This window comes from Cajanus cajan, chromosome 3, assembly GCF_000230855.2.
Source record: "Cajanus cajan strain Asha chromosome 3, NIPB_CcT2T_4, whole genome shotgun sequence".
In the NCBI taxonomy this organism is placed as follows: Eukaryota; Viridiplantae; Streptophyta; class Magnoliopsida; order Fabales; family Fabaceae; genus Cajanus; species Cajanus cajan.
In genome coordinates this window covers 7,348,952-7,421,040 of record NC_138519.1, presented here as the reverse complement: position 1 = coordinate 7,421,040, position 72,089 = coordinate 7,348,952, and the positions used below count along the sequence as shown (strand labels likewise).

The following is a 72,089-nucleotide window of genomic DNA, read 5'->3' as shown; positions in this document are numbered from 1 at the left end:
AATTCAACGGTTTGATCGTTGAAATTTAAAATAGAACATGAGTTATTAAACGAAATAAGTCTAAATAAACTTATTCTTGGAGTAAACGGGTCCTCCTAACAAGACAAAGTGTCCTACTTGGAGTTGAAATTGAATCCCTCCACACAATTCCTTTCAAATTTCAACACCCTTTGTTAAACTATTTTAATTGCTGGCTGTCATTCTTGTTAAGCACTAAATTAAAGGGTTGCCTTGGGTTCACTCCACAAACACCATGATTCCATACCCCTCTTGCTAAAGTCATGCACACTAAAAAAGCCCCCCCACTACTTAAGCCATGTTTGTATCACACTATCACGTGTGATTGTTTCCCATAAGAAAGATGCTTAGGACTACTATTTATGAATTCACCTCTGGCCCCATGCAATGTGCTTGTCCATTAACAACCAGTCACAGCATCACGCAGCAGCATCCCCTGGTCTCACAAGATTTGGAAACTCTGTACCCGCAAGTAATTTTTGTTGCTACTTAATTGCTCATGCTTTTGTTGTTTTGTGATTATATGGAAAGTTAAACTGAAATTCGAAACTCAGTTCTTCATGGGGTTTTTGTTTTTTTAAGGGCTATTAATTGTTCACATTCGGTTCGGTTCACAGAAATATAAAGCTCCTTCTGATGTGATACCATTTTGATGTAACAGTTGAATTATTTGATCATTCATGATAAATTTAAGATCAATTAAGCATTCACGGGTATGTATGTATGTACTTGAGAGCCAACATTTATTTATACTTTGAAAACCATCTTATTTTTTCTTTTTTTGTTCGTCCTTAGAGTACATCTTATTTTTTCTTTGGTGCATATTAAAAAGTATATTATATGGTTAAGTAAAGTTATTAACAATGAAGTATTAAACAATTTTAAAATTATTTTTTATAGTTTTTTTTATAAGACTTGATTATTTAACTTATTATAATTAAAAAAAAAGTTAGTTAATTTATTTGATAGCATTAATTTTTTCTTAATTTTTTTAAAACTATCCTAGCATTACTTAGATCCTTAACTCACTAACTACTAATTAAATTTAGAGAAATAACTTTAATTAAGGATATTTTTTGTAAAAAAAAAGTAATTAATACTATATACATCTAAATTTAGTTCTTATAGAAGGGGCTAAAAAACACTTTTGATTTGGACTTATAAAAAAGTTGAAAGAAGGATAAATTTGATGTGTTTGATAAAATCATCAAAATATATTTTGTTATCTTATAATAATAAGTGTCTCCTAGATTTTTAACACGAATTATTCTAAAGTGAGCAATATACTTTAAAAAATAAAATTTATTTAAAATTATTGATTATAAAATAGTTTTGTTATAAAATTAAACTTTGTAAAATAAAATATACAATTATTGATAATATTAACTGTTAATTTTTTAATCAATTATTATTATTATTAAAATTTATTTTCTAAACTGCGATTCTCTCTTTCCACACAAACTAAAAATAATTAATAAATAGATTGTAGTAACCCAATTTCGTCCGGGAAATGTCAATTTTTGTTTAAAAAAAAATAGAAAAAAGGTATATTCAAAAAAGAATAAAAAAGACAAAAATACGTAAGTCAAATGTAACACCTCATTGTTTATACTTTTATGGAGGGTAATTTACTATTATTTATAAAATTTCTAGCCCAGAACGGGCCGTTCCCAATCTGGAACGGGCCGTTCTAACTTTCCAAAAAGCCTTAAAATTTATATCCCAGAACGGGCCGTTCCAAAAGCTGGAACGGGCCGTTCCAACCTTTCAAAAAAGCCCTAAAATTTCTAGCCCGGAACGGGCCGTTCTGAATTCAGAACGGGCCGTTCCAACCTTCCAAAAACACCTATAAATTCTAGCCCGGAACGGGCCGTTCCAAAACTGGAACGGGCCGTTCTAGCCTTCCAAAAAGCCTAATATTTCTTGCCCAAAACGGGCTGTTCCCAAAAATTGGAACGGCCCGTTCCCAAACTGGAACGGGCCGTTCCAACCTTCAAAAAGACCTATATTTTTTAGTCCAGAACGGGCCGTTCTCAAACTACCAAAATACCTAAAAATTTTAGTCCAGAACGGGCCGTTCCGAAATTGGAACAGCCCGTTCCGAAGTTGGCCGTTGTGAGTAAAATTGCAGCCCCGGAACGGGCCGTTCCGGATTCAGAACGGGCCGTACCGGTCCCTCCAGAAAGTCTATAAATAGCGCCCTTCCCCTTCCCAAAGGCACCAACACGCACATCTCTCCCCCCTTGGCCTTCCCAAAGGATACCCTTCCCACACACATCTCCACCTTGGACCAGAGGGAACCCAGAGAAGGAGATCCACTTCTGTAGCGAAGAATTGTGAATATATTAAACTCATTTCTTTTTCTTTTTTTTATTTTATTATTTTTATATTAGTAATATCTTTAGTCCTTATTTAAATTCAAAATTTGATTAAATATCATAATATAGTTTTAAAATATTTAATATAAATATATGAAATTATTGTATTAAAAATTTTATTGGAGGAATGGTTAATTAGATGTGACATCTTTTTAACCTTTGAATTTAAAGTACAAGTTGTGACAGCTTATCTTTAAATTTTTCCTCCAAAACCAAAAATGTCCGACTAAGAATTTTTAACATCATAACATCGCTAGCAATAATTATAATTAAAATTTTATTGAATTGACTTTGGTGTACACCTTAGTTAATTTTATATTTTTAAGATGAATGAGCTGAGACAGTTCAAGAATCTTATATTTAACAAAAATAAAATCTAATTAAAAAATATCAACATACAAATATTTTCTACAAAGAACTACGTGACTCTGATTCTTCATTACACATGAAGATACGTAGGAGCAAGAACTAAATCTTGTCGAGCCAAAAAATAAAAAAAATATTATCCTCCTTTTTATATAACAATAATAATTTTAACCTTTTTTTCAATGCATAATTTAAATTAGTTAAATAAAATATATTTGATAATTTTTGTGAGATAAATATTTTATAAATTATAAATAATTAGTTTAATTAATTAAAGGTAATCGTCTTAGGACGAACGTTGTGAGGTGCTGATACCTTCCTCACACGTAATCGACTCCCGAACTTAAAAATCTGGTTTTCGTAGACTATTTTCTATTTTATGGTTTTTCCAATGTTTTTCCATAAAAAACATAGGTGGCGACTCCTCTTTTCCAATTTATTTTTCCCCGTCCCGTCGCGACCGAGGTTGCTACAGATGGCGACTCCACTGGGGACTATTTTTGAGAGTCAAGCCTATAATAATTAGTTAAACTAATTAATAATTTTTTTAAATGTTTATCTCACTTTTTATTTTATTTTATTTTTTGTTTATGTTCCTTATTTGTTGTTTGTCTTATATGCATGAATTATATAAATATGTGTTGTGGAATTTGAACTTTAGGATAGAAGAATTTTATTTTCTATATCATATGTGCTGTGTTTTGTAGATTGGATAGTGTAGGATTGCTCCCTTCACACACTTCACTTACACAATTTCACACACGTTTATGAGTGGGGTCCTATGCCCGGACTTGAGTGCAACTTAGGGTAGTAAGAGGTTGAGTAGTAGTAACCTTCTTGATGAACATCTTGTTTGGTTATTATGAAGGCCTCACTTAGAGTTTGATCCTTTCAAGGGTATTATCACCTCTAATAGTTTACCTATTATTGTGACTAATATCCTAAGAAGGGTTATTGGCTCTAGGAACCTATTTTAGAACTATAGTCCCACCCTTTTGAGAGGAACACGTGTTAGTAGTCCATAGAGTTTTCAACTTAAGGATGCCCTTATTAAGTATCACAGGAGCAATATTCTACCTTTACGTTCAAATGACGCAAAAAAAAAAAAATTTATTCCATTTCATAATACACATCATACATTTTTTTAACTTTTATCATATCTCAAGCCTTTCAATATAACACTCATAAAAAAACTATTCATGCATGCATTCATCTACATTTCATAATTCATTCATAATATGCATTTTACATCTTTGCATAAAAAATAATATCCTATAAAATCATTCATATAACTTTAAAAAATTGCAATTGTCATCATCATTGACACTTGTTTCTTAAAGAAAATAAATAAAGTTCTCTCTTGCATAATTCAAAGTAAGATCATTATTCCATTTGAGCATTTAGTCTAAAATGCATCCCATAACATTCAATATTTTCATAATCTCTCATGACATTCACGCATAAGCGTTATTTAGATTAAGTAATCATGTTAGGTATATTCATCAACATATCCATCGTCTTTTCTTATCATTCTCCATAATTGCATTAATTCTCACTTCATCATCGCGAATCAAATGCATTTGTTTCTCTAAAAACCAAAAAAAACAAAAAAACAAAAAGAAAAAAAAATTATTTTTTTCATTTCAAATTCTTCACTCCAATATTATTCTTTTATACATGCATTTCATAGTAAAATAAAGGTCTAATTATTTACAAAAAAATATACTCTTCTAATTTGATTATTTTATTTTAAAGAAGATGCCAAGCAACAAATTTATGCAATGTCTCAAAAGAAAAAAAAAAACAAGAAACAAAGAAAAATGGAGAATAACATGAAATTATTGGTCTCACTTACATTTAATTCTCAACCGAGAAGATGAGTTCTTTGACAATTTAACTTGTCAATTGACATGATTTTAAAACCATTGTTAACATTTTGAAGTATTTATTTCATTAACTTGCATAACAAGTTGTGTTGTTATCTTCATTGTCATAAATTGTCTTTGTCCCATTACATCTCATAGTTTCCTCATTATTCTTTCAAAAATAAAGAATTTGTCCTCATAAAAAGTCAAGTCTATTAGATGATTCTCAATTAGCAAGTTTGGCAAAATTTGAAGATTTCTTATCGGGACAAATTTATCATTTTTATGAGTATCTGGCCCACCAACTACCACATTTAATGGAGACAAGTCTTATGAGCAAAAAAAAGAGTGAAAAATGTAAAGTCCGTTAGACTGAAAACTCAAAAGGGCAGTCTAAGCAAAAGTTAGGACAAACAAAAAAAGAAAAAAAGAAAAAAGAAAAAGACTAACATGGAGTTCATTAAGTTTTGTCTTAGAATTAACCTTTAAAAAATAAGTAGTCAAGATTTGAAATGATGTATGACCATCACTTGTCACCCAAATTTGAGCCTAAAAGTGAAAATTTTCTTCAATCACCTCAAACAAGACTCACCCTCAAAATAGGGGCAACACAATTTAATTCAGCTTGTTTATGATACCATCAAAATAATGAAGATGAAAAAAGAAGAGAAATGAACCAAAGGCATCAAAAAGGCCATTGTTTTATCCTTGAGGTAGCTTCTTATGCTAGTGTGACAAGCAATGTGGTGGTCAAGTTCATCAAAAGAGATTTAATTTGTTATTCTGGTCTATCAATTCATTTTGTTATTGATAATAAGATCAATCTGAGTAACAAGATGATGAAAGAGTTGTGTGAAGAGTTCAAAATTCAACATCACAATCCCTCACCATATTGTCCTAAGATGAATGGGGCAGTAGAAGCGGCAAATAAGAATATAAAGAAGATTATTCAGAAGATGGTGGTCGCCTACAGGGATTAGCATGAAATGATCTTTATTGCTTTACATGGATATCACATTTTTGTTTGCACTTCTACTGGGGCAACTCTGTGTTCTCTGGTTTATGGTGTGGAAGCAGTCATTCCCATTGAGTTTGAGATACCTTCTCTAAGAGTATTGGCCGAAACCAAACTTGGGGGAAGCATAATGGGTTCAGGCTCGCTATGCTCAGTTGAACCTAATTGAAGAGAAGGGATTGAATGCCTTGTGTCATGGTCAATTATATCAAAAAAAGGATCAAGGGAGCTTTTGCCAGAAAGGTCCACCCACAAGAGTTTCAAGAAAGAGATTTGGTATTGAAGAAGATCTTACCACCTCAAAAAGATCATAAAGGGAAGTGGACGGGAAGATCTATTGAACCCAATAAACCTTGATGCAGTCAAGAAATTCTATGCAAAATAATAACAAAAGTAAAAAGCTCGCTATGCTGAAAACCTGAAAAGGCAACTTAGGCAAAATTTAGAGCGACCTGCTAGGTTAAAAACTCGAAAAGAGCAGTCTAGGCAAAAGTTAAGGTCTAAAAAAAATGAAAATAAATAAAAGAAACAAGAGCTCGCTAGGCTGAAAACCTCAAAAAGGCGGCCTAGGCAAAAGTTAGAGCAACCTGGTAGGCTGCAAACTCCAAAAGAAAAACCTAGGCAAAAGCTGTGATGAAAAAAAAAACAGAGGGGCGAAGAAAAGAAACCGAAAAAGCATTGAAGCCAACACTATAGCAAAGATCCTTGTTTCGAATAACCTCCAAACACACATTTGGGCCTTTGTATCTTTTCTTTCATATCCATCTCACCGACCAGTGTTACAATCTGATAAAGTCCATACAGATCAAAAATTGGTTGCTTCTTTTTTTAAGTTTAGTCTTAAGACAAAACAATTGAACTCATCTATCATCGTTAACACGATTGCTAAAAAAAAAAAACAAAAAATACAAATGCTCATAAGACTTGCACATCCATTACATCATGGAGAGAAACAAACATGTAGTGCAAAATCTTCTATTCATCAATGTTCATTGATTACTATGCTCAATAATTATGAGAATCATTCAAAAGATTAGATTGGGAACAAATCACAATTCATGCCTTCCTTTGATTCCCCCTACCCAATTAAATGAGACATTTGTTTCATGTCTGATTCCTCCATCAATTCATATATCAATGTCGTTTCCCTGAGTCAAAAAACAAAGCAATCACATTCATCATTGTCTCTTATTCTACCCCTGCTTTTCAAGACTAAATTGGGACAACCACTTCACACTGAGGCAAATGATCTCATTGTCATTTCATCACCTTAACTTTCAATTGGAATAATTGTCTAATCCAACTTTGTTCCCTATTTCTTCATAAACTAGGGCAACTCAAAGTACTCCTTTTATACCGGGACAAGTTCTCAACTATCATCACATTTTCATTTCAACCATATAAATCATGTGTCTCAAGCATCCATATTCCGCCATTCTAAATACAGTTTATCCTTCCCATATGTGTCACTGTTTGATTCTATCCACTCGAGTCTAAAGTGATGTAAATCATTTGCCTCACTTGTTCAAGTCCAAGTTAGTCTACATTCTTCCACCTTTCACTCCATTAATTTGACATCAAACTGGGGCAATTGCTCAATCTCTTATTCCCACCAGGTTCTCAATTTTTGTCATATCTTGGGGTAGTTTGCTCTATTTTCTCTATATCAAAATAAAGTCACGTTCAAATATCCTTTTTGAATAGTCTTCCAAAAAAAATCATGTGTCATTGTTATGCATGTTGATTAAATGATGTTTCAAAGGAAATAACAAGATGGTGATAATCACTTAATTGATAAGTTAGGCCAAATGAGTCTCACTTGATTCTAGGTGGGATAAGTTTGAAAAGATAAATTGTGAGATCATTTTTCGACGATTGACAAAAAAGGAAAGAACAGGATTTCATGGATTTGAAAAGAGGATAAAAAAGGGTGAATAATTGAGACACAAAAAGGGCTTTGCATGAATTTGCTTTCTCTAAAGAAAATAATCATTTTATGGTTTTCTTTGAAAAGAAAAAAAAAACAAAATGAAATTTGTCTATGACACCTCATAAACATCCTAATACCGAATCAAGCATTACATCATTTGTATTAATATGTTTGAAGTGTTCGTTCATGTCCAATCATCACTTGGCATCCACTTTGTTTGCATCAAAGTTTGGTATTTTCCTAATACATGCATTCAAATTCATCACTTGCATATAAAGTCTCGCACTTGTCCGACATCTATATCATCTACGTTTGAGTTTGGCACATGTTTGACATTCATTACATCATAGTTTGATACATCCATTCAAATCCAATACTTGTCCAACACCCACATTGTTCACATTAATGTCTAATACTTTGTTTAACACATTCATTCAAGCCCAATGCATACTTGTCATTTGCATCACCAAAAGTTTGGATCATCCCTAACTCATGCATTCAAGTACAATACATGCTTAGCATCCACAATAGTTGTACCAAAGTTTGGTACTTATCATGCACATGTAATCAAGTAATGTACTTGCATAACACATTCAATGAAGTTTACTATCTACTTGGTATTAACATTGTTTCCATCAAAATTCACACTTTTATGTTTCGGGTCCCCGCGCCCATTTTTTTAATATTTTGGGTCCCTACGCCCATGTTATCAATCTTTCGAGCCCCCGTGCTCACTCTTTTAATGTTTCATGCCTCTATTAATTTTCAAGCCTCTATGCTCACTCTTTTACTTTTCAAGCCTCTACGTTCACTCTTTTAATTTTCAAGCCTCTATGTTCACTCTTTTACTTTTCAAGCCTCTATGTTCACTCTTTTAATTTTCAAGCCTCTATGTCCACTCTTTTAATTTTTCAAGCCTCTATGACCACTCTTTTACTTTTCAAGCCTCTATGTTCACTCTTTTAATTTTCAAGCCTCTATGTCCACTCTTTTAATTTTTAAGCCTCTATGTCCACTCTTTTAATTTTCGAGTCCATGTGCTCACTCTTTTAATTTTCAAGCCTCTATAAATCTTTCAAGCCTCCATGTGCTCACTCTTTTAATGTTTCATGCCTCTATTAATTTTCAAGCCTCTATGTCCACTCTTTTAATTTTTCAAGCCTCTATGACCACTCTTTTACTTTTCAAGCCTCTATGTTCACTCTTTTAATTTTCAAGCCTCTATGTCCACTCTTTTAATTTTCAAGCCTCTATGTCCACTCTTTTAATTTTCGAGTCCATGTGCTCACTCTTTTAATTTTCAAGCCTCTATCAATCTTTCAAGCCTCCATGTGCTCACTCTTTTAATTTTCAAGCCTCTATCAATCTTTCGAGCCGCCGCGCTCACTCTTTTAATTTTCAAGCCTCTATCAATCTTTCGAGCCCCCGTGCTCACTCTTTTAATGTTTCATGCCTCTATTAACTTTCAAGCCTCTATGCTCACTCTTTTACTTTTCAAGCCTCTATGTCCACTCTTTTAATTTTCAAGCCTCTATGTTCACTCTTTTAATTTTGAGCCCCTGTGCTCACTCTTTTAATTTTCAAGCCTCTATCAATCTTTCGAGCCCCGTGCTCACTCTTTTAATCTTCAAGCCTCTATCAATCTTTCGAGCCCCCGCGCTCACTCTTTTAATTTTCAAGCCTCTATCAATCTTTCGAGTCCCCGTGCTCACTCTTTTAATGTTTCATGCCTCTATTAATTTTCAAGCTTCTATGCTCACTCTTTTAATTTTCAAGCCTCTATGCTCACATATCAATCTTTCGAGCCCCCGTGCTCACTCTTTTAATTTTCAAACCTCTATGCTCATTCTATCAATCTTTTGAGTCTCGTGCTCATTCTTTTAATTTTCAAGCCTCTATGCTCACTCTATCAATCTTTCAAGCCCTCGCGCTCACTTTTTTAATGTTTTGAGCTCTCGCGCTCACCTTTTTAATGTTTTGAGCCCCCGCACCCATGTTGTTTAATGTTTCGCGCCTTCATGCTCACTTTATCAATCTTTCGAGCCCTCGCGCTCACTTTTTTCAATGTTTTGAGCTCTCGCGCTCACCTTTTTAATGTTTTGAGCCCCCGCACCCATGTCTTTTAATGTTTCGAGCTCTCGCGCTCATGTTTTTTAATGTTTCATGTCCCTCGTGCTCATGTTCCTTAATGTTTCAAGCTCAAGGACGAAATTTGTGTTTTCTTTACTTATATTTTACTATGATAATATGGAAACAAGAGTTGTTTATATTATCTAGTAAAATTAAGTAAAGAGGGGCAACTGTAGTAACCCAATTTCGTCCGGGAAATGTCAATTTTTGTTTAAAAAAAAATAGAAAAAAGGTATATTCAAAAAAGAATAAAAAAGACAAAAATACGTAAGTTAAATGTAACACCTCATTGTTTATACTTTTATGGAGGGTAATTTACTATTATTTATAAAATTTCTAGCCCAGAACGGGCCGTTCCCAATCTGGAACGGGCCGTTCTAACTTTCCAAAAAGCCTTAAAATTTATATCCCAGAACGGGCCGTTCCAAAAGCTGGAACGGGCCGTTCCAACCTTTCAAAAAAGCCCTAAAATTTCTAGCCCGGAACGGGCCGTTCTGAATTCAGAACGGGCCGTTCCAACCTTCCAAAAACACCTATAAATTCTAGCCCGGAACGGGCCGTTCCAAAACTGGAACGGGCCGTTCTAGCCTTCCAAAAAGCCTAATATTTCTTGCCCAAAACGGGCTGTTCCCAAAAATTGGAACGGCCCGTTCCCAAACTGGAACGGGCCGTTCCAACCTTCAAAAAGACCTATATTTTTTAGTCCAGAACGGGCCGTTCTCAAACTACCAAAATACCTAAAAAATTTAGTCCAGAACGGGCCGTTCCGAAATTGGAACAGCCCGTTCCGAAGTTGGCCGTTGTGAGTAAAATTGCAGCCCCGGAACGGGCCGTTCCGGATTCAGAACGGGCCGTACCGGTCCCTCCAGAAAGTCTATAAATAGCGCCCTTCCCCTTCCCAAAGGCACCAACACACACATCTCTCCCCCCTTGGCCTTCCCAAAGGATACCCTTCCCACACACATCTCCACCTTGGACCAGAGGGAACCCAGAGAAGGAGACCCACTTCTGTAGCGAAGAATTGTGAGTATATTAAACTCATTTCTTTTTCTTTTTTTTATTTTATTATTTTTATATTAGTAATATCTTTAGTCCTTATTTAAATTCAAAATTTGATTAAATATCATAATATAGTTTTAAAATATTTAATATAAATATATGAAATTATTGTATTAAAAATTTTATTGGAGGAATGGTTAATTAGATGTGACATCTTTTTAACCTTTGAATTTAAAGTACAAGTTGTGACAGCTTATCTTTAAATTTTTCCTCCAAAAACAAAAATGTCCGACTAAGAATTTTTAACATCATAACATCGCTAGCAATAATTATAATTAAAATTTTATTGAATTGACTTTGGTGTACACCTTAGTTAATTTTATATTTTTAAGATGAATGAGCTGAGACAGTTCAAGAATCTTATATTTAACAAAAATAAAATCTAATTAAAAAATATCAACATACAAATATTTTCTACAAAGAACTACGTGACTCTGATTCTTCATTACACATGAAGATACGTAGGAGCAAGAACTAAATCTTGTCGAGCCAAAAAATAAAAAAAATATTATCCTCCTTTTTATATAACAATAATAATTTTAACCTTTTTTTCAATGCATAATTTAAATTAGTTAAATAAAATATATTTGATAATTTTTGTGAGATAAATATTTTATAAATTATAAATAATTAGTTTAATTAATTAAAGGTAATCGTCTTAGGACGAACGTTGTGAGGTGCTGATACCTTCCTCACACGTAATCGACTCCCGAACTTAAAAATCTGGTTTTCGTAGACTATTTTCTATTTTATGGTTTTTCCAATGTTTTTCCATAAAAAACATAGGTGGCGACTCCTCTTTTCCAATTTATTTTTCGCCGTCCCGTCGCGACCGAGGTTGCTACATAGATAAAGGTAACAATTTTACAAAATCAACTTTATATTTAAATTTTTTTTATTAAAAGTGATGTAACACAATAATATATTTCTAAAGAATATTATTAAAAATATAAATGAAGAATAAGCGATTAATATTACGTTAAAAGACTAAAATTATTTTAAAATTTAATTTTTCTTCTTATACCATAGTTGGAAGACCCAAGGAGTCTATGTTAAAATCAATAGGTTCAACATAAATGCCCTTTGTAATTTGAGTTATGTTATCTTGATTAAAGTAAGAATTGAAAAACTCAATTTCATGTCATTTAATGCTTCACGAATCACTTGGTGGATTTACTCTAGAACAAGTTACGATGAAATGTATGGACCGCATTTAAGAGATATTACTCACTCAATAAAGCCCATGTCTCTTTTTCTAGCCACGTTAATAGTGTCTTGTCATATCATAATTCTCTAGAAAAATAAAAATAAAAATAAAAATAAATCACTAGGCAGACCTTAATCTTTAATTTCAACCAAGACAAATTAAAAAAGACATCCAACGAGCCAATGATAGTCACATGTCCAGTAATTATCTTATGCATGAATTAGTTATAATTTATAAAATATTTTGTTTTATTTTTTTTTAAATAATTATGAAAAATTTTATCTAAACAAATTTTAAAATAAAAATTTATTTTGAGATAAAACATTGAATATGATTTTGTGGAGACTAGCTAGAAGCCAGTGTGCCGACTTCCCTAGTGACTTATTTAAATGTTCTATTAATTTATAAATTACATTTTTTAAAGCAAAAGAACTATGCTATTTCAAGTTCTTACTTGTTACTAGCGTATAAAAGATTTGTTGTGTTTTTGTGAATTATTTTTAATCATAATAAATAATAAAAAAATTATATAATAATTAATGATTATTTAAAATACATACTGTTATAGTGTGAAATTTATTAAAAAAATTATAAATTATAAAAGAGTATATATAAAGATAAAATTGGACAAATTATATAAAAGAATTTAATCTCTTTTATGATAGTTATAAATATATATATATATATATATATATATATATATATATATATATATATATCATCTAGACACACTAAAGTAGAGTTGATTTAATAGAAATTTTGTTATGTTGCATTGAAAATTGTTCTCCACTACTTCTCATGTGGCACTAACCGAGGCCAGAGAGAAGTGGTATTAATGGACTCCTTTAGCTACTTCAATGAAGTTGAACTAATGTATGATAATTACTAAATACTTATAAAACAAAATCCATTTTAAAGAGCGTGTAAAAATTAAAAAATAAATTGGTAAAAAAGATGATTTTAAATCAAGTAATATTACATGTGGATGTATATACCTTGCATTTATAAAATAAAAAATAACAGGATTCTAAAGTACTGTTTTTTTGACATGTAACACTAACAAAATATTGCTTTTACTTCAACGTCCATTTAGTGAGTTGAGATCGAAACAAACATGTTAAAAGTGATTGAAGAAGGGTGATGGTGTCAAATCCGTTTCTTAAATTTCTCAACTTTTGGTTGATAACTTGATCGAGTTCAAAGCATACTGTGGTTTAGCCTTTCATATGATTGAATTCAACCATGTTATTCAAGAGAAACGGATGGGTTTATACTTCATGGCCTTCGGATTTTGGGTTTATCCAATAAACGTGCGTCTAAGCTTAAGCCCAACTACTTTAGGCCCGAAATTCTACCATAGAAAGCTACCATGTATTGTATACATAATCAAATAAGCTAGACATGCCTCACAAATATAATATAGTACTATCTAATTTCCTAGATGACTTTGTCAAGAGATTTTCATTGAAATCTTTTACTACATTCAAGATAATTTTCGAGATTATTTTGTCGAGATTGGCCAAGCGTCACAATTGTCATTTAAGCCCTTTCGCCTTCTAGATTTAAGGTTGGTTGGGGGGTAAATATATCATCTTGAATAAATTTTGAGATAGTTTTATCGAGGACTTTTATGCAAGATTGTTGGCTAAACATGCTAAAAACTGAGCCAAGAGGGGATATTAGAGGATCGAGAACAGGCCAACTCCCTAAAACAAATTTTTTTCCCAAAAGGTATCAAAATAAATCAGCTATACAGGATTATATCTAGAATAAAATCTTATCCTTAACAACCAAAGATTACGGTACTAAATCACTTTAGGAAATCCCAATGCTTTTGAGACTCATAAGACTCATGGACAAGTAGCTCTAAAATCTCTAATCCTAGATCTAATAAGACAAATTACAATCTTGAATGATCTAACTTTATAAACTTGCCTATAATAAAATTCTAATCATACTCTAGACGGAAACAAATATAAATAATATGAAGAAAAAAAAAGAATAATATAAAATATCCACGTAAATATTAATTTTTTATTTTAAAATTAAAATTAGACACGTTATATATAAGATCAAAGTCACTCACATTTTAACTAATAAAAATAATCAAACTTAACTAATTGTATCATGATCCTAAAATCATATTTTAAACACCACCCTAATCAGATTTTGAGAAGGAATTAAACATCAATCCCCAGATTATAGGACATTAAGCAAGGTTAAAATGTTGAAAGGGAGCTAGAAACGGTGGTATATCTAGAAACAGCTTGATATAGCTTATAAAAAAATCTTCGAAATTTGAATGGTCTAACTTCAATTTTTGCTGCCAATTAACAATATTCTGTATGGTCGTTAATAAATGTCATAACAAGATTGGTAGAAAATATTGAAAGAACTTATGTATGAGTATGACTAGTTTATAAGCTAGCTTCAATAAAATAGATATATTTGATATAAAAAAATTATATTTTTTTATATAAGTTAATTGAAGTAATTTATAGTTTTTTTTTCTTATTTATTAATTTCTTCAACTTTTTATTATTTTTTAATTTAGAAACTCTTTTACCTATTCCGTCATTTTCTCATACTCATTATAAAAATTATTTTATATCATTTATATTTATTAGTTAATTATATAAAATATTTTTTTAATTTAATCAAAGTTTTCAATTTTTTAACTTTTAAATTATATTTTTTCAACTAACATATAAGTTAGTTAGCAAATACACCTTTGTTTTTATTTTATACTTAGCCCATCTTATTTTGAAGATAGAACTTAAAAGTAAGTTTTAAGTTCAAAATAATAGTCTTAAAAAAGTATATTTTGTTTAGTAAATTTTATTTTTATTATTTTTTGAGTTATTTCTAAGATAAAACTTATTTAATAAAAATATTAATTTTATTTAAAAATAAGCATCTCAAAAATTTTGATTGGGTCAATTTTGTTAACCTAAAATCTGACCTATACTCAATTTATTAATATAATTATATCAATTTTATTATATGTAAATAAATCATAAAATAAAATAAATATGTAACGCAGTTAATAGACTGGAATGAGGCGTTCCAAAATTAGAACGGACCGTTCCAAACTATTAAAACAAGGGTGATTTAGTAGCCTAGAACGGGTCGTTCCCAAACTGAAACGAGTCGTTCCAAACTACTAAATAGGCCTAAAAATTTTAGTTGAGAATTGATCGTTCCAAATGTGGTCGTTGTGAGTTAAACTCAACTGGGGGATGGGCCATTCTGGTTTAAGAACGGGTCGTTCTGCATGTGAGTTTTACACATGATGAAGAACGGGCCGTTCCGTTTTCAAAACGGGTTGTTTTGGCCACTCCAGACTCCTATAAATAGGTCATAAGCGTGCAGTTGAGGAGAAGAGAAGAAAAAGGGAACTTAGAGAGAAGTTTAGAGAGAATTTTAGAGAGAAGTTTATAGATAGGGACTCTGGACTAGGAAGCTTGCTTTTGGAAGATTGAAGTTCTCGAGTTAAGCTTCGGAAGGAAACTCTGCTTCTTCTCAGTTCTTGGCTATTTTTGAGCCAATCTTCAGGTTAGGGAAGCTTTATGCATTATGTTTTTTTGTTGAAATGGTTGAGTTGTTGGGTGCTTAAGTTGATTTATGTTGTTTACATTGTGTAAGTTGGCATGATAGATAAACTTTACATATGTTGGTTGATTTGTAACTTGTGTTGAATATGTTGTATGTTGTTGAAGTTGTTTATAAGGTTGTAAAGTTGTTAAGTTGCCTGATGAAGATGAGTTGAGTAGTTGTTGGCTTAAGTTGCTTATATGTTGTGTGTTTGACGAAATTAAGTTGTTTACATGTTGTCTATCGTTGAATTATTAATAATTCGAGATGTATAAGTTGAAGTAAATTATTGTTGCAAAGTTTTTAAGTTGCATTAAGTTGATTTAAAGTATCAAGATGACTAATGTTGTCAAGTTGAATGAAGGGTGTCTATAATTGTGATGTCGTAAAGTTGATATTGTGATGACTATAGTTGCTCAAGTTGTCTATTCAAGTTGATATAAAGATGCCTATTATTGTGAAGTAGTATAAAGTTGTTTGTTGTTGTAAAGTTGTAAAGTTGTCTGTTGTTGTAAAGTTGAAAAGTTAGGGACATATGGTGAAGATATATGTCCTATGTTGAGATACATAGTACTAAGGTGATAAGTTGAAAGTTGTTTTAAAGTTGAATCCCTTAGTACTGTGTGGGCAACATGGAAGTAGTCGATCCATGTCATGGTTGAATGACCAAATTAAGTAAGGTATTTAGTTAGAGATGTAGTCTTTGACTAGGTACTGGAGGATGCGTGGTACTTGGAGGGCAGTGGGTGGACTAACCCCATATATGGATTGGTTATGCAGACCAAGGCCGTAGTAGGTTCATACCCAAACCCTTTTGCCCTGACAATAGTACTGGACCTCCTAGTCTAAGTGGCACACTTGAGCAATCGCCTATTGTTGTCTATACCTGGTTCTCTTCGGAGTTCCTAATGATGCCCTATACCTGACTTGGTTAAGATAGGTCAAACGTTGGATTCAGTAATGTTTATGCCACCTAGACTGCTCAACCTCAATTGTTGGAGATCTCCTAGTTGTATATGTGTGACGACGCATTAGTTGATGTTGCATGGGTTGTTGCATTCAAGTTATATATAATGTTGTATAAATGAGTTGATAGTTGTGCTATTGTGATAAATACTATGTGGTTGTGTTGTGATGATGAGTTGTTGATCACTAGGACTAAAGGAGAAGTTTGCAAAGTTGCTCATCTCATTATGCGGATTGAGATAGTTGTGGTGCTCTGAGAGCCTAATTTGTTTAAAAAACCTCATTGGAAAGTTGTCCCTTGGAGTGGATGATGTGTTGTTCTCCTCTAGGACTTAGTTGGTCCCGTGTGTGGGCAAGGTCAAGGCACACATGTATGAAGCGACCACGGTATAGGAGTCAGGCCGAGCTATACCGATTATAAGCGGCTAATTTAAGTAAAGTACGATGTGTTGAAAGTGTTGTTGATGTTGTATATCTATTGTTGTATGTGTTGTGTTGCTTTAAGTTACAAGTTGAAAGTAGAATTCTATTACTGTTTATTATATGTTGATGTTATATTTTTATGATTATTGTTGTGAGCTTACCCTAGCCTGTTTTCCCTTGTGGTTGGGACTGTGATGACCATACCTTGGTATGCGAGCAGATCAGGATTAGGTACTCTACTAGACTGGGTGAGCTTCTTTTTGGTTGAGACTCAGGAGGAGGGTTGACGTTATATTTAGTTGATTGGTAGCATTTGACTACCTAGTTGTTGTATAAGATATTATTCCCTACTTTCAGTTATATATATTGTGAGACTTTTTAGTTGTGTATTCTCATTATATATATAATTATTTAGTAGTAATATTTTATGTTATACTTGGATCTGGACGCTATAGACAATGTGAGACCTGACGAGTCGTTACAAAATATATGACTACAATTAATATATATATACATATATATATATATATATATATATATATATATATATATATTTAAGGTAATATCATGTCATGTTAAATAAAATATTATGTATTTAGTTAATAAAATTATATTATTAATACATAATTATATATATTTGTTTTAAAAAAATATAATATTATGAAAATAAATTATTTTGAGTGAGATTTTTATTTGGATTTTTAATGAAAATTTTAACTATCAAAACTTTATGCTTTTTATTATTTAAATTCATTCTCACTTACTTTTAATTAAAAAATTAAGATTTCACCCAAAAAAAAAATGTCACATAAAAAAACCTTAAGCCATAATATTGTATCAAGTTACCACTATGCCAAGAGGCCACTACATGTTATAATGTGCAATTAATTAATTAATTAATATAATTATTTGCAATTAATAAAAACTAACAACAAATAATTTGGTCATAAATGAGATTTTAAACTGGCACCTTCAGGTTAAGGTAGTGTTGATTTATCATCATGCCAAGTACCTATTCTATGTTAAATGCTACAAATTATAAGTATAAAATTTTATTTATATTTTGTATCTTATGTTATGTTAATTATATTATTTTAAAAAAATTAATATAATTTGATATTACCATTTAATAAATGAACTTTAAATTTGACTAGTAAATCAATAAATCACTACTTTGATTAGTTGAATGATAGGTTCGATTTTATAATATTAATTTAATAATTTGATAATTTAAATTAAACAAACTAAATTAGATTATTTTTTTTTCTTGATTGAATCAAATCTAATTCATATCAAAAAAATCTAACGTTAATTAGTTTGAATTAGGATTTGCATTTTATAAATCTAATGATCTAAATCAATTAATTGTTTTTAATTATTTTATTATTAAGTAGTAACATACTAATATTTTAGTTTATGTAATACATATGTTAAATATTTATTATATATATTTAAAATTTATAATAAAGTATATATATAAATAAATATTATGTTGAATATATAAATTATATTTAAAATTTGTATAAATATATATTTTAAACACATAAATTAAAATTTTGAATTATGAAAAATAATTTATGATAAATAAAAATTAATTTAGGTAAGAGGTGAAAAAAAGGCTAAATTTTACTCTCTTTTTTTATTTTCATCAATCTATAATTTTAGTTTCTTTATTTTAAAATAGAGACATTTAGTCTTTTTAACACAAATCACTTGATACTTAATTACTCCTGAACTGAGTTACCATACATAGCACCAGTGACATAAGTTACACAACTCACTCAGTCACATACTTAGCATCACACAACGCACCCTCTCCCATCACCCACCTAGCCATCCATGCCCACTTAGTATCCACATGTTAGTTAGTTATTATTTTATATTTTATATTTTATGAATTGAATATTTGTCACATTTATATTATTCAGTCAAATTTTGTGAAATATTTCAAATTTGGTTTAAAACTTAATTTTTTTGAAATTAATAAGTATTTTTAGTATATTTAATAATTTAATTTTTGAATAGATGGTTGAATATAAAATATGATAAAAATTGAATAAAATTAATTTTTTTAATTATAAAAATTTATTAGAGTGTTTATTTTACGGATTATTGGCAATTTTCTATTTGCTAATCATTCTGGTACGTATGTACCTTTAAGATATTTGGTTATGCTTATAGACTTGGATTATTGTGGTTGTATGAGTTAGGGATCAACTTTGTTGACAAATATGTACAAAGAGTTATGCGTGTCCACTAACTATGACCACAAGAAAATAGGTGGTGCATGTACATTGTTGCAAGTATGGACATGGTATCAGTTCCCAATATTTGCACGACACCCACCTCTATCTATTATTGGTGTTTCTCTAGGTGCAACATTAATAAGTATATAATTTGTAGTATATTTAACATATTAAGCTTTAAAATTTAATTAGTATGTTATACTAACAATGTTGTTATCAATGTAACATGTGGAATAATAACTTGCATAAACATAAAGAAGGAAAAAAATAAAATTGTGAAATATCAAAATATTTTGGACCAATGAGGTCAATAAGATGTAAGAATTTATTTATTAATTGATAAACTTTTTTAATTATTTTTTTTTGATATTGATATAGTAATCATTTTTGTTTAATGTAGATTATATGACAATCATATATTCAATTGTTGTCAACATTACCTCCTTACCATCTACAAGACTTTGCAGTTTGAGGGATTGTTTGTCCTTTAATTGACTTTCACATTGTTGAGTATCATTATCCATATCGTGTAATGCGACAATCTAACATAATTCAACATATTTCTTCTACTCTAATTCATCATGATAAACTGCACTATCTTATTTTATGAGACAAGGATGATGTTGACTGAAATATTACACACTTTCAATTTGTTCAGGAGTGACAATCATGATTGAATCATGTATGGACACAAGATGTGTATGATAAGTCATAGTTAAGTTTTAACTCTGAGTACATGATTTGATATAAAAAACATACTTGACGATGGATGACACATCGTACCGTGAAGAATGCATATGTGGTTAGTATATTTTCCTTTATTAGTTTATTAATTTTATTAATTAATAAAAATGACATTTTTTATTTGTTATTTTAGACTAATGTGTTCAAGCACATTTATCACGGTATCAACTCAAAACATATAGATGTTTTTGATTTTTCTATCATGAAAGAGAACATCACAAATTGTTTAGAAGTTTATCACGAGGTGCATGAAGTTATTTACCCTTCTACATTAGCTCCACCTCCATCACAACAAATGCATATGTTGTTATCCCACTTAAGTTAATTTTTTATTTTAAACTTTAAATTTTAATAATAATATACTAAATTTTATTTATAAGGTAAGTTAAAAAAGATCCACACATATATTTAAAAATATAATTATTGAATTATATAAAATTAAATTTATTAATCTATTAAATATAAAATAAAACTTTTAAATAACCTAATAAATTAGATCAAACTTAAAAATAAAAAATAAAAAAAGTCAGGTCAAATTAGACCTAATAAAAAACTCTAATATATAATAAATCTAATTTATGCTTTAATTTTATAAAATAAGCTGAGATGAAATATTTTTATCCTAGTATAAGGATAAAGTTTACGGAGTGAAACGACTAGCAAACCCTGCGTTGAATCAGGTGGAGAAGGTGTGTCCGTTGATTTTCCCTCTACTTCCTTCGTCCTCATCGTTCACAGGAAACACTCACCAGACTGCGCAATTGCAGCGATGGATTATTCGGGCTACAACTACCAGCACCAACCGCAACATCAACAACATTCCTATGGCTACGACCCTTCTCAGATCCAAATCCAACCCTACGATCAATCCTATGCCTATCAACAATACTACGCCTACAATCCCCAATACGCCTATTTCCCCAACACACACCAACCCCAATTTCAATACCAACCCGAACCCCCTCCTCTTCACCCTCCCGGCGTCAACCCCACCGCCCCCGAACCCGCTCCGGTACGTTTCCCCTTCCAATTCTTCATTTTTTTCTCTCTAGGTTTTACGTGCTTAGTTAATGGCTCGTGACCTAATTCAATTGTGGCTTCGCCCGTGTAATTCAATGTAATGGGGTTCATCAATCTGTAATGAATTTTTATTTTTTATTTTTTGGTTGATTTCGAGTTTCAACCATATGTTATCCTGAAAGATGTTTGCTGAATGTGAGGGTGGTGTGTGAGTCAAGTCTTAGGACTATGAGTCTTCACTAAATTGGATGACCTATAGAATCCTTATGGGAAAGTAGTTTTTGATTTTGTTACGACGGAAGCACGTGAGAAGAGATTAAACAAAAAGACTAGTTCATTTTGTGAGGGAGTATCGAGGATTACGTGCGGGAATGTGATTCCTATTATTCTACCCAATGTGGGTAACAGGTTTTACTGTACTTGAATTTGCTGTCTCTATTGCAATCATGGCTTTTAAAAAACGGTCCACAACTGCACTGTGGAGCAACATGGTTTTTGACTCACCGCAAGTGCATTACAACTGCAATTGCTATCGCATCAACCACATTTTTCCGCAATGTCAAGGATTGCAATGAAACAAATTTAAAACCTTGATTGCAATTGTGTCTTATATGATATTAATGGTGTTGGTGGCTTCTTGTTAGTTCTCTGAATTATGTAAAGTTAGTTCTTTTCTTAAAATGGTTGCTCGCGAAGTTGTCTTCTTCTTCCTTTTTAATTGGACATGTTCAATGATGCCAAAAATTTATTACTTAAGGGTTTGTTTGTTGTTATTGTTGTTGACTTGTTGCTGTGGGTGTGACTATCTTTAATGTTGTTATTCTACTAATTTTGCTTGAAGATCATTGCCAGGGAAAAAAGCCCTTTTGCTTGTATCCCTGGCACTAAACAAGATTAGTTGAACTGACAATGGTTTGAGTTTACACATCTTTGTTCCAAATAAAAGCTTTGGCATAGGATATTTTACATACAGCAAAGGGCAAAGGGTTTGTATATAATATTGCTCCAGTGTGGTCATTGAAAGAGTTGTATTATATTCTATGCCAATTATTTTGGGCTTTTAATTAGCTCTGGAAAGTTGCTTCGGTGTAGATGGAACAAGATGATTTAAGATAGATTGAGTCAATGTTAAGCCATCTGATATGGTTTATTCCTCCTTGACTCAGTTCAGCATATTTGCTGCTACACCACACCAACATGACAGTTTCTCAATTTACTACCAAAAGGGAAAACAAAAAACATTTGAAGTAAATAGAAAAGGCTGATTGAAGATTTTGCAACTCACTTTTTAAACATTTTGTTATGCTTTTAGAGAGAATAGCTTGCGGTGCTCCCTCAGCCTCTTTTGGGACCTTCTCTGGACAAAAGATTGATACTGGATTAGGTATTATATCCTCCGCTTTTCATCTAAAACCTTCAGAAGATGTTGAGAATTCTGCAAACTTGGCCACAACACCCTAGAGTGACCAGATAAAGACAGGAGTTGCATAATATAAGTCTAACTATTGTGGCTTATATCATATCTTTGAATCCAACTAATGCTGCATGGTGGTGGGTCTTTGCTGGTTGCTTTAGAGCTGATGTGGGCATCAGATTAGCTTGTTTCTCTTCTTAACTGTCTGGCCTTTCAAAGTATTAATGCAGTGCCTCACAGTTTAGAACAAGAAACTTTTCTCTCTTTGTTATGCATTGGATATAATTCTTATTTGATATGCTTTGTTTTTTCTTGTCAGAGGATGTTTCTTTTCAGTTTCAGACTTAGGGAAGCATTCAGCATATTATCAGGACCTTAAATTGACAACTTGTCAAGGATTGCTAGATCAACAATACTTGAGGCTCATAAAGATAGGCATGAATTGGCCCAAATCCCTGGTTGATGGATGGGTGTATTTGTTGGATAGAAAATTATGAAGAAATGATCTGAGCCATGGATTTTATCTTGACCATACTGATGGAAATCCATGTTTGCCACGTGACTTGTCAACTAGAATCTGATTTTCAATAAAAGGAGAATAAAATAATTTGATAAGTTTAACCACACCAATGCATTCTTCAACGTTTTTGTGGTGTTTCTTTGATCTTCTAATAATGCTGTTCTGTTTGGAGATGAAATCAACAAGGATAGTTATAAGAAAGCTGGAACATTTATAAATACTGGATCCTGTTGCTTCTACTAGTCTGCATTTAAATTTTGGAAGGAGTCTTGTACATGAGGCACCCACCACTAATTTGAATTTTGGATGGGAAATTATAAGTCAAGGATTGGAAAGGAAATCAAAAGTGAAGAAGCGTTTAATCAAATTGTCTAGTTAATTTTCCATTTCATTGTATTCTGAGATCTATTTAAATGCTAATTATAATGATCATTGACAAACACTGAAGGCATTTAATTTTTAATTGAATTGATGGTTAAGGATTTTTCTAGTGAATGCCAACCTTGAAGTGTTTCATATTTCAAATTTTTATTTCAAGATACATAGACCGAACTATATGTAAGGATTAGAATTGTTCTTGAAATTGTTGTTGTCTTGGGAAGCAGTTTCAGAGACATAATTGTTAATGTTTGGGAAAATTTAAATGGCTTTCCGTTTTAGAATTTTCCTTGATTATTATCACCTTTCTAAGTCAGATATATCCTTCTCTGAACCAATTTCATGTTTATCAATAACTCCTTTCTCCGGTATTTGCATGGCTTTAGGAATAATGATCTTTTCATCAATTGACTTATATTTAATCATGTTGACGGATTATTGTGGGTAGGATGAATTACTGAAACTTTTAAGTCTTATAGCTGTTTTCTTTTACATTTATCTCTCTGAATATCACTACCCTTGTGATATTGTATCATTTGTGTGCACATCTCGTCATTCTAATCATTTCCTCTTAAATTTCCTGTTCATTCATTCCTGATTACTGTAACCATATAAAAATATGCTTGAATTCATATGTGAACGGAATACCTTTTTTTACAGACTGGGCCATCACAATACAGAGGTAGGGGTGGCAGGGGTGGTAGACCATTTAGAGGGGCTGGTCGTGGTCGAGGCCATGGTAGGGGACATGGTGTGGGTGGTGGTAGGCACGTACCATCCCATTCTTCTGGACCTGCAATTTCTAATCTGCCAGGTGCACCTGTTGCTGCTGGGGCTACTTCAGTGGTAGAACCGTCATCATCTGTCTCTGTGCAAAAGCAATTACCTAAACCAGCTCGAGTGCAACCACCAGTACCACCACGGAAAGCATGTTGTGAAATTTGTAAGGTTGAGTGCAATACTCCAGAAATTTTGGAGCAACACAGGAATGGGAAGAAACATCAGAAGAATATGAGGGTGCATGAAGAATTGCAAAGGCGCAATGCTATAAATGGACAACAGAGTGGACAGATTCCTACTTCTGAATTGAATTTAACAGATCAACCTGAGAAAGTTCAGGAGTCTGAGAAAAATGGACCCCCCAAACAAAATATGGCCACTGGGGTTATTGTTGATAATCACAAGAAGGAAATACAGCTGCAGAATAATGCAGGAAACATATCTGAGGTTCCAGCTGAAGTGCCTGAAGGGAAAACCATAGATAACTCTGCTGCAGGAAGCCGAGGATTGAAGCGGAAGAAGAAAGGAGGAAAAGGAGTTAAATACATGAGAACTAATGATGGTTCAAAGGCAGTGGAACCTGCACAAACTGTGTCCTTTAAATGTGAGCTGTGTGATGTTAAATGTGAGTCACAAGTTGTTTACCAGAGTCATGTGACCGGAAGAAAGCACTTATCAAGATTAAGGCGTGCTCATGAATACCAAGCTTCATCTGGAGTAGGCCAGCAGCAACCTCTATCTGGAGCGCACTTGGGGCTTCAAGCACTTTACCCAACTGACATCAATGCTCTGTCTAATGCAATTAATGCTCAAGTCCAACAAGGTGATAATGATCCACAGGTACTTTTGGCTCAACTCCTGATGACTGTGCTATCGCAAGGACAAGTTCCAGCAACAGCACCATTGGCAGGTGCCGTGGCTGCTCAGGTGCCAGCACCCACATCTATGGCTGGACCGAGTTATGAACCCCAGTTGTTGCAGACACAAGTATCCGGAATCACAGCACATGTTCAGATGGAGAATTCTTCTGGGGGAACAAAATCTGAGCTGTTACCTGTCCCACTGGGGTCAAACACTCAGCCAGGTTCAAGTGTCAGCACCCAGATTGAAGGTGGAGGTTCTGAAACTAAACAACAGGTGTAAAATTTTCCAAGATAGTTCAGGTGTGACACCCGTAGTCAATTCAGGTGCAGAAAATGACCAAATACCTTTAGAATGTGAAGCTCCCATCACTTGGTTGGACCAAAGAAGATTCAATCATTCTCTCTTTAATTCTTCACTTTTTTTGGATCAGGATTGTTAATTATCTGTTACTTTCTTTTCTATCGGGAAGTTTTAATACCGTAGGAATTGCTCAGGAATGTTAGGATGTGCTAGAAATCCTTTTCGTTACTACAATGTGTAAAACACCTTTGAGTAGTCGTTGAGGGGGCTGGATTAATGGACGTAAATGGTTGTTAAACTTGATAGTTGACGTAAATTTTTGGAATTTCTGTAGACTCAAACTCGTAAACTTGGAAGAGTTTAATTATTATAAAAAATAAGATAAAATGGCAGTTACCTCTCTTAAGGTTTCTTTAAGTGATATACATCTTTTTAATTTTAAGTAAATATTAATATTTTTCATTTATTCATTCAAGAGGTATATATAATCATTTATATAAGATAATATCATTTGTACATTATTATATTATTAAGACAACGAATTATTAATACAAATGTTAATAATTAAATAAGATTTGATATCTTATTCAATTTTAATTAACAAATTATATTTTAAATATAATGTGTGGTGATTTAAAAAAATATACAAATTTTAAGAAACAATTTCAAAGGATGAGTTGAAAAACTATTATTTTCAAATTTGTAGAACAATGAAAATTTTTATAAAAAAAATAGAACATTACATGTAATTTAAAAACAAATAATAAATACATATATGATTGATAAAATATAATTTTTTTTTCTTTCACTTTAATTAATAACGTTACTCTAAGGTGAATAATTTCTAAAAATTAGATTTAAAAGTGAATTTTTTTTTAAAAAAAATGTCATTAAAAAGACATTATAATATATATGCATAACATAATACTCTTATACAACAATAATTTAAAATTTCAATGAAAAAAGGTAATAATAATATATAATTTCTTTAAGTTCCTAAAATGGAGAGAAGCCTGGAAGGTGGGTTTTGGAGGGAGATTGGGCGGGAGACAGGTGTTATGTTGGGGGTTTTGGGGACAAGTTGGGTAAGAAGGTAAAAGAAATCCCAACCATCCATTTATATATATAAGGGTAAAATAATTGGTTTTTATCAGAAATCATGAAAGCAGAGTGGAGGAGGGTAAACTAAATCAGATTTTTTGGAAAATGTGGATTATTAATATATTATTATTCCGCATCAATGTTCTAGCACTGAATTTGCATTTCAATTTTTGGGTTTATGTCTCCTATTAACGTCCAGCTTCACTATCAATTGGCAAATTACTTTCAGTCTCTATTTATTGTCATTTTGTAGCAGTTTTGAACTGCCATAGAGGAACGTGTAATAAACAGTCAGAAATGACGGTTTGCAACAGTTTTTTAAATCATAAATTGACTGTCACTAGCTCAAAATAACCTCATGCCAGTGACATGTTTCAATTCTTTTACACCTTGAATTTAGCTTTCATCCCACGATCAGAATTTCAAACCCTTCCTAAATCATACTATACTTACCCACGTGGAACCAAGAATGTTAAAAACACCTTGTTGGACCATCAACTCTGATGGTCTTTTGCAACAATCAAAACTGATGTCTATTTAGCACACAACCTTGTCCTCCATACTCTTCCCAACCATATTATAGAACTTAATTTGTTCTTTCTTTGTAAAAAAAAGTAATAAACAAACAACTACAAATTCTCCACATCCTTAGGTTTAACACACCACCTTACCGACCAAATCTCTCTCCAACACAATTTCTACTGCTCATATCCAAGATCATTGGGTTTGAGCTCTCAAAAGATTCCCATCCACCTTGAGCATTCATTCCTTTCAAACAAAAAAGTTAATTTGTCGTCTACATCTCAAATTACTCTCTGCTCTATTATCCATATCTCAAACCATTCTTCTTCCAACTCAAACATTTCTCTAACTGCGATCTTTACCAAATATGCTATAACCCAGTTATTTGATGCAGCAAGCACTTCATAATTCAACAAGCGATCAAGTCAATCCAACTTGTTGCATCCTGTAATGGTGGAAAGCTAGACGTGAAGAACAAAACAAACAGAGATGAAACAAACTTCCACCTGGTACACAAGTATACAACAGAAACGTGAATTACCGGTGAACTGGAACACTATGCTGTAGGTAAACGAATTTATTTAACTGACGTGAAAAAACAAGTTGGAGCACCAAGACTCAACACAACAAAAAATTCAGTTGTAACATCATACTTCCATGCATAAATTTTCAAGCAAGTTTTTTATTTAAGTTAATTAGAATGTAATGACGGATCAGTTTTTTAGACAGACATCAAATCACAAATCACCATGTCATTTATGAAATAATTTCTGATTGACAGTGTAAATCTTTATAATGCTTAAAAATTAAACTCCCATTATTGATGTTCATAAAACAGTATTCATACAGGCCCTTCCTTCCTTGTTTCAGCATTTCCTTTAGAAAATCGCGAAGGAAATAGAGTAAAACAAGGTAACAGTTTAGTAATTATTTGTAAAAACATATAAACTAAAATGTAAATAAAAATCAAACCAAAGGCACACCAAGTATGCATGAGATTTCATTTTCATTTTTAGAAGCTTACTCTGTTCCTGAAAATGAACTCAAATTCCGAAATAGTGATGGTGAGTCATATTCAAGGCCACCTTACAGACTGGTTCCAAAAATCATTCCAAGTCTTGATATATCATAGGATTCTCCCTACATGAAGAATAAAATGTTATTTTGTCTAAAGGTATAGTTCAAGTCACCAATCATTGGTGCCAATCAAGATGACTAATTTTATTTTGCTTCATATTACAACAAAATTGTTGAAGTTAGAGTTTGAATATCTCTGTTTTGACAAAAATAACTGAACTAGAGGGATATGGAAGTCAAGTGTTTTGTTCTTTGCAATTGGGGACTGTTTTTGGGTTAGGCTCCACCCTTTTCTTAAGACCTTGACAATGCTTGCGATCAGAGTAGTTAATAATGGTTACAATTGTTACTAATACACTGTCACCTAATGGAGCCTCCTTGCTCCCAAAGGTTGTGGCATGGAGTGTGACCATCACAATAGCCCCAGGGATCCACATGTGGCTTGTAAATGGTATCTGGCCATGTGACATGTCCATATGGTCAGATCTCATAGTTATCTCGCTTGCCTTCACAAAACAGTAACCTATATCTTGTTTGAGTGATTTTTATGAGGGAGAAGTGTTCCTCCTCCATTCCCCTCAACTAAAAAATGTTCCTACCTGAATTTGGGGCTAGGAAGGGGAAATGAATCATTCTTTGGTTATGAAAAGTTATTAATACATGCCCAAAATTTCACACTATTTTTATTCCGGTCAACTGTGTTAACGTTTATATATTTGATTCACAAGCTAGTATTTATTTGCTCAATTGTTGCTAGCCTGATAACCTGACATTACTAGGTAACCCAAGATTCATACATTCTTAACTAGTATCAAAGGTGAAATTTTGGGTGTGCATAAAATTAAAAAAAATAAAAAAGAATTCATACAATACTAGGTAACCCAAGATTCATACATTCTCAAATAATATAAAAAATTAAAAAATTACAATATAATGAAGAATTGGAAGGAGAAAGGGGGAAAATTCACCAGAGCGGGACCGAGAGCAGTGGGGTTGAAGCTGGGGAGGGTGAAGAGGAGCGGGTTTGGTTGGAGTATCTTTCTCTTTTCTCAAAACATTCTCATGCACACATGCAATTAGTGTAAACATAAAGGAATGGTACAAGCTTTACCATACACCACCATAAAAGCTAACAGCACAAAGCAAACATTCTAAGATTAATCTTCATCCGAGAATAAATCACCATCTTTAGGAGGACCCCTTTGAAGTTTTGCTTGTAATTCTAGATTCTTGGGCAAAACAAGTTCAATACCCTGACCTGACGAGGAGAAATATTTCTCTAGTACCATCTGTTTAAAAAAATGATAGACTCATCATTCTAGAAATGTATGAATGAAATAGATTGCCAAAAAGGCACCAAATACAATCTTCACTTACCATGGCAGCATAGGCATCAAGTTTCTTCTGCTGAGAGGACTTACTTAACCCCCTGAAAGAGTAATAAATGTGTCAATTCCCCAATAAAATACTAAATTCCATAGAGATTGACATCTTTCTTAAAGGACTCTTTTAGTATTAAAAAAAATGAATCTTTATTTGACTCTTGCATCCAATTGTAACTACTACTTCCTTTGATACCAATCATTCCTATAGATCATAAGGTGCCTCCCCTAGTTATAGTATCTTTGGGCGGCTGTTGGTAGGAGCTTTAATCCCCCAACATGTCATTTTCCCATTCCCCATTAGAGCCCAATAGATCTCCTATTCACATACACATAATAAAAAGAAGGGTTCAGAAGTTAAGCACATAATAACTTCAGTGGAATAAGAACCATGCTAGTGTGAGGGTTAATATAGCATCTTTGTTCATAGGCAAAGAATAGTATACCAAAATGGCCTCAAACTACATAATAAGAATAAGAATTTATAATACATTTCACAGGTTTTGGAGATAAGATGCACATTTCTTCATAAGGAAGTTTTCTGTCCCGGTGACGGTTTTAATTTCTACCTATTAAATTAGTTTTTTAACGCATAAGATGCACATTTCTTCATAAGGAAGTTTTAATTTCAAAAAGATCCTTTATGTCCATTACGTGCACTAAAGAATAGTAAAAACAAAATCCTGCAGGCAGTATAACCATTTTGTGTAAACTTTTCACTTTGGTGATAAAACTGATAATGTCCTAGATGCCTAATCATTGCCAAGATTATCATATCACTTCAAAAATTAGCCATTTCAAACAAAAAAAATAAATTGCAAAGAATATAATACAATCAATAAAGAAGTTTGAAAACAATTACATATTGATCATTCGATCTACGGCTTCTTTTGTTGTCCCACGTTCATCCTGTAGATATACTCTCCAACCCCTGAAATAAATTTTATATATCAATAGAAATTAAGTTACTAATATAAGTAATTATATCAATTCAATAAACCATTATAAGGAGCCATTCAGATACATTATTCAAATTTATTGTTAGTTATGGAAATGTATGAGCCATAGAAAAATAAAGCAACTTAGGTCAATCACTGAATATTATAGGCATTTCCATAATTTGCAATTCCGGGGGTTTGGCAGCTTGAAAAATGAAGATTACAATATATATATATCAAGTGAGAGGAAATTAATCTAAGGGTTATATTTTAACCCTCTCATCTCTCATAATAAATTCCCTCTCACTTGATATACTCCCTATATATATATATATATATATATATATAAACTGACATTGAAGAAGAATGTTACTTGTGAACTATGATCAACATATAATGAATAATTCAGCCTAATGTTATACATTTTCATACTTTGGAATTCATAAACAAAGATAAAAGAATTTAAACCGTCAAAGCTTAATTAAAATGCAAATGCCTTACCTCTCAGCAGCTCGAACAGCAAGCCTTCCAGCAACACTTCGGACTTTATTCGACTGCGGTGTTTCCTTCCCATCAAAAGATTTTGGAAGTCCAATTATAAACTCATCAACCTCCTAAAGTTTCAAAATCCTGTCAATTTTAAGGTTGTGCAGCCTGATAGACACTGATCCAATTTTCAAGCAATCCAAGAGAAAATAAATAAATAAATAAACAACAAGAATCCACACCTCTTGTCCAGCAATGTTAATAATCTTGACCTCAAGCTTCTCTCCTCGTAGTTCCAAAACCTAAATCAACTACAGGATTATCAGGAGAAATGGCAAATGAAACAAAAATAACATAATTCATAACAGCACTCGCAGCAATGAACATATATTAATTGAAAAGAGAAAAGAGGAATTGGTTACGGTTAAAGGACGAATGGAGAAGCCTTTGCTGAGGGCAAGGCCAGTGCGAGCCAACCCCAAGTCGAGTCCAAGGCTGAAGCCTCCTCTCCATTGCGGTTCTCTCTTCCTCCGAAGCGCGTTTGGGGGAAGTTCATCCAAAGTTATTGCCTTTACTCTGCTTTTACCGTTCTGAGTCACCCCAAAAGATGGGACTTTTGTTTCATTTGAAGAAGAAAGGAACAGTTTCAGGGGTGGCGCATGCTGCATCCACATTGTTGCAACCATGCTTAGTTTATACATATCGTTTTTGTGCAAGAATTGCAGCTGGAATCGAAAAGGGGTTCCACTGGTTATGCCTTTTGTGGGCCAGTATCTGCACAACCCTAATAATCAGATCAAATGCAACTTACAATGGTGAGTTTTTACAATTTACCTAATTTGATGGTTTTTTTTTTCATTTTGCATTTCTTCAAAGGATATTTTCGATCACCTAATTTGTTAAAGTGGATGTGTCAGCTAGTTCTCTTAACTTGAAATTTTCATACTCTGATTTTTCCGCTGAGTTTGAGAGATTTTGTTTTACACTTTAGATTGTTTTTCATTATTATGGGCAAACCTTCTACACTGGTAAAACTATAGGCTTTAATTTTATTTTATTTTTTACAAGTATTATGATTTATGTGAATTCCTATCTTAGATTTATCATGACTTTGTAATGATTGGTGCACGGAGATCCAGCATTCTTATAATGACATTTTCATTTTCAATTAAAGTTTGGTATCAACATTTTCTTATTTTGCTTGGCCTTTTGTTTCATGAAGCTTTGATGGGATGATTTCATTGGATGATGTATCTCCTCAAAAATAAAATAAATTCAATTATTACATGCTCTTTAAGAAAATGAAATCAAAGAACAAAGAAAATGGAATTTATAGACAATTATAATGATAAAACAATGAGTAAAAAAAAATAAGTTTGAAACTTGTCTCAAATGAAAACAACATGATTAAAGGTCATATAAATCTTGTAATTGAAATGGAAGAAAAAAAATAGAAAAAAGAATAAAAAAATTTGTTACCACATATCATAAAATAAACACAAAGGGAAAATTTTTAAAATTTTCTATTTTAAGTGTTAATATTTTATTATGAGATGTGATGTTTTGTTAAAATGAAAACACTCATAATTAAAACACGGAAATCATACAAAATTATATATACAATACATCCTATCGGGATTCGGGAGTGAAACGAATTCGTGAACCTAATTTCACTAAAGCAGAAAGATGTAACGTCATTTGCAGAGACGTTGGGGGTATAATTGAAATCCTAGTCTGAAACAAGAGCGATGGAGAATTAACAGTTGCAACCCTAGCGTAGGGTGGTTATTCGGGAAATCAGAAACGGAAAAGGCAAAAGCAGATAGAGTTATCGAAAGACGGGAAATCGGAGAAGGAAAGGAAAAGTGGGAGAGGAGAATCTACCTGAGGCTGAGATGAGAGTGGAAGCAGCGGAGTTGGGTGTTGCAGCCTTGGCGCTTTCACCGCTCTCAGTCTCGTTCGCGCACAAGCACGGATTTTCACATGAATCAATGTAGAGCGCATGCAATTGTATACTACAACCTCGAGCACTGGATTATTACTTCCCTTTTGGCTTCGACTTGTCCTAAGGTAATATGACTAATGACTAATGAGTCGGTCGCCGCCATTTTTTTTTTTTTTTTTTTAAATTATGTTTTGTTTTTGTCATTCGTCTCGTCAATTTTTAACAAATAAATTAATATCTAAAAGTTTTATTAGATTTTATGACGACATTAATATTTCATGGGAAAAAAGGCTATGGGTATGAGTGTCGTTGATCATGGTAAGAACACTAGTTAAAAAATCAACAATATAAATTTTTTTTATTGAAAATCATACTATAAGTATTTTGAAAATACATGAAATGGTGTATTAATAAATTTTAAATTTTTTTTACTTCTATATTCTTCACTAGTGCTTTTTAATATGATTAATTCATTTTTAAAAATTTGAAGAGATAATAATAATAATAATAATAATAATAATAATAATAAAAAGAATAATAATAATAATAATAATAATAATAATAATAAAATATTAACTATTTCTCATCATTTTAATTGTGGTTGATTTGTTTTTGGAATAGATAGAGGAAAGATAATAATTGACATTCATATCATTTAATTGGTTGGTTGTTTGTTCGTCATATATTTCATAATTTGGGAAGTTATTCACTTACTTTTTAAGGTAGTAGTTCATATTAACATAATGTATCATTGTGTTGACATACATGTATTGTCCCATGTTTAGAGTGATTAAATCGCATTAAAGTACTGACATGTGTCTTGGATTAATCATGTTGGACCATCTCTTGTAATAGGTTACCCTTAACAATAGGTCTAAATTCAAGTAATTTGATATTTTCTAAATTAGATCATGACTTTGTAACTTAAATGTTACACTTGCTCCGAGTCACTTTGTTGTCGAAGTCAATGTTTTATGCATCTTGATTCTTGAACTCAAAATTAATAGTTAATGTTTTTTATTATTTTCCTTTGAGTGTCCTTAGTTACTTCATCTTGGTATATTACATGTTTCAAATTAAAGTGTTGATATAAATGCCACTTTCTCTCTCAAAACTTGTGCGTGAATAGATTGACCTAAAAAAGTCTACCACTCGCTCCTATAATGTATAACAACTTTTTTGCTTCTACTATTTACAATTCTTCATTACTAAATATACTCCAGATTTCTTTAATAATTTTACTTGATCACCCTCTCTTATTACTCATATTTTGTCGTTTCCTTTCTTTGATTTCTTTTTCTATAGTTTTGCATTCATTGACATTCTTTGAGAAAAGGGAACTCTCTGCCTCATGCACACTTTGTAAGACCCGCTTCTTTTTTTCCTCCTTCCCCTCAACACTCTCATTTTCTCCTCACTTCCTTTCCTTGGTTTCAAATTCTTTAAACTTCCTGGTGGTGATTGTTGTGGTTGAAGGTGTGGAGTAGAGACATGAGGAGCTAGTTGGAAGCGCGAACCTCCTTGCTCTTCTTCTTTCCCTTCTCTTCCCCGGAGCTTGGATTTTTCTTCTTCCTTTTTTATAGTAATACCATCTCTATATATATCTAGAGAAAGAATTTGCATAATTACAATTATTGAATAAAATAACAAATAACAACTTTATTCTAAAATCATTTGACTCATTTTTTCTACTGATCTTATGTAATACTTAGTTGTCCTTCTTTAATGATATATTTCTATCATATATGATGTTCTTGACTTTTGGTTTAATATTTCATACATTTGACATTATCACCGGATGACATGGGGAGGTTTGACCCAATCTAACAAGTTATTAAGTATTTAAGTTTTAGAAATATTTTTCATATTTATTTATTAGTTTCATAGTAAATGGAGGTAACCGGTAAGGCAATGAGTTTATAGTCAAGTTTGGTAATTGAGAAAAACAAAACATGATAGACAACTAACTTTCTTGACATGTTACTTATAAACCAAATCAATGTGATATCCAAAATTTAGAGGGCCCAATGGTGTTGGTAAATGCATATTTACTTTACATTCAAGGTATTAGTTTGTGCTACTAGAAATTAGAAGCATAAGATTAAGGAGATGTTGCAACCCAAAACTTTTCGATCTCGTGATTAATGGTTTAGACATCGTTTTGAAAATCTCATCAATTAAGGAATGTCTGGACACCAGACTAATCCTTAATTAATGGTTTTAAAAATAGGTTCATGGAGACTTCCATCTCCAAATTTGACTCAGACATAACTCACTTCTTTTTGGGTGTGAAGCAGTGTCAAACTAAACTATCCAACAAGCGTTAGCTCTCCCTGAAAAGGATGTGATCCAGCCGCACCTTCCAGTACGGCTACCTTGTTACGACTTCACTCCAGTCACTACGTGTAGGAAAGGTATTAAACACTCTTACAGTGCCCTTAATCAATACCCTTATGATGAAGTTAGCAGAGTAAGAATTAATAATTTAAATATTTAATCCTCTTTATGAATTGTTATTTACATGCTTAAAATTTAAATTAAACGGTTAATACTAAAACGTATTATTTTTATTATAACAATATTTGAAATAAGGGAATAGAGAAATACCTCTTAAACGAGCTTCATTGAATCTTTAAATATGAAGATTTTTAGGTGCTTTGCGGCAACCTTTCACACTGCAATATACCTCATAAATATCAAGAAACACAATAAGAGAGATAAAATTTTCGAGTACAAAGGAGTCTTATAGGAAATCTCCCCTCTTTAAATATAGTGTCTGAGTCTAATATTTATAGACATCAGAAATGGCCAGAACAGCCCGTTCCGTAATCGGAACGGCCCATTCTGGGTCAGTCCGTTACGGGTAAAATAAGGATCTGAAATGGCCCGTTTCAGAATTGGAATGGCTCGTTTTGGTTTCGAGTTTTACTCACAGAAACCTGTGTTGGAACGACCCGTTCTAAATAAGGGTTTTTAGGCCATTTTTTATGAACTTGGAACGACCCGTTCCAAATTGGGAACGGCCCGTTCCGGTTTTGGAATAGCCCATTTTGGGCTACTAAAACTAGCTTTTTTGAACTTTAGGCCTTCTGATGTCATGTCCTATTATTTATATACTTAGGAGCTCATTTTCTTTGATAATAGAAGTCCATTTTCTTATTTGTATGCCCCTAAATGAAATTAGGTCTCTCTTGGACTTTAGGCCTTCTGATGTTGTCCTGTTGTTTCTATACTTGGGAGCTCCTTTTCTTTGATAATAGAAGTCAATTTCCTTATTTGTATGCCCTTAGATGAAATTGGGTGTCTACAAGAGAGAGGATCAAAATCAAAGATGATCACATGTAATCATATTTCACATAGATTATTCTAGCAATTTCATGTATCATGATTAAAAAGCAAACCAAGATATCTTTTAGTTTTTGGCTTTTTAGTCACGATGTTATTTTGGACCAAATGGTTTGTTGAAATGTAAGTCATTGAAGCTTTTTTTTTTTTCTTTCTAATTTTTGAAATGAATGACTAAAGGGACAACTATAAACTAAAATCAAATATTTTTATTTTTCAATTTCAAGTATTACTTTCCCTTTTATTTGAATTTTGAGCCACTTGACTAATTGTATAAATGGTTCTTTGGAAATAACTCAAAACATGATTTACAAATAAATGCCATTCTATTTCTTGCAGGCTCGAGATGTTTATAGTGTTCTAGCATGTCTAAGGAAGATGAAAATGCAAACTATGCTTCATCACTAGCTTTTTTGAGCATCTTAGAGGTTCCTAATCAAGATAAAACCCATTGTGCTTAGATGATCACATAAATTGCCAAAACTGCATTGATTTTCAAATGAAGAGTGAGGATGTGTATTTCAATGCATAATTGATATAAATGTTTATGAATGAAAAACTTAATTTCACCGGAATCCTATGAAGAGGAAGTTGAAAGTTTTGAAATTGGGAACTCACCAACGATAAGCTTCATTGACTATTATTCTTGACAGATTATTTTTGAAGATATCACATAACATATAGTGGAAAACTATTTTCAGAATGTCATCATATAACCTTTCATAATGGTGTTCATTTTGACAATGGGCATGTCATGTAGTCTGGGGAGGTTAGGAGTGGCTAAGTCAATTGAATGGTTACTGAATAATTTTTTTTATGACATCACATAACATATAGTGGAAAACTATTTTCAGTATGTCATCATGCAGTCTTTCATAATGGTGTTGGCTTTGACAATGGGAATGGCATGTGGTCTAGAAGCAAGGTTTTGCTATTGGAGGTCAAAACTGGCTAAGTCAATTGAACGGTTACCTGTTAGAATTGGTTGTTGTAGTCTTTGTTTGCAAAGTTAGTCGATAGTTTAACTTTTCTTTAATGTCATTGGTTATTTATGTTTATATTGTGTTAACATCTTTTGTCACTAAAAGTCTGAGTTTTATTTTTGTTATCTTATATTGTGTTCTATCACGAGAGACAAACCCATGTCATTATTTAAAAAAAATAGTCCTAAAAGATTTGTTAAGTGACTGATTTCTATAAACATAATGGCCTCAATGTATATTTTTTTAGTAATTACCTACTTTTCTAATCATTTGTCCCATCACTATATGCTTAAATTAAAATTCTAAGAGAAATTGTTTTTTTAAATAAGATAACATTACTTTAAATTTTAGTTATATATTGCTAATAATATAACTCTATCGTCTGTTAGGATGGTGTTCAAAGAGTTCGTTTGTTGGATGAAACTATTAGTAGAGTTCTATTGTTGGAATTGTTTAAAAGAGATAGGATGGGAACAATGGTAGTTCAGACTGTTCAGTATGCATACTTTGCGCTCTATCTTTGAAAAAAATTTCTTCTTTTTACTATGAAATATTGTGTTTTGTTTGGTAATTAATTGGTGAAAGTAAGAGTAATATGTAGGGTTTCTCTTATTTAGGTGTGGTTTTTGGGACAAATGGATATCCTCTAAAGATTTTGTACTAAGTCATATATCATGTGACCATTGAGTGATGCCCATGACGACTTTGAAACATGGGGTTACAAACATGAAACCCTTAAGAACATCTCTAATGAGTTCCAAACCATTCTAAACTCATTTGTAAGCCCCCCTAAATGAAAACCATCAACTCACATGTATTCCATCCAAAAGATTATAAGCAACATATGCAACATAAAAATCATTTCAGATGCAACATCCATGCTCTCAACAGTAAAATATCAACAACCATGGGTTTGTGTTCACCTTCTCCAAAAATCCAAACTTCACAACATGGAATTCATGTAAATCATTCTACGTCTCCACAACTCATACAACTCAAATCACCACAAATATATCACATGCAACCACTACCAACTCAAAATCATTAACCCATCTTCGACATTCAACAACCCCAAAAACCCACAACGTAAAGTTCATGCATTCTCAATATAGATGTTACTAATGGGCCAAGCAACGTAGAAATCACCACATGCAACACAAAATACATCAATCTACGAACTCCTTTTACCTCTTGATGGTCCAGAAACGAAAATAGGGAAAGAGAAGACGACGAGCTCTGTATGACTTTAGGGAGAGATCCTCAACTTTAAGAGTTTTGATCTCCAAGTTGGCCGACTGGTTCAACTACAAGGAAGAGGAAGAGGAAGGGAGACTTCAGGGGTATTCTCTTAAGGCTTCTGAAAGGGTGAAAAGAAAATAGAGATCCCTACCACTTCTTAAGAAAGCTTTATAAGACCAATTTCTCTAAGCTAAATCAATCAACTAACCACAACTCTCTACTTAATCCCACAACTTTTAGCGACTCCATAAACTTGAGTGTTACAATTTTAATATTAATCTTTTATAACAACTTTTAACATTAATCATGCATGTTATGCTATTAGACATTTTTTAGTTATTAATTATATAAATTGTTTTATATTAACTCGTTAATTTATAATGTGACAATTTAGCATTTATAACAAAATTTATTAATTTTTATATTAACTAATATTTTTAATATATTATATATATAATAAATGCTTATTTTAACATTAACTAATATTTTTATTATGTAACAATTTAACTTCCTGTAGGTTATGGAGTTGATCGAACAATTTTCGATGCTATTGTTACAATATAAATTATATATTTATCTAAATCTAAAATATTACTTATTCAAATTTTAAATATAATTTATATATTTAAATACATAATTTATCTTAAATTTTAATTAAATATAATAAACATTTAATATATGTATAAATCATCAATTCGTAAAATAAATATTTGTTAACTGAAATAATTTTTAAAGTTTTATAATAATAAAAGAAAATACATGAACTGAACAAACTTTGTACAATACTCTTTTTCAATTTAATTCTTGCCATTTTTTGTTATACAAATACAGCCAAGAATTCTCGTTGTTTGAAAGTTAAATAGTATATTTTACTTTATTTTTTTAAAAAAATTTCAAATATTTTGAGATGAAATATTTTATTTGAATGAAAAATTTATAAAAAATTTAAATTTAAATATTTGTAAAATTATTTAAAATAATAAAATTTTAATTTTTTTTAAAAAATGTAATTTTTTTAAAAAAATTTAATTTTTTTTTATATATTTTCTCTTTATGATTTTACATGTATAACTTTTATCTCTCTCCTATCTCTTAGTAATTAAATATTTAAAAATATATTTAAATTATTAAATATTTTAAAATAAATAATATTTATTTATTCAAAATTTAATTTTAAAATCTCAATATGTATATATATAATAAATTTTATTCATAATAAAAATCAAATTATCATATCTAAAATAAAAATTTAAATTAATTTATCTAAATAAAATATTTAAAAAATAATAAAAATTAAAATAATTTAAATTTTAAATTTTAAAATATTTAAAATATTTAAAATTTTCAATCCAAAACAAACACAAGCATGTGCATTTAGGAAAAAGAAAATAAATAAATTATTAAATATTTATACTAATATATAAAAGAGATATTTATTTTAATAATTACTTTAATTTTTATATTTTACTAAAGAGGACAAAGCACTTCGTGCTTTTAATAATTATACACAAATAAATATTAAAAATTATAGATAATTTTTATAAAAAAAATATAAGAAACTTTTTTTTACTTTTTAACGGATATAATAGTCCACTAAAAAATGAAGATCAAATGAATAAAAATATATCCCCTTAAAAAATAATCTTTATGCTCTTTTAATTTAAAAAATTAAAAAATAATTTATATTTTTATCAAAATCAAAATCTTTAAAATTAATAGATTAATCATAACATTAAATCAACTATATTTATTATTTAATTTTAATTTTATTTCAAAACCTTTGAAATATTGTGTATAAAAACATTGGGCAGAATCCAAGCAAAAGCTAATTAGGTTTTGAGATCCGCAAAACCTTTGAAGCACAACCATGGTTTCTCGCCCTGCCTCCAATAACAGCAACAAAACCCAATTTCAAAACCGACCGATTATGGCAAAACGGAACTCCAATGCAGGTGCGGTTTCGGTGAAGAACAAGAAGAGGGTTTGGAAGAACGGTCCTGGCGCTGCTCCCAACAAGAGCAGGGTCCAATCGAAGTATCCCGTTTCTCGTGCATCTCATACGATTCGTAAGGTATTCTTCGTCTCTTATCGCAATTCCTTTGTTTCTTTCGTCGCTTATGCTTTTGTTTGATTCGGTTTTAATTGCCTCCTTTTGGGGAAACTGTAGTGTAGGGTAAAACTCTGCTCTTTGTGTTGCGCATATTATAAATCTCAAGGCTTTACAAATTAATCGATTTATGTTCACCCGGTGTCCATCCAGTGTGTAAATATAGTTAATTATGTTTAACTAGTAGTTAAAGAGAACGTGATTGTATACCTATTATTGATTATTGATACGTGGTTAATAGTTTAATGAGTAACGTGGTTAAATCGCTTATGTAATATTTTAAAGCTCACAATTTAGAACTAATCTGTGCCTGCAGAACGTGGTTTTCACTGACCATGCATTATTTTAAGATTTATGGGAATCAATCTTATGAGCACTGAAATGTTTGATGGAGGTTATCTTTGTTGAATGTTGTTGATAGAGTCGTGAGGTTATTGAGATGTCTCATGGTAGTTAACTTTGTCTTACAAGTAAATAATATAGAGTTATAAACCACATTTATAAAGTGTATTCAACTACGGTCATTTACTCTCTGTGTCTACACATGCAGTTAACCACATGTTTGGGTGAAAACGCTGGGTGAACATAGTCTAGCGGGACGTTCAACTCTTTCCCTGCATTTCACCATGTTAATAGATAATTTGTGGATAGGATGAATTACTGAAAGTTCTCAGTACTATAGTTGTTTTCATTCATGTTTCTCTCTCTCTAATTATCATTACCGTTTTGAGTGATGCTATGTCATTTGTGTTCACATCTTTTCATTCTAATCACTCCCTCTCAAATTTCCCATTTCATTCATTCCTCAATATTGCAACTATATCAATATATTGATTGAATTCATATGTGAATTCCTATTTGCAGACTGGGCCATTTCAATTCAGAGGTAGGGGACATGGTGTGAATGGTGGTAGACATATGCCATCTCATTCTTATGGACCTGCTATAAATAAACATAAGAGTGGGCAGATTCGTACCTCCCAATTGAATTTAAGATTTAAACGTAAGAAAGTTCAGAAGTATGAGAGAAAAAAACGTCCCAATGAAACCGTGTATAAAACATGTGATTTGTGTGATGTTAAATGCATATCAAAAGAAGATTACATGCTTCACATGACTGGGTATAAGCACTTATCAAAACTATATAAAAATGATACTTATTGTGAGTTGTGTGGTATTGATTGTCAATCATTCGCAAATTACGATGATCACTTGAAAGGGAAAAGGCACTTAAGTATAGCTAACCCTTCACCTGAGTTGACTATTATTAAATGTGAGTTGTGTAATGTTAGGTGTTTATCACAAGATGAGTACCAGTCTCACATTACTGGGAAAAGGCACATAGGGAAACTATGGTTTGCTAGTGAAGTTATTGAGCAAGTTGTTTCTCAAACTGTAAACTTGGGTCTTCAAACGCATTACCCGCCTGAAATCAATGTTCTGTCTAATGCAATTAATGCTCAACTTGAACAAGGTGTTGATAATCCACAGTTACGATATGCTCAGCTCCTGATGACAGTACTGTCTAAAGTTTCAGTACCAGAACCAGTGAGAGACACCATGGCTGCTCAGACACCAGTACCCACGTCTAAGGCTGGACCAAGTTATGAACCCCAGTTGTTGCAGAGACAAATATCATCAGAAATCACAGCACATGTTAAGACTGAAAATCCTATTGGGGAAACAAATGAGCTGTTACCTGTTATTACACTGGGGTCAAACACAGAGCCAGGTTCAAGTGTCAGCACCCAGATTGAAGGTGGATGTTCGGAAACTAAACAACAGGTATAAATATTCAAGATAGTTGTGACACCCGAACCCAATTCAGGAGCAGCCAATGACCAAAATGCCTTCAGAATGTACCACCTGGTTGGACCAAAGAAGATTCATTCACTCTCTTTCTCAATTTTTCACCTTTTTGAGTTGTCATTTATTATCTGTATGTATTGCTAGCCATTCCGGTGTTTGGACATGCTAGAAATCTTTTTAGGGATTGTTGTTGGGACTGGATTAGTGCAATGATAGTTACATTTAGGATTGAAAGAGATTAAAAATTGCAGTTATTGCGTGTGGAAATTTTTCATGTAACGCTGAGGCTTGGCATATCGGTTGGCTGGTTAAAATTAAGTATTTATAAGGGCAGGTATTATTCAAAACCTGAAGCCTGAAACAAGTTGAATCTTAATTCGTCTTTTGGTTGCAATCAAGTGTCGCAAATGAAGGGATAGTGGAGGAGGGGGCAAATTAAAGAATTAGATTTTTTTTTTAAATGTTAATTTTATAATGATTATGGTTAGGAACGGGATGAGGTTTTTGTTCTATTCAGGTATCAATTTTTCAGTAGTGAAGCATATCTTCCAATTTTTTTGGCTCATACATTAATTTATATTAGCAGTCTTATTTAAACTATTGGTAAACAGGACCGGGTTACCTCGTAATACAGGTGGTGTTTTTTTATTAATTAGTTATCAATAAAGGCTTGCATTGACGCAAATTACTCGTAGTCTACTTATTGTCATTTTGTAGCAACTTTGAATTGCCATAAAGGAACGAGTAATAAACAGTAAAAAATGATAGCTTGCAACAGTTTTAAAATCATAAATTGACCATCACTAGCTCAAAATGACCTCATGCCAGTGACTTCTTTCAATTCTTTTACACCTTGAATTTTGCATTCATCCCATGATCAGAGATTTCAAACCCTTAATCATACTCTTCTTTTGCAAGAATAATGTGTTATAAACGCCTTATTGGACCTTCAACTATGATGATCTTCCGCAACAATCAAAAGTGATGTCTACTTAGCACACAACCTAGTCCCCCTTACTCTTTCCAACAAGTACATAATCCTCCATATCCTGAGGTTTTACCGATACACTAACTTACCAACCAAATTGCTCTCCAACACGATTTCTACTGCTTATCCAGCTTGAGCATGAGGAAGAAATGGAGTGTTGGAAAAATCAATTCAAATTCTCAAATATTAATTCAAGTGAGTTAAATTCAAGATGTAATAAATTGATAAATGAAAGGTTACGTTCATCGATATATGCTTGATAATTTTATATATGCTTGATAATTTTCAAGGTGAGTGACTACAAAAGAGCTCTACTAGGGATAAAGTGAAAATGTAGAACAATTAAAATTCACTAAATTGTATCCATGAATAGATTCATTCATCATCACTGTTAAAAAGGGTCCTTGTGATGTCAAGGTACAACACCAGCCCTATTGAGGAAGTCGTATGATTATTATTGTAACAAAGCTAAACCTCCCTCGTATGATTTATTTAAACCAATGAAATATTTTCTCATTCAAACATTTGAAATTTTAATATTTCAGAAGACATCATTAGCCACTGACAAGTCATTTTATCACGATTAATTTCTTTTGGTATTTTTATAATATATATTCATCATAATAAATCATTTAAAATAAATGATAATAAAATTTCACTGCTTGGAATTTATTTTACTTGAGCTTTCCCAATCATTATTCTTTATAATCTCGTTGAATAATCAGAAATAACCTCCATTCGAGCATTTATTCCTTTCAAACAAAAAAGTTGATTCGTGGTCTACATCTCAAATAATAGTTACTCTATGCTCTATTATCGATATCTTAAACCATTCTTCAACCCAAACCTTTCTCTAATTGCAATCTTTACCAGACATGCTATAATCCAATAAGCACGTCATAATTCAACAAGCGATCAAGTCAATCCAACTTGTTCCATCCTTTAATGGTAAAAAGCTAGAGATGAAGAACAAAGATAACAGATGAAACAAACTTGCACCTATTACACCTGTTGCACAAGTATACAACAGAAACATGAATTACCAGTGAACAAGAACACTATGCTGCAGGTAAACGAATTTATTTAACTGAGGTGAAAAAACAAGTGGGAGTACCAAGACTCGACATATACTTCCATTCATAAATTTTCAAGCAAGTTTTTTATTTAATTTAATTAGAATGTAATGACGGATCAGTTTTTTAGACTAATATCGAATCACAAATTACCATGTCATTTATGGAATAATTTATGATTGAAAGTGTAAATCTTTATAATGCTTAAAAATTAAACTCCCATTATTGATGCTCATAAAACAGTATTCAAACAGGCCCTTCCTTTTCCTTGTTTCAGCATTTCCTTTAGAAAATCATGAAGTAAATAGAGTAAAAGAAGGTAACAGTTTAGTAATTATTTGTAACAACTTATAAACTAAAAATGAAAATAAAAATCAAACCAAAGGCACAAGTATGCATGAGATTTCATTTTGAACACAAGTGTGCCACGCATCATAAAAAAAGGGTGGTCCAATGCAAGAGACTATCACTCTAGTTTCAGGAAGGATTTCAGGTTCAAAGCCTCTCCGGCTCTGCCTCATTAGTCGATAGGTTGTTTCCACAGCGTGAACCTATAATCTTGTAAAAAAACAACCTTACCATTGCACCGAGGCTTTTAGCCACTATAAATCTAGAATACCAAGCAGAAAAAAAATAAAAAATTCTTATCATAGAATTTTTATAAATAATTAGAAAAAACTGCATATTTTGATGTAAAACTGATTACAAAAAAATTCAGATCAAATATCAGGAAAAAAAACTAGCAGATAATCCCCCTCCCCCAAAGCTTTCCAAATAACTTCCAACAAAATTAGGGGTGACAATAAACTTAATCAACTTGAACTCGATTTGATAATTAGCTTGTTGAATTTGGTTCTTGAACTAAATGAGTCAAATTTGAGTTGACCATAATTTTGCTTTTTTGTTCATCAATCGCCTAAGTATATAACTATATAATTTATATAATTGACTTTCATTTTAATTCCAGCCTATTAAAATTTAAAAGAACCTTCAAAATTTAGATATAATAATAATAATAATAATAATAATAATAATAATAAATAGACACCTTAGGATTTCAAAGTTCTAGATTGCATTTTTTATTATTTTATACAATGCGAAGTAGTTTTTATTTATATAGACTGATTAATTGTAATCATGTTTTTTCAGGTCATACCTTGTAGACTTACAAATCTAATAGAATAGGTTTTGTTGTCTTTAAAAAAAAAATTTAAACAATCACATTATCCAAAATCTATTAATAAATTGAAGATTTGAAATGTATAAAGTTCAAATAATTTGACTCTTGGTTCATGTAACTCGAGCTAAAAAAAAAAGTTCTTGTCAATCTCAAGTTGAATTTTTAGCTGAGCCAAATATTATAATGTCGACCCGAGCAACCCTAAACAAAATATATACACACGAAATCAGATGTTGGAAGCAGACTTGAACATAGATGCTTATTTCAGCAAACACACAAGATTAAATTACTATCAGAGGATACCAAACAAAACCAAATGGGTTGATGTAGTTTAGGGGATAGAAAAAATTACCGGACTTCGTTGTTCTTTATGCGACAAACAAGACTTGAAGATAAGAACATCAAATTACCATCTTTGCCTCTTCAAACCAACTGAGAAGAAAATGTTCAAGAAAAAACAAAGATAAGAACAAATTTAAAAGTCAATGACTCCAACTTACAATTAAAGCAATTTTGCATCAGCAATATGTCCCACTTAATTTTCACTGAAGCAATTCACTATATATTAAGTTAAAAGTTCATTAGCAAAGGGTAGGGAATCAGTGATTGAGTGCTATGAAGCTTAAACCAACCAAACCAAGATGATCCAGCAGAGCAGACCAGAAGATCAACTGCCCTTCCATCAGTGCCACAACATCTAGGATAAAGTCCTTAACTAATTCTTGGAAGTTAGCACAATGTAACAATGAAAAAATAACTTATACATACCCAGTGCTTGGAAGTCAAGGTATGAGAACAATATTACGTCATCCAACTTCCACACCCAGTGCTTGGAAGTCAAGGCATGAGAACAATATTACATTGTCCAACTTCCACACCCAGTGCTTGGAAGTCAAGGCATGAGAATAATATTACGTTGTCCAACTTCCACACCCACCATTCGGACTGCCAGCAATCAGTTAGTGAACAGCTTCCATGTATACTCCGCATGACCAGAGTAACAGACCATATTTTTCCATGCACAACTTCGCACAAGCCAGGAACCTGCCTAACAGAGAAAATTCACTATAATCATTCACATCAAGTTGAAGAATGCATAAATATAAGTAACTTGAAAGCTAAACACTCAAATGAGAATCATCTTAAATACACCAATTCAAAGAACACCCCTAATTTATGAAAGCCTGCATACATACCATCTAGGTATAACAATTTACGGTTAATATACAAAGCAAAGTAGAAGCACATGCTAATTTTATTGACATGGAGCATTATCAACACTCTTGTTAAATAGCCCCAAAAGCAATGTTAGTGCAATTGCATTGCAGCGTTCCTTGGATCTGTCGTGACTGTCAACTATTGTGGCCACTATGGGTGTGGTGATTGTGGTATGTGCTCCGCATCCTCATCATTTCCACAAGTCACCAGCAAATTGAAATTTTGAAAAAACATTGTGCCATTTTTTATACATAATTGATATATATCATATATTTCAACCACTATGCGACTTTCACTATTTGTACACAACGCTATCTGCCATTTTCTGTTATATGCAATTGATCACTCTGTAGGCCAAAATAGGAAAACGTTATAATAAATCATCAACATTCAATCTGTAGGCTAAGAAACAATTATTATAATACACAAATGATTTCATGAACACCTTGATGTAGCTTCTTAATAACTTATAGGCATCCTAAAATAAAATCCAAACAACCAGGGTTGATTCTCATTGTATTTGACTTATAATTATTTTTTTCATATCACAAACAGATACTGATTGTGGAAAAACTAGGAAAAATTATATTTTGACAACAGCATAATAGAACTTGCTTCTGATCTAGCAAAACATTATAGTAATATTTTGGAACACTCAAATATAACTTATCATTTATATTTACTTTTTGTTAACTACTAGACTCCTCAAAACTCAAAAGGGGATTTGCCTAACATACCCAAGGCTCAAGTGAAAAAAATCCCTCAAAATCTTAACAATGTTCTCAAACACAGTTCCTTCAAAACCCTTTTTTGGACAAGCAATTCTCTTCAAAATGTGAAACCTCACAGAAATTGGGAACTCAAACTTGGTTCATATATCATAATACTTAATGCAGATTGGACACAGGAGAAAGCATGCTTGGGATAGTTAGCCTAACCAAAGAGCATACATGCATGGCCACATATACATGTAGTTTAAAAAAGAATGAAGATTATCAGCAAAGGATGGCTGAACTGGCGCACACCAGCCACCAGACTACCACCAAAATTGATAGAGGTACAATCTGTGCGGATGGATCACCACAGAAAACATAGCAGCTGCAATGATAAGATTTCAAACAATTTGTAAAACATGCATAATTAAAAATCCTAATTGTTTTGACCTTTACCATTTATACCAAAAAATAAAAAGGTAAAATGCCAAACTTCGCTCACTTTTATGGCTTGTTTATCAATTATCTTAGTCAAAAGTGTTACTAAAAAAAAATAAATACCAACAATAAAAATCTAGCATGCATAAACATATAAGACACTTATTACCCGAAAAAAGAGAGTATTGTTAGTTAACAAAAGAAAAAAAGACAGTAACATAAATTACCAAAAAGCAGACAGCTGTGTCTTTTCAGTTTTGGTTGAGCAGTCTACCTAGAAGATAGAAAACAGAAGTTCATAGGGTTGTCTTCTCTGTTTTGGTTGTACAAACCAACAAATAGTCTTGCAAAACTACATAGATCTATTTAAAAATTGAGGCTGGCTTCAAATTACAGGGAATAATTGATAGATTTTAAACTATAGAGACCTATATAAAAATTCTCAAAAAGTATAAAAACTGGCAAATCATATAACAGATGACACCAATTCTTCTATAGAGATCTACCGTCAAGATCTTTAGCAACACATGTTCTTTGATGCTTTCTTACATGGGATTATTTATATAAATTCAATCAAGATCCGTAATATATATGATATTACAAATTGGGTCTGCATGCTTCTGCTCATCAAGCTAATGAATAGCCTGTCAGAATAGTGCTAGGCCAATTCCCACTGCTAACCAAAGTGCCAAACACATCTAGGCTCTTTAATCCACCCAGCCAGCAAGTGGGTGGCATACTTGTGTGATGACATTACACAGAAGCTAAGTCCATGGTATACATGTAACTTAAAGACTAGTTAGCCAAAGAGTGTGATTATATGCACACCCAAAATTTCACCTTTTATACAAGTTAAGAATGTATAAATCTTGGGTTAACTAGTATTGTCAGGTTATCAGGCTAGCAACAATTGAGCAAAAAAAACATACTAGCTTGTGATTCAATATATAAATGTTAACACAATTGATCAGAATAAAACAAGTTGGAAATTTTGGGCATGTAATAATCATTTTCCTTAATCAAAGAATGATTCATTTCCCCCTCCTAGCCCCAAATTCGGGTAGGAACATTTTTTGGTCAAGGGGAATGGAGGAGGAACACTTTCCCCTCATAAAAATCATTCAAACAAGAGACAGGGCGCTGTTATGTGAAGGAAAGAAAGATAACTACGAGATCTGACCAGATGGTCAATGTCACATGGCCAGATACCATAAAAGCAGCCATTTACAAGCCACATGTGGATCGCTGGGGGCAATTGTGATGGTCACACTCCATGCCACAATAGTGAAATGCTCTGCCACAACGTTTGGGAGCAAGGAGGCTCCATTAGGTGACAGTGTATTAACAACCACTCCAACCATTATTAACTACTCTGATCGCAGGCATTGTCAAGGTCTTAAAAAAAGGGTGGAGCCTCAACCAAAAAAAGTCCCCAATTGCAAAAAACAAAGCACTCAGCTTCCATATACCTCTAGTTCAACAACTTTGTTGTAAGATGAAGAAAAATAAAATTAGAGACATCTTAATTGGTACCAATCATTGGTGTTTTGAACTATACCTTTAGAAAACATAACATTTCAGTCTTGATGTAGGGAGAATCTTATGACATATCAAGACTTGGAATGAGTTTTGGAAGCAGCCTGTAAGATGGCCTTGAACATGACTCACCATCACTATTTAGGAATTTGAGTTCATTTTCAAGAACAGAATAAGCTTCTGAAAATGCCTGCACCAATATTATAAATAATGAGAAACACTACCAGAAAAGCCAAATTCATCAAAGCATAATTCTTAAATAAAACCCAACACAAATTGTGGATAATATGCAATGATTTAGAATCATCTTAACTGCCACCAATCTTTTAGGGTCAATTATGTTGTTAGTTTAAAAAGTTGGCAGACTTCAACAAAATGGTCGTCCTCCACAAATTGCTAGAATCATTTATACAGTTCCTCTTAAAGAAAATAACAAAATCACACATGGTAATTCAAAGTACATTTGTCATCCTCAAGCATTTCAGGCATATTATTGCAGAAAAAATTACATACCCCTTGAGAAGCTAATAGGGACAGTGAATTCTAAGGTGAAGGTCCAAAAAAGGCCCTCACAATGAGGGTTGAAAGTAACCGTCAGATATATTGTTAAAATAAATGGATGATTGAAATGAATTACAGTCCCTTTCCATTTCAGTCGTCCATTTATTTTAACAATAGATCCAACATTTACTTTTAACCCCTCTTGGGTGTTAGCCCCTCACCTTCAAACTCACCAATAAAATGAAAGATTTAGTTTAACAGCTTGTGGATAATATAAATCACGTGTTTCTTTTTCATGTCATCGCATAGCAAAGGCCACGTATGACCATAGAAATATGAAAAAGTTGTTGGTAATAATTACCTTAATACATTGATGTATCCGGAAGCAATTCCTTCCCACATTATTAGATGGAAAAAGCGGATCATCTATGTGAATTGGATCAATGCTGAAAAGAAGTAATTTTCATTTAGCTGGAGGAAAAGGAATGATATCATACTGTAGATAAAAAGCTTGGTTTCTACATTACCTACAACCTCTTTCTCTTTTTATATAAAGTCCACTTCCCTGAACTGATATCCGCATTTGGCGAGGATCAAACACATTCCTAAAACAAAAATCATTAAATTGAATTCTAACAAAAAAACTATGAATATACAAGTCATCTTTTACAGCAACAATAAAATATATAATTATGACTAGTTCTCTCACCCAAAAAAGTAAAGAAAATCCATCAGAAGGCTTCCATAATTCTGCCAGAAAATGCAAGAGAAGTTTATTTAGTAGCAGTAAAGTATCTGAGATAAAAAAAAAAGGAACTAACAAAGTCAGAACTACAGCTCCCCACAGCCAGGCTTGGTATTATAATACTAAACCCTCATTGATTAAAAGAAAAACAAACAAGAGTAAAGTCTGGTTTTTCACTTCCTCTAAATTGTGGCATTCTACCCTTGGTTTTCAGCGAAAGTCACCAGAAGATAGACTAAATACTACTAGTCCTCAATGGCCATCAACTAATAGAGACTTAAATAACTAAAGCAATAAAAGTCTACTTGGTTGATGGGCCGGCCAAGATGGTGCTCATGTTGAAGAAATCGTATAATTAGTAGGACCTGCATACAAAATAAAAACCGTGAATTTAGCCCATACAGACTGCAGCTTCTCAAGACACTAAAAACAACGATAAAACAGCCTCCTTAAATCCTGAAAGAAAATTTTTCAGGAGCAGCTTAGATGTAAACAAAAAAGAAAATTATACATACTATATGTGACATGAACAAGCGATCAAGAGGAAGGCAATAAGATATGTTAAAGTGTAATTCATACACAGCTTCCACTCAATTTCAAAAAGTGAATCTAAAGCAAAAATTCCCAAAAAAAAATGAGGTCATAAACACCTTTTTTTCCACTTTCCACCTGATCACCACTAGACTAATAAATACCAAGGACAATATTGTATGCAACAATAATCATGACATTTGCAGATAGATCTGGAAATGTAATAAATAAAATCAAACTAATAGCATAAAGACCACAAATATTCTCCACCTGAGAAAATTCTCAAAGCACGTAATCTTTTTTGATAGGATAGTACAAACTCTAAAATAGTAAAAAAATTATAGAAAAATAATAAAAAAAATTACACATATAATATTATTATTTTTATAAAAAAATACAATAATATCATAAATTAGATAATATAAAAATGAAAATATTTGTACCCATGCATCGCATGGGTATCAAATCAATCTAGTACATGTATTATTACTCTATCTTAGAAGTTCTGCCAATGTGTGTTGCTACAGTACAAAAGGGACTTGAAAAACTCATTGATAAATGAAAATTGACTATAAAAGGAAGCAATCATGCATACCAAACAGTAGGAACTTAAGCCACCAGAGTAGGATTGATCAAGGCTCCGATCAGCCAAAAACTGTTTTAGTACCAAGGCAAGAGGTATAGCAGCAGGAAATTGCTCTGTCAACTCCTTAACCTACAGGAAGTAGGTACGACAACTTTGAATTACCAAGCAAAATTAAGAGAAGCACATGATACACTTGACCTCAAGTACAATATCAAAGCTGATTATAGAACCACAAGTCATTCACTTATAGTTGATTTGTTGACAGTCCATTGGATCAAAAACCAATGAACTTATTTGGTTCTGCTGCTCCTAAAACAATATCATGTACATGTAGAATCAACAAAAAAATAAATAGTTGATTTCTGCTCTGCCTAACCCCATTTCTTGTGATATCTTTTACTAAACCATGAGGTCAATCTGAATTATCAAAAAATATTCCAGGGAGAAGGTACAAGAGGAAAATATAAAATATAAATCAAGGCACTGTATAAAAATGGAACCAAGCTTCTCTGTCTGTAGTATAGTTTTTGTTACACTTTCCATCAAAGTTAAAATAAGTGGACCACTTTGCTAGTAGGCATCCCAATTTACACATGTAACAGCAATCCTAGCAACCAACCCTAAGTTTCCTCTCGGGATTAAAATATAAATTTATAAAGAAAGAAAATTTAATATAAAAAAAACAAAGGTATTTATTCAAACAAATTAGTGCTTTTGGTTCAGCTTACTTGAAAGAAATTTTTGTAACTTCTTCGGTGTGAATTTGGAAAATAAAAAAAGCAATTATTCATCAAAAAACTTGTTTATCCCAATCAAGTAAATAATGAAAAACCTTCTTCAAGATCTATAACTAGACAAATAAAGTATGTAACTCTCTTCTGGAACTAGGGCATGTGTGTGTGCTTGCACATGTGCACACTCGCACATGGCTGCATGCCATTTTAAACAAAAGGATAGGTTTCCAATAGAAAAAAAAATAAAAACAACAACAACAAATAACAACTGAAACAATAATAGTCATGTAATTGAGGGCCCTATAGACAATATAAATCACCATTGCTGTAGTTTGGAGTCCAGTATGTGACGGGGACTTAAAACTGATGTCCAGACGAATTGATTTTGATTTCAAGGCATCAAATTTCATTTGGGAGCCTTTTTGCATAGCCGAATCTTCTAACTGGATGGTATCAGCATGATTGTCATTACCATGTTCACCAGGAGTACACTGTGGCTCTTCATTTAATGACTGCATCATAGGAGGCGATGAAGTAATAACATCCTGAGGTACTTCCACCACAAGCATAATAATAGGAATCTGATAGAAAAAAGATCCAGAATGATATCTTACCAGAAATGAAGATAATAATACACTTATTTAGCAGATAATAACAATTAACAGCTAAGAGAGAGAAGAGGCATTACAGCTGTATTTTCCACTGTCTTCAGAGAATCATTTTTCACCCAATCCTGATTGGCAAGATACCTAGCTGCATGCTGGCACATGGGCAACATAGGATCAATTGTCTAATATACCAAAAATCTTCTTGTTCCTGTTATTATTACTATTTGATAAAATATTTACAAACTATAAAGCAAAAAATAACTATATCCACCTATGATTTTGTTATATATTAAAAAAAAAAAAGTACAACACAATAAAAAATTATTTTTAACTGACGATCAAATAAAATATCTGAACAGAATTGAAAAGATCAGTTAACAAGATCTGTAATAAACACATTGTGCAGGAAGATTGAGAGGTAAAGCAAAACACATTCGAATGTCATATTTTTCAGGAAAACCATGTTCAAGACAAGTCCATCCAGAATATAAAAGTCATCACCACCAAGTACCATCATATACCTCTTAGAATGTGGATTTCAGCTTAACTCAACCAGCTTATGGACAACCACTAGTCAATGTGGGATCTCCAATACCAATATATTTATTTTCAATCACCTCACATGTTATTTCCAGTTCTTTCAAATAAAATAATCAGTTTGTAGAGTTTGAAAGAAAGAAACAAGAATTGAACTGGCAAGTGTCACAACTAATTCTATACAAATCCTATTATGTAAATGTGCACACGCAACAAGTACATGGAGAGTGAAAAGTGTAAGTAGCCTGGGGCCTCATTTATTGCCAATGTACCTGAAGACAGGTTTCTTTAATTCCATTACGACCTTCCAGTATTCCAGCTTCTTTAATAGGTTCCTGAATATTTATTAAAAAGGTAAACAAAATGAAGGTTGATCCCATCAGAAAAACAAAAACAAAAACAAACATGAGAATAAAAAAGAGAGGGGGTGGGGGGTGGATTTACCAGGTTCCTCACTGGAGGGAGACAAACCACAAGGTCAACATCACTTGTTGGAAGGGACATACCAGTTGCATTTGAACCAAATAAGTTTGTCCGGGATCTGGGCCACAGAACCTGCAGGGATCGGGTAACTTTCTTGACAGCCCAATTAATGTAAGGCCTTCTGGCCATAATTTCTGCAGCAACCTGTATTCCATTATAATTATAAGTAACATACTAACATGAATAGGTTATTTTGTCTTCTGGTGATGATATCAACAAATATAAGGTTTCAACAGATTCAACAGGAACTCTATTTGGAAAAAACATAAACAAAAGACTGGAATGCTGATAGGAAACAATGATGAAATAAGGATAAAGATACTTGAACAAGCTATGTCAAGTTCAAAATCTGGATCGTTCAAGAAAAGAAAAAGGGTTATAATGGAACAGGATGTTATCCACTGGCTTGCAAGAGTGTGTTAGAAGTGAGAATAGTGCAAGTCTGTTTTAGTAACACCATTAACAACTAAACCCCATACCTGTTTACAGAAAGAGTCAATCTCATCATGGAGAATGCCATGCATCAAAGATAAAGAAGCATTCTGTGCAGAACAGCTTTGTAACTCAGGAGGTTGCAAAGGAAAGGTGACATCTGGCTGTATAATTGATAACACACAATGAACACCAATTTATATGCATAAAGTAAGACTTAAGTAAGAATCTTTCTTACATGTTCCTGGTCACGTGCTATCTGTGACAATGCAATCAAGCGGTCCTGCAGCAAGGCAGCAGGTAAAGGCTGAATCAAAGGTCGCACCGCAAGATTATTACTTCTCCAAGGCCACACAACTTCAGCACCATCCATTCTCAAACATGCTTCCTCCAAATTATTCCCATCATGATACCAGCCTCTCATTCCCCAGTGCCTTGGGCTGGAACTACCAGATCTAACCGTTGGAAAACCCCTGTGTTTCCTGGAGTCACTCACAGGGGAGGGTGGGGGTGGACGTGGTGCACGTGGGACACAAAGCACTACAGGTGATGGTGGCCGCTTTATGCGAGGCTGCTCCCGCCTGGTGGGAGGAACACAGGGGCTTTTATGATCAAACCTTTCCCTTGACAAGTTAGGAATAATTATTGGCCGTAGAATGGGATATTGATGTGAATCGCCAGCCTTTCCTTCAACTTCTCCAGGCAAATTATTACCCAAAGAACCAGAGGTATCTTCATCCACTGCTGCATCTGTAACTGACGAAGAATGCAACATCTTTCCAGGTACTTCATTGCCTGACATCACATAACCAACTGTCTGGGTCCCAGTCCCTACAGGATCGAAAGGAGAACAAAATGTAGCAGCAGTGGGTGAGGTTAAACCATTTGTACTATACGAAGATGAGAAAGCAACCATGTCATCTACTGTCCTATTCATGTCAGCTTCACGCAAAGCCCATAAACTGTCATCAGAGCTAAGTGAGGGAGGCCGGGAGAAACCTTTCCCTGGATAATCAGAAGGGTTCCAATACATTATTCCTCCACCAAAATATTGATTATAATCTATACCAGAAACAGTATGAACCTCATACTCCTCCTCAGATACACAGTGACTGTCAAATTCATCTGCTAGTTCTAATGTATTCGTTAGATCAGGCAAATCCCATACATCCCCAGAATATTTTCTTTCATCATCAGGAGCAGTCACATCAACCTGCATGCTGTGAACAGCCAACCCTTTTGAAAAGGTACATTGCTGCCTAGATATAAACCCAGAGTCATAATTATAGTTTGGTGATGGGGTCATGCCACCACGAAAAACTGGGGGCCAGTCGAAACTCATAGGAATAGGACGCGACAGGATTGGGTTGCATCCACCTTCAATAGGAGGATTCCTTGCCTGCTGTAAGGTGGGAACAAATGGGTGGCAGAAGTGATTATGCCAATTTCGCCCAACATCCAGATGTAATCTATCTGTGGCAGGAGGGAGATGTGAGTTAAAAGATGGAAAATATATAGAAGGTACACCAGGCCACTCATATGGGCTGCACTTTGAGAAAGCTGTATTTCTACTTTCAAATAGATATTGATCATGCTCCTTCAACATCCCAAATTCTTTTTTATTAACTTCTCTAATTGGTTTGTCAAGAACAGCTGACTTTATATCAGCTTTGACAGCACACGAAGAATTCAAAGGACATGTATCTTCCTTGCTGAAGAAACTACCATGTTTCAATGCAGGTAAAGGAGGAGTTATAGCAGCATTAGAATATACATCGCAAGTTAAAGTATCTAATCCAGAACATAAAGTTTTCCTTTCATCTGACAACAAACAATGCTGAGAACCTAAACTATTCCCACTTTCAGCAAGATCTTCAGTCTCTCCTTCAACTTTCTTTGTAGAACTGTTCTCCTTAGTAAGCCCACTAAGAGAGCTACAAAGGCTTGAATTTGAAGCAAGGATGTCATTACCAATTGAATTGTCATTTTTGACATTCTGAATGGTAGAACTATCTAAAAACTTATCACATATTGCCACCTCACCTTCAGAAATAACAGTGGTAGAGGCAGCGTGCACAGTTGACTTTTGAGCATCTCCACTTGCACTATCAATGACAATGTTTTTACTTCTAATTTTCTCTTTTCTACTTCTTCTTGGAGTGGTTCGTACTTTGCCAACATCCAATCCTTGAGTATGATCCTGATAACAAGTGGATTGTTAAAAACCATTTAAATCTTTAACAAGAAATATGAATTAGGTTAAAGAAAAAAGATTTGCCACCATTTTTACAGTTGGTGATGAGCAGTCCATCGAAATCCCCTTCCCCATATGAACAGCAGGAGGTTCCCTGGATCCCACTAAATCAGTCTTATTTTTATTATCCCCTACACAATCGATGTCCTAAAATATCATATGAAACAAATCAGAATTGCGAATGATAGCATTAATATGATAAAATTATTCCAGTCATCTCTTGAAAAGATTAGTACCTTGAGTAGATTTTCAGGTGAAATATCATCCACGCATGTCTTTGAAACAGGATTTTGCCTTTTAGTATTTCGGTTTCGTCCCTTCTTTTTACGGTTAGAAACACCAAGCTTTTCTTTAGGTTTATCTGAAGAAGACCTGTTATGTTCCTCTCCTAATAGTTCAAGTTTTGTGCATTCAAGTGAAATAACCATCAGAAATCCTCGCAGTTTTCTTAATATACAATCAGATATCGTACAGACAGAACCCAATGAACTAAAGAAAAGCTTTCCTACATCATATTCACTATTAAGATTTGATGTTACCATCATATTAACATCAAGAAGTACAAATAAAGAATAAAAGGCTCTGACTAAAGCAGCAGGTTTTTTACAAAAAGTGACTGGTGAAATAACTGTTCCAAATTCCAAATCGGCAGAAAGATCTTGGTTGGTCTGTTGAGCTGACATAGGACGATTATGTTGCTGTAATTTATCCACTCCCATACTGTATAGCCAAATCTCATCATCAGAGGCACTGCTTGCCACTTCCAAAACCTCACGAGTCTGAAAACTTATGAATAACATGTCAGCCTAGTACTTATTAGAGAAGGCCACAAAAATATATTAACCTAGATTGCAAGTTGAACATTGTTAGAATATACTACTAACTGATAACCATTCCTGGTATTAAGAAGTCATAAAAACAGAAAGTTAAAAACTATTCATCGCATCCAAGATTAGATATTGCAAACAAGCTTAACACATTGATAACATGAAAGTAATTAGCCAGAAGAAAAATTGGTTGAACCAACTATTATCCAATGCGGCATTACACCTGTAAGCATTTATAAATCTTACAATATCTATGATCATTTTTTTTAAATGAAATGTGAAAGAGTTGCTTGGCTTCCATATCACTGTACTCTTCTCTTTATTATGGATACTTATTATATTACTCCTATATTCTTATTACAGTTGATATTATTCTGGATAAAATACAAATTCCTCATTACCAAATGCTGTATAAAATTCTATAAGACAAATCAAGTTTTCCCCAAAAAAATAGTGTACTATTCTGAACCTATCAATGATAGCATCCATCAATGTGCATGTATAACTTTAATCATATTAGGTTATCAGCAAATTCAGGGTACCGCAATAAACACCTATAAAGTTAAGAATGTACTTTAAAATTAACATTATCATTACCAGTAAACACCACAGCTATCTTTGCTAAAGTCCACACGTCAATTAAGCTTAAAAAAGAAAAAACAGAAAAAGGAAGTTGCTTTTGATCCCAAAACCACAGGTGCAAACATCATTGTTCACCATAAAATATATCAGTTTTATATTTGAGGCTTATCTTTGACTTTGACATTGCAAAAATTACCATTTAAAGAATGAAACAAACTGGTAAAATCATAATTATTTTCTAATATAATTGTCAAAGAATGAATGATTGCATATTACTTGGAATGATGCATCACTTCTTTTTTTTCCAGATTCTACTTGTAGTGAATATCGAAACAAAAGCAAAAAAAAAATCCTCCCACCACTCTTCCAAATTATGTCAGGTAGCCAAATTTTGGTAAATATACAACAATCGTGACTGTAATCAAAATATATACCACAACAAAATGATACCATGTTGAACTATCCTAATGTATTTGCTAACCATTTTCCCGAGGGCAAAAATTAAAGAATCAAAAAATAGAAGCTTTTTTTCCACAAGTTACAATGTATGCATCAGTAGATCAGTAAATGTTGCCCTCTTCAGTAGAGCATTCCACTTTTGATTCCTTAATCGTTGCCTAACATACTACCATTACTAATGTTAATTAACTATTCTACCAATTCCACAACTTAGGTAGTATTTGGTCCAGTTTTTCTTCGCCTTAAAAAGAAAATTTAGGTCATACACATTTTCCTAGAAAATTAAGGAGCTTAATTTTTATAAAAGACAAAAAAAAAAAATAGCTTTAAACAAAAGCTAACTAATATAACTTTTAAGAATAAGTTGCATATGCTAACTAAATTCTCTCTCCCTCTCATTTTGAACTAATCCATGTAGAACAATGACATGTAGCTTATAATTTAACATGAAATTTCAAGCTAAACTCTGAAACAACTTCTACTTTATTCTTAAAATTCTCATCTACCACTTTAACTTTTAACTAGTTTTTAAGCCAAGAGCTTCCCAAACATCAATTTTCATCTTCCATGAACTTTAATTTTTCCCAAAAGGCCATAAACTTAAGCAGATATCACTAACCATGCAATTCACGCATCACACTAACAGTTCCGAAGTAAGTACCAAAGGTTTTGCAGCTTTCATGACGAAGGTGGAAAACACCTTCTTCCTGGTCCCAGCATCCAAATTCCCCCACCAATCCACACACCCCTTCTTCCTCCAAAACACATTCACTCCCACCCCCGCCGCACTCAACTTCTCCTTCAACTTCACTCCCCTCTTCCTCCCCCCACTGCAGTTCAGCCACGCCAACCTCATCGAAACCTCAACCCTGTTCGCAATAAACGCCTCGACGCCATAGTACCCCTTCGCCTTGAGCCAATGCAGCTCCGCCCAATCCTCCCCGAGCTCGGCCTCCTCGCCGCGGAGGAACCCACCGCCAGTGATCCGGTCCATGGCGTCCACGAACCGGTCCACGTCCCCAACTAGCCCCTCAGCGAGTGTCACCGCGTCGAGCCGCCCCGCCGAGGGGCGGCTCGACGCGGCCTCCTCGCCCTCGCGCGACTCGAACAGGCGGACGGAGTCGAAGAGGAGGCGGGCGGCGGCGTCGGAGTCGGCGAGGCGCGCGAGGAGGCCGCGCGATTTCTTGAAGCAGAGTGTGGGCAGGTCGCGGTGGGGGAGGTCGGGGAGGAGGATGAAGGAGCCGTGGCCGTGCGATCGGAGCTTGGCGAGCATGCGGAGGAGGATCTGGACGAAGGCGGCGTCGACGACGGTGAGGTAGGCCTGGCGGTGGTGCAGAGAAAGCGAGGAGAACCATTTGAGGATGGATGATCTAGGGTTAGGGTTAGGGTTAGGGTTTGGGAATTGGGAGTGGTAGAGGGAGATGTGGGAGGTGAGCGTGTCGATGAGTTGGTGGTGAGCCATTAGAGGAGCGACTTGGGTTTGGTTTCGGAATTTGGTTTGTTTAGCAAGTTGCAGGTATCATCATGATCATCATGCTCTCAGAATGGCGAAAGCCACGCCAGGAATCTACGCTCTTTTCTTTTTCTTTTATTATTATTTTTTATATTCTATTTGTATATATTTTTCGTGTTTGGATGGAGTGGCAGAAAAGTGAAGAGACGAAAGTGAGACTGAAACGAGGAATATATGACTCCTTCCTTGTATTCCGTTCTTTTGTGTTCTGTCGCTTCTCACTTGTTTTTTTAATATATATTTTCTTTTTCTTATAGTGACTTCCAAACTTGACGTTTTTTTATAATTTTTTTTTTTAGTATGAAATATTTTAAGAATACAAATTTAACGTTACTGCTGGTTGTTTTGCTTTTGCCAGTCGAATGATACAGATTATTGGTTTATAATTTTATTTTTTTTCTTTTAGTATTTTACAGTTATCAAATGAACATGACAGATCAGACGAGAAAAATTATAAATAAATAAATAAAATTTAATACTCTTTTATTTCTTAGTAAGTAACCAACTAAATTTCATGGGACCATTTGCATTCCCTCACATCGAGGATAATAAAAATATGAGTTATGCTACACCGCCTGAAAAATTGTCTCAACCGTGTTCTGAATAGTTAAAATAATAATATTTTTTTTAATAAATTTATTATAAAATAATTATTTAATTTAATATTTTATAATTTAAATCATTATTTTATTTATTTAAAAAGGATTTCGGCATAAACAGTTGGAGGCTGAATATTTTCCTAAAGATATATGTCTAATATTATTCTCTTCTCCCTCTCCTTATAAAATTGTACACATTGCTTTCCAATTTTTTTTAATTGTTGTCAAATTTTTTTCTTTTATTACCTAGTATTTTTTTTGTTTCATCCATTCTTAGCTCACTAAGTGTTTTTATATTTTTATTTGGTTAGATATTTCATTTTAATTGAGTGATTTTTCTTTTCATATAATATTTATGTCTTTATTTTCATATGTATGATAATCTTTATATTTATTATTTTATTTTTAAATAAAATGTCTCCATTAATTCAACGACTTTAATCTATAATTAATTTTTATAATTTCATGAACTTTACTTTTTGTTTTATATGATTAAAAATTTTATTTTAATTTCTATACATATAACTATTGTTTCTTTTTATTCCTTATAGTTTCATATAGTTTGCATAATCTTTATATAAATAGTCCCTTCTAAGTATTGAGAGTCTTGTCACCACCTTCACCCTTTAACTTCTCAATAGTCTTCGTTTGTGATAGACATGGGTACCACTACCCTCTTCAGTTTATGCCTCAATCCCTTTACAAATTTTCTACATTTCCAAACCTCAAATATGGTCTGAGAATACAAATGAGCTAGATGCTCAAACTTCATCGCATACTTAGAAACAAACATATGCCTTTGATACAATCTCATAAACTCCAATTCCTTAGTGTATCTCACGCTATACGGAAAAGTAAGTATTGAGGAATACCCTCTTAAAGCTCTCTTAGTCCATAGCCACACCTCGACTCTCGAGCATCTGACAAGTACCCTTTCACCAATACTCTACTTTCCCCAATGAGCATATACACAACATAAGTCAACTTCCTCTCATTTATACAGCCCAACACTCCAAAGACTTTCTTCATCTCACATAACCAATGGTTAGCCACATCAGGATCAGAATCCCCTTTAAACTTAGAAGGGTGACACTTCTTGAATTTTGCCAAGTCCCTCCCCTCCTGAGACACCACAAGCCTTGGTGCCTTAGTTGTAGCTCTACTCGACTCCATTTGAGTACTTTGTTGCTACATTGCCATAGTCATTGTCTCCATGACCTTAACAATTGATTATGCTATGGACTAACAATTTTATAGAGATTAACAAACCATTTAGTAACATTGTACAACAACCACACACAACAAATACACCCCACACTATAACACATCATATATTTAAAACTCACAACAAAACCCTAATGGGATCACCCTACAAAGTGCCTAAATGACTTGATCGATTCTGATACCATAAACATGTAATGACCCGTCCTGATCATCACACTTATGGATCATCAACTACAAGCAGTGGAACGTTTAACATACTTAAGATTATATACTCACAATACCTATATATGTGCACTATTACATGTATATAAATATAAGTGTAACAAATAAAACAAATCTACAAGTACATACAATACATATATAGTCATATAGTAAAATATAGTATAAATCCTAAGTTGTCAATCAAACAACATTTATACAGATCGACAAAAGTAGTCAAAAACTACACCACCAACAAAATATGGCCTAACAATAGCTCCAAAAGCTCACTCCAACTAACCCTATCCTGCTTCCATGAATATCATGACCATCGTAGTCCAAATCACATGAAAAATATACAAGGGTGAGCAAGATTTCAAGAACATACAAGTATAGACAAAAAACATTTATACTATTATAAACATCCACATATAAATCAACCGTAAACACTTCATGGCTCACAACAATCACCAATTCAACAAATCAACCAACATGTTTGAAGGCTAAACACCAAACAATTTAGACATTCACCACAAGTATACCATACAACAAGGTATTCATCTAGTGCATATGAACAACAATCAACTCACATCACATCACATGCACACACCACAACTAATGCATCGTTACGCATTCACGTACAAAGATCTTCTAACACACTTGAGGTAATCTAAATGGTTTGATCCTACCAAACTAACTCGGTCGTTTTTATGCCTAATGCACCTATTAGATCGACAGCTAAAATGAGATATAAATCTCTCCTTTAATTTCTCAAGTGTCATCAATTATACTAAGAAAGTTTGATTCTACCATCATGACTAAGATAGTTAAGTATAGGCATACCACAACCTTGACATACATTACCAAGTCACTTATGGAATTAGTCATCAAATATCCTCAAGAAGCCACACAACTTTTCTAGTAATTAGTTAAGGGTTGTAACCTTAACTTCATATTTTACTCCATGTTGACTGAGGACCTAAAGGAGATTCAATAAATCCACTCCAAAAGTTTCACACCTACTTAATGAGGGTTTTCAACAATTGGCCTCCTATAGCATCATAACAAGATTCTCTACATGGGACCTTCAACTTTCAAAAATAACATCTCTCATTTAGTCTTAAGTAAATCAACATTGTAAAATCAAATGACGATCTTGGATCCCTCGAAAGGCTATAAGTTTTAATGATAATAAACAAAATTTTCCAGGAAGACTATTTCTGATGAAGCAAACATCATATTTCGTCTGTAAAATGAAGAACATCAAACGAAACACACAATTTGAATCAATGTTATATTTATTTCTCATTATAAATTCAGATTATCTTTTAAGAGTCTTGAATACTTTATTCCTTAACAGATCGAACGGGAAAGCTTCCTCGAAGACACCGAAAACTGCTAAAAATGGAAAGTCAAATCCTTGCATTAGAAAGAAAAAGAAAAATCCCAAAAATCATGGAAAAACAGATAGGAACTCTGAACACGTTGTATTGCTATGATTTAACCACTATTTTTCACCTTACCTTACAAAATGATGATGAGTAGTTGCCAAGATCAGATAAAAGATGGACATCTTCACGCAAAGCATTAAATGCTTACAACAACGACTAATTTACTCTCTCTTTCCCTCTCTCTGATCTTGAAGAGAAGACAGATGAAGCATCCTGAGAAGAATGCTCAATAGTCATTTTCTTCCAAGCTACTATATAAGGGGTTCTCAATCAAGACAGAACATGAAGGACAAAGATATACAATACAAGAGATAGCAAGGGAAAGTAAAAAGAAAATAAACGAAGTTCATACCTTGTAGATACATTCTATCTTGTACAATTTATTTGTGCTTAATTTTTGTATCATCACGTCTAAAAGAGACGAAACTATCTTTGTAACTTTTTTTAAATTTATTTGTAAGGGTTGAGCTTGGAGAGACTTGTTGAAAGGAATACTTAGTGTTAAGCCTGGAGAGGCTTGTTGAAAAGAATACTTGGCGTTAAGCCTAAAAAGGCTTGTTCAAAAGAATACTTGGTATTGAGCCTAGAGAGGCTTGTTGAAAGAATACTTGGGTAGTTACTTGAAGACGTAAGTCAAAGACTACTTAGGTTTGAGCTAGAAGTAGCTTGTTGAAAGAATACTTGTATCTTGAAAAAGATAGTGGAACTCAATCTGATTAGATTACGAACTGGATGTAGTCTCTGGGTTTGAGATGAACTAGTATAAAAAGACTTGTTATGTTTCGTCTGTTGTACTTTATCATTGTGTCTGTAAAGTCTTACTGCTTCACTGATTTCAAAATTGAGAGTTTTTGATATACACTATTCAACTCCCTTCTAGTGTGTATCTTTTTCTCCAAAAAACGTGTTTTAGCAAGGCAAAATCCCATGTCAAGCCTCACGTCAACCTAAGGCAATTCTCTCTTCTCACTCTCAGCGATACTCTTTTGGCATCGAAACCATTTCAAAAAGAGACAATTCTCTCACCTCATGTCCAGCGATATTCAAATCATGCTTGAAGTTATTTCAACCTGAGATAATTCTCTTTCCTCACACCTAGCACCACCCATCCTATGCCAAGTGTGAGCATAATAGAGACCCTCATTTGAAGGCATACTCGATGCCATGAAGGCGTGCTCGATGTGACATCAGAAAATCAGCAAATTCAAATTACTAATTTACACTCAAAGACTTGAAAATCAACCCAAATTAGACATGCTATGCAACATATCATGCAAATACAACATAAACAACTTAATTCTAACCCCATCAACAACATGTAACAATATGGGTCATTTACCCAAAAATCTACTTTTATGAACTCACAACTCCAAGGTTCATCAAGTTATTAATTTCATCTCAAAATCATACAAGTAATCATGCATTCAACTCTTTTAAAATACATTCAACCATCAATATATCAAGATTCAAGTTTTAGCTTCTCTTACTTCCCAAAGCACCAAGAGGAAGAAAATAGAAAAAGATGAAGAAAATTGAGCTCCCCAACGGACTCCACACACTCTACATCTAAGATTCAAGGCTCTTGGAACCTAAATCACATCACACAAACAGATTAACAATTTTGAGGAAAGGATTCTCCGATCAAGAGAAGGTTTAGGAAAAAGAAAAAAATTCATGGACTCGAAGTACTTCTCTCTAACTTATCTCTCTATAATTTGGAGAATTAAATTTATGAAACTCAATTGTTAACAGGTGCCTTATATACCTCCTCCCCTTAGGGTCAACTGGACCTCAAGTCAAAGAATCCTCAAAACACTACAACACTAACAAATGGTACAATGTTACAAATGCATAATAGATGATAATTGCTACTATTATCTAATCATCTAAACTTTTAAAAAGAAACAATTATAATTCCATCTTCATAGTTTTGGCGTGCACTTAATAAGATAAACATGAAGGTGTGTAACGATATAACATAAGAAATAAAGAAAAACATGATAAAAGAATATATGAGTATGTTGCAAACTTGTATATTAGATAACAAAGAAGAACATGAGGCTTGCAAAATAGCTCAAGTATGAAACTAATACAAAATTATATTACTTAGCTTGCAAAACATGAAGTATGGAATAACACAAAGTATAAAACTAGCAAAAAGTTAGTGGATACTCCTATGAAGTCACTCTTACAAAGTAGTAAAAATAGAAACCAAAAAATTTCATCGCAAATTAGTCCTCCTACAAAATAGAAACAATATACACATCAACTACAAATTAAAATGCTCTACAACTATCACAATACTCTTTTTTATATTAAGAATTTATTTCACAAGGTTATACACTTCCTTGATCAGAAACAAAGATATTATATTATAATATATTAAAAAGCTATTTCACTAATACCAAAATGAATCAGTCTAATTATGTGGTTATCTACACACTCAAATAAGATTCAAATTACAATATCATTATTTAAGAAAATAAAAAATAAAACGACAACCCATGCCAAAATAACAATGAAAGGAAGTAATTTACTACTTATATCTATCATAATGTACATTAACTAAATATTTATTTATTATAAAATTTTACTTATATAAAATAAATATTAATCAATTTGGTCAAAGTTGTAATGATGATTAATATTTGAATATTGTTACACTTCTAGCATTAATCATCATTGTCATCACGCGAAGTTCACACATGAGGATTTTGAATTGATACATCAATATTATTTGGATTTGTAAGCTTTGAAATCTAATATAAGATTCTTGGACTTGAAAGATTCGCTAGAAAAGGCTAAAAATTCAATCTCATATAATTATTAGTAAGAAATTGTGTAGGATTTCCAATGTGACACATTCTCAATTGAAAAATTGCAAATAATTCTTAAAACTATCTAGTATCTATGAATTAGATAGAAGGTTAGCTGTAATTTTAGTACACAAATTTCTTTTTCTTTTATTTTATTAGCAGAAGCTTCATGAATTCTATGGTGTTGGCTACTGCACAAATTTCCTTTGAAAACACTAATTCTCATTCAATTTCTACTTATTTATACTAATTGTATGTACTGCATATAGTTACTGACTTTCAAGATGGTCACATTTGCACAATCATCTCAAGACTACCAAGCTCAAATTGTAAATAAGATAAAAATATTGTCTTCTATTTAATTTGGATGAACCTTGTAGTCCCAGACCAACCCTGCATCACAGGTTCACAATTAGAGACAACATTCAATAAACAAGTGTAAGAAGGAAACGAAAATAATACATATATATATATATATATAACTTAAAGGGAAAGCTAGAGAAATAACCCCATAAAAATTTATGTAGGCTAAATCTCAAATTCCAAATGGAATTAAAATAATACATTCTAGTTAGCTTGGATGAATCTAGTAATTTCAGACCAACCCTACATCACAATTAGAGGGAAAAATCAATAAACAAGCGTAGAGAGCTTTTAGAATTGCACATTAGTGCAAAATTAATCATTTTAACAAGTTGTCTCATTTAATCTATACATGTTTCTTATCAAAATACAGATAAATTCTTATATATATATATATATATATATATATATATAAAAGATCTAACACAAAAAGTGAGAAAAAAATAAAATCAAATATCATTTGAAGTTGATGAATTTGATCCATGATTTTTCGCAAATTGGAGAGCACAACACAAATATCACTTAATTAAATTTTTCTTTAATTCGTTACAATTCTAATCGAATCAGCAAAAAAAAAATAATTTTAGCCATTTTAAATTTTTAAATAGTTAAATAGATAGAAGGTGAATGAGATGAGTAAGGAACCTGTTAGCAAAAATGACACTCAACATTAAACAAACATTGTGAAGGTAAATGTTAAACATTGAGTTATAATTAAGGGTGTACAAAAATCCGAACCGATTTAAACTTAACTATATTTTAAAAAAATCAAACCAATCCACTTTATAAAAAATGAAACAATTAATCAATTCACTTTTATAAAATAGATCGATTTAGTTCTATTTAAAATTTTCAAAAATCCATCCCATGAACACCCTTAACTATAATTTTTACCAAGAAAATATTAGTGCATATAACTCCAAGGAAAACTTGGCATTATCTATCCAAAATAAATCAGAACAAGCATCTTATGTTACACGAAGAACTCAAATATAACCAACAATCATAAGAACAAACACATATGACAAAAAAATAAATAATTGTTCAACCTCCAAAGCCGTAGAGGGTTCTTTGCTACCTCTTAAGCGCATAAACAACATCCATATATAGTTGCCACGTCTTCTTAGAGTCGAGTATATAACAAAGGTGGTTTAGGCACTTATTCAATATTTGAAATTATACATGCGTAAATTTTGTTTCTATGATGTAGGTATAGGGCAATGACAAATGTATAATATAGATGTGCATTAGAGGTCATGTCGGTGTACAACATTAGTAAAAGATAATCTTTTGATCATGTAGCTAGGTCAATTGAAGGATTGTGAGCACACACAAACAACTCCATTATGATAATATAACTAAAGATTTGGAACAAAGGTGACTCAATTGATAAGTGCTAGCACATGAACATACACATGGGTGAAGGCACACCTTTATTTGATTCGATTGATTGAGTGAAAGATTGTGATGATATCTTTAATCTATGATTAGGACAATGTGTGTGCTAAAGATTTAAGAGTTACGATTTTGTGTGGGAATTATAGGAGTTAGCAATCTAAAATAAGGGAAAGGAAAATTTGTTCAAAAGGGGGGAAATTTAAAAAAAATGGAGAAAAATAAAATTTGAAGTTATTAAATTAAAATAAAAATAATGTTAACTGAGGTTTATATTAAATTGCAAACAATTACTTAGGGTTTTACGAGAAGTCATTGGAACTTAACTAAGTCTATTAAAATCCTCGTAACTTACATACATTTCTAGAGGTCATGCAAACCCCAATTAAATAAGATTCGTTAAAAATAATAATTCTTGTAGTGCAATGCCCTTTATTCTTGCCTTCATTTTGTTTTCCATATAGAGAAACTTTTAAATTTTTTATGGTTGGATCGAAAGAGATCCTTGCATAATATGTGACACATGAGTAATTTCTCCAAAATTAAGCCACCAATTATTATTAGGTACCTCAACAATATTTGATTCAAAATTTACAAATATATACAATATACCTTACTTTTCAAACCATTTCTTTCTTTTTGAGTAGTCATTCTTAAAGTGACCATTTTTTTTTTTTGCAGAAGTAACACATCTTTTTCTTACAAACTCCTCCCTTTTTAACCTTTAATTGAAATTTGCCCTTGTCCTTCTTACCTAGCTTGCTTTTGCTAATATTGGCTCCATCATGAGTTATGATATGAATTAAGTTGTCCTTTATTTTCTTCAATCTCTATTCCTCCTTATTTAACATGTTTCTAAGCTCTTGAAAATTCCATTTATCCTTAAGAGTGTTATAGTTCACTTGAAATTGGCCAAATTCAACAGGAAGAGTGTTCAAAATGAATTGTACTAGAAATGACTCACTCACTTCCATTCCCATGGAATTTAACATTGAATTCAAATTAGCTATTTTTGTCACATGATCATAAATTATTTGAGACTAATTAAATTTTTTGTTTATTAGTTCACTTGATAGATTTCCTATAATTGACTTGTCAGTAATATCAGATTGTGAGTAATCCTTAACCAATTTCATGAGTTCCCTTGCATTATCTATTTTAGGCATAAATGGCTTCACATTTTAGTGCCAATTTCTTAGATTGCTCCCATGCCTCACATAGAGACTTGTCAACATCAGTACTAGTCTTTGTAAAGATTATGATGACTTTCATCCATTACCAATGCTAAGTTTAAGTCCACTACACCCAAATTTTCTTTAAAAAAAAGTTTAATTAAATAATTGAGATGTTTTATAAATATGGGTGTTTTGAATTAAATAAGAAAGATTTGCAAAAAATTATTTTATATATTTGTTGTTGAAAGAAATATGTTTTTATATATGTTGCTTTAATGCATTTTAATTATATTCTTTTTGTTTTTATTAATGTGAGGAAAAAGAAGTGTAATTGTGGTTAATTTTATAAGCTGATGAGTTGAACGTGGGTTAAGAAGATAAGTAAAAGGGGTTAGCGTTAGTTTTCATTTTATGCTTTCCTACACTCTTTTTTTGCTTGTGCACGCGTTTTGAGAGATCTTAAATTTGGATTGTATGTTGTGAATTGGTGTTCTATATATTTTGTGTGTATGGATGATAATTGTGTCATATGCGTATTGAATTTCATGTGAATTGCTTTAATTGTGAATCTATGGGTGTTTGTAGTTCTTGTAGAACCCTATAGTCTACGCACAACCTCATGCTCCCATCTTTCTTCTTAACCAACAAAACAGGCGCTCCCCAAGGCGAGACACTAGGCCTAATGAATTGTTTTCCTTGTAATTCCTCTATTTGTTTCTTAAGCTCAACTAACTCTGTAGGGGACATCCTATAGGGTGCTATAGATATAGGTGGGGTACCTGGTACTAAGTCTATGCTAAACTCAATCTCTCTCTCAGGTGGTAAACTAGACACATCCTTAGGAAATACTTCTGGAAATTCTCTCACTAAGGGAATCTCATCTAGCTTACTATCAGTCTCAAGTGTTAAAGAAGCTAAGATCATGTACACTCTTTCATTGTCTTTTAAACAAGTTTTAATGTCAGCAGCACTAAGAAATTCCGTACTCTTACATTCACCAAAGGAAATAGATTTCTCAAAGCAGTTTAAAAGGACATGGTGAGAAGATAACCAATCCATGCCAAGAATTACATCTAATTGACTAAGAGGCAAACAAATTAAGTCAACTAGAAACTGCTTATCAGAAACTGTCAAAGGACATTTCAAACACACTAGGGATGTAGTCACAAGACCATTAGTAGGGGTTTCAACAACTAGATCAAAATCTAACAAAGACACAGGCAAATTCAATTTTTGGACACAAGAGACAGAAATAAAGGAATGAGTTGCACCAGAATCAAATAGTACAACAAAAAGAGTCTCAGCTATGAAACAAGTACCTTGTATCAAATTTTCTGATCGAGAAGCTTCAGTACCACTAAGAGCAAATACTCTCCCCATAGTCTTTGGACGCTCAGTTTGCGAACCCGATCCAATAACACGTGTTCTTCGTGGTTCAGGACATTGGGTGCTGATGTGACCCTTGCCACTGCAATTGAAGCAGGTAATCTCCTTGTCAAGACACTCAGACTGATTATGACCAACACGTCCACACTTCCCACATCTTCCTGAAGGAGTGGACACAGACCCTCCAACACTTCCAGTAGCACTAACAGTGGATCCTCTAGTAAACAACTTACTTTTATTAGCAGCAGCTTTACTCCCTTGAAATCTATTAGAAGCGAAGTAAGACTTACTCCTTCCCGAAGTACTAGAACTCACAGCACGGATAGGACCTCCAACTCCTTTATAAAAAGCAGCACGAGCACGGTTGTCATGATCATAAATGCTGCACTTATTGACCAGAGTGGGAAAGTGATATATCTCCTGATAGTTAATTGCAGTTTTCACTTCAGGACGCAGACCATTTACAAATTTTATGCATTTAGCTCTTTCACCACCCTCACCATGGTAGTGTGTGCAATAACGAACCAAAGCATCAAATTTGGCAGCATACACAGCCACTGTGTCGTTCCCTTGATTCAGCTCAAGGAATTCCATTTCTTTCCGACTTCTCACATCATCCGGGAAATACTTCTCAAGAAAGACCTTCTTGAAGTTGTCCCAATTCAAGTGCACCCCTCCATCAATCATCCTCCGAAGTGCTCCTTCCCACCAAAAGTGAGCATCAGCAGTCAACATGAATGTGGCCAACTTCACCTTCTGAGCGATGGGACAATCCATAACATTGAAAATTTTCTCTATTTCTGTTAGCCAATTCATAGCAGCATCTGGGTCATATCCTCCTTTAAAGGTAGGTGGGTGATTTCGTTGAAATTGCTCCAACCAGTTAGGAGTAACTTCAGTCCTATTGTTATTATTCATAGCTTGTGCTAATGCTTGAAGAGCATCGGCAATCGCACGATCATTTCTACCAGCCATAGTCTAAGAAAATAATACAATCAATAAACATAATCAATCATCATACTAGCATACCAACAAGTTTAACAATCAGTTTAGTCCATCATTCATGTACCAAATAAACATAGTAAATCAAATAAGCATAGTAAACTCATAACTCACGGTCGATTAGATCGACCTGCTTTGATACCACTAAATGTGACACCCTCTACCCCATTATTAATATACAACAAATGTAACAATAAAATATTTCTTTTCTTCTTTTTGGGTAAATAAAATCTTTCATAGTTGACAAATATTTCAAATATCACAAGGTAGAAGATTCACATTCGTAACTCATAAATCATAACTCCAGTGTAGAAATTATAAAAGAAAAGAAGTTAAGATTTTCAATACAATTTAGTGAAAAACAAGAAATCATATATATACAAATAATAAT

General features: G+C 32.8%; 4 protein-coding genes and 1 long non-coding RNA gene across 21 annotated transcripts; 3 read left to right on the top strand and 2 right to left on the bottom strand.

The window, feature by feature from the left end:
* Positions 1–20,580: 20,580 nt before the first annotated feature.
* On the top strand, positions 20,581–25,550 carry LOC109818615 (uncharacterized). Its single transcript, XM_020384138.3, has 2 exons — positions 20,581–20,953; positions 23,934–25,550. The coding sequence occupies exons 1-2, from the start codon at positions 20,711–20,713 to the stop codon at positions 25,194–25,196; spliced, it is 1,506 nt and encodes a 501-aa protein (XP_020239727.1). The 5' UTR covers positions 20,581–20,710; the 3' UTR covers positions 25,197–25,550.
* A 1,066-nt stretch (positions 25,551–26,616) lies between these two features.
* On the bottom strand, positions 26,617–32,780 carry LOC109818616 (Polynucleotidyl transferase, ribonuclease H-like superfamily protein). Of its 7 annotated transcripts, none has more exons than XR_014432113.1 (9): positions 32,608–32,780; positions 31,146–31,385; positions 30,966–31,025; positions 30,739–30,851; positions 30,162–30,230; positions 29,295–29,346; positions 28,886–29,206; positions 27,865–27,980; positions 26,617–27,346 (listed from the first exon to the last, which is right to left on the bottom strand). XR_014432113.1 is itself a non-coding variant. In XM_083070312.1 (7 exons), exons 1-7 carry the CDS (start codon positions 32,725–32,727, stop codon positions 29,075–29,077), a joined length of 786 nt encoding a protein of 261 aa, XP_082926438.1. In that variant the 5' UTR covers positions 32,728–32,780; the 3' UTR covers positions 28,759–29,074. The 7 variants fall into 7 exon arrangements, 3 of the variants coding, with proteins under 3 accessions (XP_082926438.1, XP_020239733.1, XP_020239734.1); XR_014432114.1 differs by having other exon boundaries at positions 26,617–27,285; XR_014432115.1 differs by lacking the exon at positions 27,865–27,980.
* Positions 32,663–38,825, top strand: LOC114914993 (uncharacterized). Of its 2 annotated transcripts, none has more exons than XR_003802833.2 (3): positions 32,663–32,793; positions 33,974–34,030; positions 34,145–34,377. It is a non-coding gene; the product is annotated as an uncharacterized LOC114914993 (long non-coding RNA). The 2 variants fall into 2 exon arrangements; XR_014432117.1 differs by lacking the exons at positions 33,974–34,030; positions 34,145–34,377 and adding exons at positions 34,966–35,082; positions 36,353–38,825 and having other exon boundaries at positions 32,695–32,793.
* A 1,220-nt stretch (positions 38,826–40,045) lies between these two features.
* LOC109818614 (uncharacterized) lies at positions 40,046–42,545 on the top strand. The gene is made up of 2 exons (XM_020384137.3): positions 40,046–40,306; positions 41,207–42,545. The coding sequence occupies exons 1-2, from the start codon at positions 40,103–40,105 to the stop codon at positions 42,131–42,133; spliced, it is 1,131 nt and encodes a 376-aa protein (XP_020239726.1). The 5' UTR covers positions 40,046–40,102; the 3' UTR covers positions 42,134–42,545.
* A 1,312-nt stretch (positions 42,546–43,857) lies between these two features.
* Positions 43,858–60,264, bottom strand: MEE44 (Nucleotidyltransferase family protein). 10 transcript variants are annotated; one of them, XM_083070307.1, is made up of 19 exons: positions 59,238–60,264; positions 56,945–57,487; positions 56,736–56,855; positions 54,693–56,654; positions 54,502–54,618; positions 53,984–54,166; positions 53,812–53,874; positions 53,083–53,154; positions 52,715–52,975; positions 51,670–51,789; positions 50,849–50,908; positions 50,508–50,548; positions 50,326–50,403; positions 50,160–50,244; positions 49,320–49,487; positions 47,989–48,035; positions 46,161–46,440; positions 45,745–45,824; positions 43,858–44,147 (listed from the first exon to the last, which is right to left on the bottom strand). In XM_083070307.1, exons 1-15 carry the CDS (start codon positions 60,036–60,038, stop codon positions 49,362–49,364), a joined length of 4,632 nt encoding a protein of 1,543 aa, XP_082926433.1. In that variant the 5' UTR covers positions 60,039–60,264; the 3' UTR covers positions 43,858–44,147; positions 45,745–45,824; positions 46,161–46,440; positions 47,989–48,035; positions 49,320–49,361. The 10 variants fall into 10 exon arrangements, with proteins under 10 accessions (XP_082926433.1, XP_082926431.1, XP_082926430.1 ...); XM_083070305.1 differs by lacking the exon at positions 47,989–48,035 and having other exon boundaries at positions 59,238–60,263; XM_083070304.1 differs by lacking the exon at positions 47,989–48,035 and having other exon boundaries at positions 46,161–46,436; positions 59,238–60,263.
* Positions 60,265–72,089: the final 11,825 nt, after the last annotated feature.

What these genes read in the sequence shown, in the direction of transcription:
- LOC109818615 (XM_020384138.3), top strand. Translation starts at nt 20,711, where the DNA reads ATGGATTATTCGGGCTACAACTACCAGCACCAACCGCAACATCAACAA. An exon ending in CCGCCCCCGAACCCGCTCCG is followed by an intron (nt 20,954 to 23,933) that starts GTACGTTTCCCC and finishes CTTTTTTTACAG; the next exon opens with ACTGGGCCATCACAATACAG.
- LOC109818616 (XM_083070312.1), bottom strand. Translation starts at nt 32,727, where the DNA reads ATGCGCTCTACATTGATTCATGTGAAAATCCGTGCTTGTGCGCGAACG. An exon ending in CACTCTCATCTCAGCCTCAG is followed by an intron (nt 31,386 to 32,607) that starts GTAGATTCTCCT and finishes ATGTGGATGCAG; the next exon opens with CATGCGCCACCCCTGAAACT. An exon ending in TTAACATTGCTGGACAAGAG is followed by an intron (nt 30,852 to 30,965) that starts GTGTGGATTCTT and finishes TTGAAACTTTAG; the next exon opens with GAGGTTGATGAGTTTATAAT.
- LOC109818614 (XM_020384137.3), top strand. Translation starts at nt 40,103, where the DNA reads ATGGTTTCTCGCCCTGCCTCCAATAACAGCAACAAAACCCAATTTCAA. An exon ending in CATCTCATACGATTCGTAAG is followed by an intron (nt 40,307 to 41,206) that starts GTATTCTTCGTC and finishes TCCTATTTGCAG; the next exon opens with ACTGGGCCATTTCAATTCAG.
- MEE44 (XM_083070307.1), bottom strand. Translation starts at nt 60,038, where the DNA reads ATGGCTCACCACCAACTCATCGACACGCTCACCTCCCACATCTCCCTC. An exon ending in GATTTTCTTTACTTTTTTGG is followed by an intron (nt 50,404 to 50,507) that starts GTGAGAGAACTA and finishes TTTTTGTTTTAG; the next exon opens with GAATGTGTTTGATCCTCGCC. An exon ending in AAAAGAGAAAGAGGTTGTAG is followed by an intron (nt 50,245 to 50,325) that starts GTAATGTAGAAA and finishes ACTTCTTTTCAG; the next exon opens with CATTGATCCAATTCACATAG.